Here is a 72,089-nt window from a genome sequence, read left to right on the forward strand (position 1 = left end):
TCTGGTCACCCTGGGCATATGGCAGCCATTTTGAATGTTGACATACAGTATTTATCACCTAAATTACCTAAAATATGATATATTTTGTTTGAAATCATGTTTCAGACAATATTTTACTCATACATTACCATTTGGCCAAGCAAAGCCAAATTCTGTTGAAATAATTTGTTCCCATTCACATTGTGCATAATACCGTAAGGGCCTGTAGCGGCCATTTTGACTTTCAAAAGACAGAACTTATCACCTAACTGGCAGAATAAATGATCTATCTTAAATAGAAATTATGCTTTCAGACAATATTTTACTCATAGATCACTATTACGTGCATTTATGGTGCTCACTCCTGTGAATATTAGTTTCCCCACTTTGCATTGTATATACTGTTAATGTCTATGGCGGCCATTTTGAAAGTAAAAATACAGTATTTAACACAAACTTGAAACCTAAATCATATTATTTGGTTAGAAAATGTGTTTTTAGACAGTATCCCATTAATTTATTACATATATATATATGCATTTTAGTGCTCACTCTTGTGATTTCTTTGCTCCTCTTTCTCATTGTGCATAATACTTTTAGGGCCTTCAGTTTGGCAGCCATTTTTAATATCAAAATACAACATTCATCACATACATGGCATATTAATAATATATTTCGTTAAAGATTATGTTTTTAGTCCGTATTCCACTCGTTTAATCTTAATAATATGCATTTTAGTGATCACTCTTGTGATTCTTTTGGCCCCCATTGCCATTGTACGCAATACTTTGGGCCTGTGGCGGCTATTTTAGATATCAAAATACAGAAAATGTTCCCATATATGACATAAGAAAGGATATATCCCGTTGGTAATGATTTTCTTATATTACTTCGTTCATACATTGCGATTTTTTGCAGTTTAGTGCTCATTTTTGTGAAAATTAATTTTCCCTATTCATATTGTACATAATAGAGTATACAAGGGCCTATGACAGCCATTTTGAATATCAGGAAAATAAATATTTAGTCAATTTTTTTTCAGAGAGTATTTCACTCCTGCCACACAATTTCATGCATTTCATAGGCAATGTGCGGACAATTTTAGGATTTTCATGGGTAATTTGCATATTTTGGCGGCCATATTGGATTTTGCCAATTTGCGGAAAATGCTCAAGGTTACACGAGTGGCATCATCCAGATTCGTAATCAGCACCTTCGAATTGACAAGAAACCATAAAAAAATATTGTATATATAAAAAAACAAGGTTATGCTTCTTCTATCCTGGACTATTAATCATCTTTCACTATCATTCACCACCAATGGCACAAAAAACACATTCTTACTTTCTCTATCTCACCTCTCTTAATCTGTATCATTTTAACATACGCACAATAAAATAAATGTATTTTAGGGCTATGGGTCCTGTTTCATAAACGCTTGATATAATAACATATGCACTATCAGCCAACCAGATTGAAGGATTTCAGACCTTTTAACTGTCATTGCAAATATGTTAATTTAACAAGTTTTATGAAAACAGGCCCCTTGTAATTAATGAACAAACCAGTCATACACTAGATCAATTCCCATTCCGACACCATTTATTTCAAAGTGTGTTTCTTTATATATTACATTATCATCTACTAACCATTATATATATACACAGATGCATGATAAATCTTTTGATTCTTTGATAATACAAAAGGCATTATTGTTAATAACACCAACATTCCATATCTACAGATTTTAACAAATAAAAACAAGATTACATAAATTATAAGAACATATATGTTTTTTTTTTCTTTTTGCACTTTGCAGCAGATAAACACACACAGACTAATACAACAGTTGAAAACAAACTACAGAGAACAGCAAAAGCAGATAAGAAAAGTGTATCAAACAATTAACGGTGACTGATACGGAATAAAACACATCTAAAACTACAAGCAGAAAGGAGAATATTCTTCTTTGTCTCCAGGTATTTGAAATTGAGGTATATTGTTTTTCTGTGTTTACGATCCAAAAGTACAGAGGTGCTAAAAAGTTAGTGAACCCCACCACAAAATGCACTCCTTCATGCCGAGTGTTGAATGTAGACAGTAACACTACAATGTTTGGCGAGCCCAGAGAAACAAACTTTATTGAATGTAATATTTCATCACCCGACTTCACAATTAAATATCTATAACATGGTAGAACTTGAAAAATGTTTAATATTTTCATTTCTGATGGGGTTCAATAACTTTTTAGCACCACTGAAGATTTATTTCAAGAAAAAAAATCCAATGAGACAATAATGCATGTGACACTGATTTTCTCGACTTTGTTTTAAAATGACAGGAATGAAAATATCTTTTAATAAAAATCCACACATAATGGATTATTGTAATGATGGATGTGGCATATAACCTGCTCAAAATGATAGCGCCCTCCGATCTCTAGCTTAACTTTTTACAAGCGCACGCTTCAACACCCACTCATGACCTTTTATCCACTTCACATGGAAGTAATTACTGTTTGAATGATTGCGGTTGGTGCCCAGGGGAGCATTTCAGGAAAGGACTTGTCAGATGTTTTATCTGACTAAGTATGTTTTATCCAAAAGTTACTTGGAACTGTCCACAGCCGATCAAGGAAAGTTGTCAGATCCGACTTCTTGTTGGACAAAAAATGTTAATGAAACGTTCCCCAGTTTTTTCAGATAGTGACATAAATGTTGGTATGTTTGGAAAAATATACCCTTGTTCCAATGATCAAAGCTAGCTCTGAAACGTTAGAGTTTCTTTATTACTACATTTACAGATTAAGACCTGTAGCTTTTCTACTTGCACGGGCAATTTCTGAGAGAGGGCAAATCAAAACTGGCAAAGGTATGCAGCAGTCATTATGAGTCTGTTAATCTACTAATTAGCTACAAACAATGCATTTTCAAATTTGATTTGACTTCAAAGTTGCTACGCGAACGTCCACAATAATTGCAAAAAACAGTCTTTAATACAAAGATGTGTAAAAAACCAAGGCCTCTTTTGTTGATTGGTAACGTTTCCATGGCATAAAAATGTACAGATATCGAGACTAGTCCAAGGAAACTTCAGGGTCGCGTAACACTTACTTAAAGATTGATTGTAAAGTTGATTTTTATGATCAATTACATTGGTAACTATGTGCATTTAATACTACAAATCAACTACTGTACAATTAATCACTAAGCGTTGTGTTGCAGGACCCTGGGGAGAGTTTCACAAAGCACCCTGTCGGTGGTTTTCATCCCAAAATTTTCCCTTAGCAAATCAGATGCAAGGATTTCAGTAGCTTTTAACAACTCTCAAAGAAAATCCCTGATAAGATGCTGCATGAAATACTTTCCGGACGAGTACTTTCACGAAGACAATGAGTGACTGCCACAAGACGATTCATCGTGAATTCGTGATAAAAAATCCTCACAACTAGAATTTTCGGAGTATTACAGTTACGATCAGTTAGAAATGTTTACGATGTGTCACTTTCTACACTTATTACTGTTCAAATTTCAACGAAAAGTTTGGCAAATAATACCCAAAACTATTAGACAGTGGATGTATATTTTACTGAAGTTGACAGAGACTGAAAATTAGCTACATTAAAAAAAATGCATCAATAATTTTGCCATCAAGTATATAAAAAATTGATTGTCTTATATATGCCGGGTTAAAACGGATTAAATTTGTATGCATAGACTTGTCTTATTATCAGCCTCAAAATTACTCCTAGTGAAAAATATTTGGTAAAGATGAAAATTTAAGCGTGAAAAGAAGAGGGAACAAAGAGAAACAAGACAGAAAAAGGATTAATATGAGATGGATAGAAACTTTTCTTCTTCAATTTCGATTTGATAGTGAAAATTCAGTTTCAAAGTAGTCGAATCAATTCAACATAAAAGGCAGACAAGGAATTATGATATCATTATTCAGATGACAACAGGTATATATAACAAGGTTGCATATATGAGAAGTCTTCTCTTAAAAAAAATGCAAGATCTAGAATCATAACATGTGAAAGACATGAATAGGTGAAACATTAACACACATCTAATTCTATTGGCATTTTATGCCCTTTTGCATTCATTATTACATATTATAGAATAAGCAAATGATTTTGTATTATTGGAATTGTATAAATTACTATTCAACCTGCATTCATTTACATTAGGAATATCAATTCATTTTGGGAATGTTGATAGGCAAAATGATTCAATCCAAGATTTTAAATACAATTCATTCCCCATCGTTAATTCTTATCCCACTTAAGATCAACAAAAATATACATACAGTGATCCGCAAAACAATCACAATTAATATACCAATAATATGACATAGCAGTAAAAGGAGCAAAATGAAAAATACAACAATAAAATTCATAGATTTAATATTTTTTCTAAAAATTAAGTTAAATGCTTTTTTGAATGAGCACTAAAATCATGGATAAAATGTTCCTCAATCATATTCACTACAAAGTATTTGTTTTTCATTTCATTTCTTGACAAGAGAAAAAGGATACAAATAATCTATTGATTTTTAAATGCATGATTATTAGTTACCTGTAAATAATTTTTTAAGTACTGAAATTATCACCTTCATCATTGGCACTATGTCTATATGTAGGCTACAAGAACTATGGTGTAAATGTAAATGAGAAGAAAAGAGATTTTACACAAAAATTCCAGGAAAACATCACTACAATTATACCCATTTTTGCCCATAATAAAGGCATGATTTCTTCACTGCATTTTGAACTTCACAATTCAGTAGATTATAAAGTTTGGAGTAATAATATCGTGAAATCGCATTACTTTTTGGTGACGGAATAGATAAATGGGTGCTTTATACAAAATATAGTTTTTATCTATTATTTTCACTGACAAGGAATACAACGATCAAATTAGTTTACAAGATTATTCGAGGTATATATATTCCTGTGATTTTTCATTTAGATACATGTCAAAATATATAAAAACCATGGGTCCGAGAAATCTGTTTAAATACACATTTATAGAATTTTTTTTTTCTTTAATAATGCTATACAAAATCTGGAAGCAAACTTTCATTTTATTTACGTAGGAGACCCCTCATTCCATCACCATAGAAACGGGTATACAAACATTACGCAGAGATAAGAAACATAAGAATATATCCATTTCTTCAGTAAAATCTACCACATTGACTTTTGATATTATGGCAACTTCTGTCATAAGAGCATCATTTCAAACTCCTTAAAAATATCAATATTTCAGCTCACTAGTTTAAAATTTTTCATAGAACATTTCCATGGGGAAGTGTGTGATACTTTGAAAGGTGACATAAGTCCTTATGTCTCTTATCACTTTGTTCTGGAAGATGGAGATCATTAGATCACATTCTACTTCAGAGCAACAGAGTCTCTTTAACCGCTGAAGATTTCTGAGAATCCTAAAGTATAAAGTACTATGTGACAAAATAATCTAAGGCAAAACACTGGATGCATGCATGCTACTAAACTCGTATTGATGTACAAAGTGTTGTAACATCTCCACTGATTTCTGAAAAAAAAGTTAGTTCCTGGCATGAAACTCACATCCAACAACCCCTGCAATGTTCACACGCATCAAATAAGATCCCATGATCGACATGAGGTCTAGAATAGTGTTGTGTGAACGCGCTTTCCCCTATATAAATCTGAATACAACAAGATACAATGTATGTTTATATCATAGTACTACATTTATCTTTAGGTCCCACGCAGTATATTTTTCTACAAAAAGGGAGAAAGAAAAGAGTTGTCCTACGGTTAAAATCACTATCAACGGTAACTCTGAATGTCAATGGTAAATACCATGGAAACAAGGCTCAACAGCCAATCAAAATCAACCTATCCATGGTAGTTAACATTGATGTCAGCATTCCCATCAATAGTATGTTTCATGCAACGCAACCCAAATTTAATGTGGTATAATATATATAAACATTGATAGTAATCTGCAATAAATACTATGGGATGTGCACTATAAGAATAAATCTATGGGCTTGTAGCAAACATTTTCTTGGCTGCTTTCTTTTGTAATTTTTCTCTTGCTTTTTGTTCCTTTTGGTGAGCCTTCTTCTCCTTCTCCACGCAAGCCTTGAGTTCTTTGACCTTCTTCTTGAATGTGTTCTTATCATTGGAATTACTCACACCTAACGTCTGAGGGCAAGAAAAGAGAAAATGGAAAATTGTTAAGATAGCATAATAGGTCCATTTATATAACATAACTACTATGAGCATTCACTGTGCATAATAATTGATATTGTATTATTACCAAGGCTAAAGCTGAGCTGCTGTATAGAAAGCATTCAAGGAAAAAATCCTTCCGGGGTACCCATTCCCCTAACCTGGGTCGATTGCAGCCAATGTGGATAAATTTCTTGCTGAAGGAAATTAGCACCTGGAGTAAGATTAGAACCCACAAACTTCTAATTAAAAGGCAAGAGTCAGAACCACTAGACCATAATGCTTCCACACATAAAAAAAAATCTATACTCGGACCTTAAATCAAACAACCTTTAGAAATTCATAATTTCAAGACAGATGCCTTCTTAGTGGACTAATAGGAGACTCACTGATTTAATTCTAACATACATTTTTCATAGATCCACACCTGATAAGGGGGATCAGTATCCCCCAGTCTGCAGGCACAGACCCTGATTGAAACTTTGATCAACAGGCGAGTCTTCACACAAGACTAGCACAAAATACAACTAGCTCTTTCAATTTTGTTCCCCCTGAATAAGAGGGGCCTACTGTACAAAAGCCATTGGCAGGGTCCCTAGGCTGCATATTCAGACCACTTGAATCGAGAGAAGGGTCTGCACAGCAGACTAAGACACTGCATCATATTGACCTTTGACCCTCAGTGCACTGACCTTTAACTTGGCCCCATCCAGCTGTAGCAGAGCCTGTCCATTGATAGAGTTAGCAGAGAAATCGTTGATGTACTGTGCAAGGTTGTTGGCCATCAGCCATTGCGAGACGTGGGTAGTATTCCAGTCCCACACTGGACGTTCGTCTATATGATGCGGCTTCTGAACAGGTTCATCCTGAGGAATTATGGGATATATTTTGGTTTAGCAGGCACAGAAATTATCTCAAATTGACTCTATGATCATCTTTCTTTTTTCATATACCTTTCCTGATATATGGTCGCCATCCTTTATTCCTCGTACTTCATGGAATATTTCTTTTGCCCTCTCCTGTATGCTACATTTGACCAAATAAAATAGTAATAAACAGTGATTCCTGGATATAATCAAAGCATAATCTCTACTTTTGAATTCAGAATGGTGAACTTTGATATAAAGCTATCAATGATAATTTCGGAAGAAATAACAGACCAGTGTTGTAGTCAAGGCATAAACCCCCAAGGCCAAGGCAAAGGCCAAACCTACAGCATTGAAACCTGTTGCCTACCTGTTTTAAATGCCATTACATTACATCAAACCTGTAATCTTATCGCATGATATTATATTCAATGCGTAATCTCAAAGGCTGAAATATCATGATCTGATCAATAATGTTATTCACCACTTGCAAATGAGAATTTAAGTTCAAACTTAAGTTGGACTTAGTGAAACTCCCCTTGTGCTTGTATAATACTCACTTGTGCAGGACCTGATATACTGTATTTGCCCTTCTTCTTTTTCTTCCCTCCACCAAGCTCACTCGCTGGCATGGAAGCAAGGTAATCCGTTGATGATGCTGAGAACATATGCCTCTTTTCTTCTAAGAAAATAAATATGACAGTACAACATGTATCAACTCAATTGACATATGACAATTTTTTACACTGCCATTTTGCAAAAAATACTAAAATATTAAAAATTCCCAACTTATGGATCATCCTTCACATGCCATTGTAATGCCAAACAGAGGAAGATCAGGGGCGGATCCAAGGGGGGAGGGGGCGAGCAGCCGGCACCCCTATTTTGAGGCAACCTGCAAAAAAATATTATTTATGAAATAGAGAATTTTTGACAGAGTAAAATGACCTCAGAAACGCTGAAATTGCACATTAAGGGGTTTAATTTTTCAATTTTTTTCCAGACCCGTCAGGACACACCTTTGGGGCATGTTACGGGGCCTTCGGTCCTCCCTTTGAAAAATTCCTGGATCCACCCCTGGAGATTTTCACTGAATTATGAATGCATTTATAATCTGTTCTACATATAGAGTATTTTGTTTATGTCAAAACAAATTTAATTCCATCAAGATAAGGAAAGTTGCACTTGATAGAAAGGTAGGACATTGCAATAAATGAATGAATGATTCTGAACTGGATTTTACTCAATTAAAAAAAAAAGTTTTTTTTAAAGCAATATATTTTTATGATTGAAAAATTGTTTCCTTGCATGAAGTTTACCTTTACTATTGAGAAACTTGCATACATTTAGTGTTCTGAGTTATCTTTCGTTGAGCAAACAAAATTAAGGATTGATAAATAGAAAAGAAGATTAACGGCATTCAAACTCAGGATATTTCCATTATGGCATATGAACGATAAACCTTGTAGTAAACCCTGTACCATTTTGGCACAAGACATATAAGCCTTGCCAATACACCATTTACCATTATAACATAAGATTGATTGCAAAATATACAAATCCCTTGATAGCATATGAAATGATAAACCTTGATGACAGATAACTTGTCCATTTCAGTATATGAATAAGAAAAATTGTCCAAACCAGCCTATATAACAGAACATGAATGATATAACATTTCTGGTACATCAATATGCATATATGACTTGCAATGGTTTTAGGTACACAGAGATCCATTACAGCATATGAATGACAAAACATTATGGGTACATCAGTTTCCATTATGGCATATGAATACTACGTCTTCCACTACCCTAGTGTTCAAAGAACATGGTCAACAGGGCAAGGTTCAAGGTTATTATGTTAACAATACAGTAAGTCACCAGGGGCCCTTATCACAAAGATTAGCAATTGATTGTACAATCAATTTTACACTTGATTACACATAACTATCAGTGACATCATAACAATCAGTCCTACGACCATGCACTATGTTTTGTGATAAATGGCTCTGATAATTTAAAACATCATCTTCTAAGCATTGAGTACTTAAGCATAGTGGCAATTTGAAAGGATCATGTTAATAACAAAGAGAAAGTAAGAGTAGAACGAAGGAGAGATGACATGAATGGCAAAGATATTGACAGTGACACGAAAGCATGATACTTTCCATGGATACATCAATACAAAAATGTAACACACAAGATGACATGCATGGATCAGACATATGCTGTGAGAGATGATAATGGTATGATGAAAAGAATGGGCTCAACCAATATATCTACCCGACAGTAATTTGCAGATGTATAATATCCAGATTAGAAAGCTTCATATCGTCAGTTTCTGATCAAAGTTTGTTATATATAAGAAAAAATTGAATGTTAATTATTGAATGTATATTCTGTCATTAAAACAAGGCACTGTTTTTGTAGAAATATAGTCAGCAAGAAAAAAACAATGTTATTGCTAAGCATGAATTTAGCCTCAATATCAAACTAAAAATATAGTTATTTCATATAGACAATGAAATTTCCTTTTCTTTTGTTTGTGTTACACATAGGTCTCTTTTGATACAGCGCTATAAGCATCTGCTCATGATGTATTCATGCTTATATTTATATTAATATTACTGAAAAGGAGGCAAGGAGTGTGTTGCACCAACATGTAGTAAGACCTGACAAATTTCCTTGATTTCGATTGGCAGAGAAACGCTTTTAATACGGGAACTCTCGGATAAAGCATACTTTAGTTTGATAAAACATCAGACAAGTCCTTTCATGAAATCATTGGAGCATTTCATGAAAGGACTTTTAAAGCATTTCATCAAACAAATTCTACTTCAGCAGAGAGTTGCCATGCTTCTCAGCCAATCAAAATCAAGGAAGTTGTCAGGGCAGCATTTCATCTACATTTTTTGTCTCACAAGTTTTCAGGTCCGACAACTGTCCTTGGCTTTGATTGGCCAAGAAGCACTGTTACTATGGTAACTGTAGGATAAAACAGGACTTGTCAGATACAACGTCCAACGAGTCCCTTTCTGAAATGCTCCTCAGAGTTATTAAAACAAAGGATATCGCTGAAATCATTAGAGCTGATAATTTCCTCAGTGTTGACAACTTTCATGAAACACATCTCCCGTGTCAGTGCTGACAACATTCAGCATTTCACGAAAGGACTTTTCAGATGTTCCATCCGACAAATCAGTTTTATCTGCCAGTTAGAAACAAAGCTTCTCAGCCAATCAAAACCAAGAAAGCTGTCAGATCAGACAAACTGTCGGATGAAAAGTGTCAAAGAGATGCTCCCCCCCAATCAAAACCAAGAATATCACTGACAATGTCAGGGCTAATTATTTAGTCAGTGCTGTCTGCAGAAAGCTTTCATAAAACACCCCTCCCCCTCCCCTTCATCACAACCCTAACACAGTCCCCCCCCCCCCGATATAGTCTTTCCAGGGAGCGTTTCATGAAAGGACTTGTCGGACGTTTCATCCGACAAATCCTGTTTTATCCGACAGTTACCATAGCAACAGTGCCTCTCGGCCAATCAAAATCAAGGAAAGATGTCAGATCCGACAACTTGCCAGACAAAAATATTGATGAGACTCTCCCCCTGGAGGGAGCCTTCATACCTTGCTCTCCCTCATCATCGGATGGAAATGATGACAGGGATGAAGAGGATGATGATGACCACGTTGATGAGGAAAGTGAAGATGACGAGGAAAGTTTTGGAGCAGAGCGAGACAGAACACGCACACCACCACCTTTGGGGGGTTTGACAGAAATGTTAACAGAACAAAAAAATAGACAGACACACACACACAGAAAGGACCACAAGTAAAGCGATTAATAAACAAAGATTTTACAGGGCCATTTATGTAAGAATTTTAGCACTGATTTGCCATTTTTCAATTAATAATTAATACATTGTACCATTTCTTTTTCTTAGAAAATAGATTGTAGCAGTTAACAATCAGCATAACATAATATAGTCCTTTGTAAGACTTTGCTCTATCTGGAATCTTTTTTTTTTTTTAACAGGAAACTGTAATTTTTTGTTTTATTTTCACCAAATTAAATTAATTAAAAATTAATTATTTATTTTAAAGACTCCTTCATACCTAACTATAAATGACTCTGTAAATTCAACTTAGGAGAGAAGAAAGAGGGTTAACAGATACATGCAAAATAATGAGAACATTATGCAGGGTCTTTATTTGCACAACTTATCACAAAAACTATTTTTAAACTACATGCGTTATGTATTTTAACAACATTAGGCATTGCTCAGAGCAGTCATGCACTTAAAGCCCACAAAAGTTTGAGAGTAAAGTAAACACTTAAAGCAAGAAATAAGAAGTATGTAAACTGTTTTTAAAATAATTAATCACATAAAATCTAGGTTTCCTGAACATGTGGAGAGGCTCTTCAACTATTTATAAGATGTTCTCTCTTCTAATCAAACATCTCCCTTTTTTTAATGAGAACATCTCTTTACATATGGGCCAAAGAAGAGGTAAAGTAAACACAGTAAGCTTTTGCACTTTCAGAATTGCATTTTGTGAGAGAAAGGAGCATCTGAAAAAAGATTGTTATTCATAGAATCAGGGAGAGGAAGAGAAAAAGAGGGGGGGGGGGTGGAGAAGGCCTGAAGAAACTAAATAATGAAAAAAAGCATGATTGGAACAAATCCAAAGAGCACACAATGTAATGCAAAAGCACCAGAACATTCAAAAGTTAAAAAGAAATGGAAATGACAGAAAACCTGATAGAAAACCAAATCAGGGAAGAGTTAAAAAAAAAATTTGAATGCCAGAAACAGAGATTTGGAACCAATCCTGGGTGGAAAGCATCAGAATTAGCTGCGCTGCCTTGATAGCTACCTTGAGGAAACATAGGAGGTTCATCCGAGCTACGACTACCTTGACTAGATAATTCCGGACTTAGCTGATGATCGAAGGGTACGTCTACCGCCCTCTCCTGGTGTTTATGCCGGTGGTGGGGGTGAGATGAGACTAGGCTTACCCCTACTCCTTCCGGTGAAGAAGATGAAGGGGAGGATTCTATATGGGCACTCGTGTTTGGTTGCTGTAACCTGAAGAAAAACGAGGATATAGGGTTTTGGATGTCATTCTATAATAAAATGAGAAAAACGAATGCATAGCAAAGTGTGTGTGTATTTGAGTTTTGTCAGACGTGTATCAATCAGATATGATTATTTACGTCTGGGACCGACCTTTAACGTCACCATCCGAAAGACGGGACCAGGGCTCGAACCTCGAACCTCTGCATCAATTTGTAACTTCCCCACAGCTTGGATTACAGGCGCACGCCACAACGCCCAAGTACGCTGTGATTTAAGCGGTTAACCGGATTATACATCAATTGTCTATAGATTCCCCCGCTCGCATCAGCACAGCGTACTGAGCAGTTTGACCCATCACAAGAAACGTCAACTTGTGTAGGCTTCCTATGCGAGAGCACATTTAATAAACCCTTTGTTTCTCTTTATATCTGCGTTTTTGTAATTGCATTTTGAATCATGACTCATGTTGCTGTTTATATGTGAAAATTGACACTGAACACACCCTTGGAAATACTAAAACTGGCAGAAGCATAGTCACACTTTATCCACCGTTCATAAATTTGATAAGCAAGGAACGCCGCATCCCATCACTCTCCTACTCTTTTTCTGTTTACTTTCACGTCAAACACAACCTAACAACTTGGTTTAACATGTGAAGACCGGGGAAAGCCTTTCATGAACCAAATAGTTGGCTATTTCACTGACACGTGTTATAAGCTACTGAAATCCTTCCATCTGATTGGCTCAGAAGAAATCAGTCAGTAAAAATCACTGAGCCTTTAGTTTCATGAAACACTTTAACTACTGGGACTGTCCAACGCTAAATCTTGTAACCTTACTTTGTTATCAAACTTGAGATCAAATTTCAAGTCTTCTTGGTTTCACTTCCATCTTTCAAAAACAGAACAAACTGAAAACGATAAAATCTGACATGACAGCCTATGAGCCTATATTCTTTTTAACAGATCCCTTAACTGAGGAAATATCATATAATGTAACTATTAAATATATTTCACAATCTATAGTCTTTACCTAAGGCTTTACTATTCATAGTAACAAATCAATCCATGTAATTAGGACACGGCTGATAGCTTACCTTAGAATAGGCATTGCCGGTGGAAGGCCTGACGATGACGTCGTTGCCGTGACGACGGGAGCCGGAACCGGAGATGGTGGGCTTTGGTACCCCGTGGCTATATGATCCGTACTCGTATCGGGTTCTCTGTATACAGTCAATGAGAAGGGTTCAAAAACTAAATTAGGACATCCGCAATGGTCTGGTTTTATATAGATGCTGCGAGTGACAGGCTTGTATAACATGAGCACGCAAACACCTGTGGAACAAATGGAACTATGTTTGAAGCAATAAGATAAGACTTGGGTGGTGTTTCACAAACACTTTAGTGTGACTAAAAATGAAACTTAAATTCCCAGTTGAGTGCGGTACATTGGTCAGACAATGTTCAAAGGATGCACACTACTGCATATTCATCAATGAGGTTATGTGTTAGATACTCTGTGTGTATGTTGGTATTTAAGAATGAATCTAAGTCACATTTACGTCTTTGTGAAAAACACCCCCTGGGGAGTGTTTCACAAAGATTTAACTATGACTCAGAGTCGCACTTAAATGCCTAGTTGCGTACGTTATAAAAGGCATGGCCGCATTGGTCAGATCATGCAAAGAGGACGCACACTAATGCGAATTGAGCAATAAGATTGCGCGTTTCATATCGTGTACACGTTGGCACTTAGTGCGACTCTAAGTCATACTTAAATCTTGTGAAACACCCCCCCCCCCCCCAGGTCAAATAAAACAACAGAGCAATGTTCTACTATGAATGATAAAGAAGGTCTAACTTTAAAGACAAGTTCTCACATTTATTTGATACCTAAATATGACTAAATTCCAGGAATTCCTTTAAGTTTGAGCACCTGATCAGGGTAGCCGTACTAAAGCAGGGGTGATATTATGCAGCACTTTCATAGAAACATTGTATTAAGCACTATATAAATGTTGCATGTAAATAATATTGGAAAAAATAAAAAATAAAGGGATGAAAAGAAGTATCAACACAAACTGGATGACAATACAGGGTGTCTGTGACATAAAAAAACTCAATTTTGGGCAGAATAAAATACAACTACATAAAAAGGAACAGGGAAATAAATGATGAAAAATAGATATCATCAAAGTATATTCTCATGGGTTAAAATAGTAAGGCACAACAGGGAGGTTTCTATCATGAAGCATAGAGGCACATTTTGACTGCAATTACACTAGTAAAGTCCATCTAAATTCATTCAGGGGGAAAAAATATTAGGCATGAAAAAATTCTTTTAGAAATTCTTCCACAATGTCTACAGCTAACGAGACTAGAAAATGTCTGAAGCAAAAACTATTATACAACTACTTCATTGATAAAAATGTGAAGTTACAAAAGATATTACAAACATTTGAGGAATATTAATCTGAAATAACTAATTAATACTGATTGACAATGATTCTTATGATTCTGTTACCAAAACAGGGAAAAAAATGTAAGCTCATTGCAAATAGCAGCTGAAAAGGGGGAGGGTTATAAGCGAAACATAGCAATTCTATATTGGAGATATGAAGGATGTACAGACTTGATTAATATCATATTCAGCATTCAACTATGTAAAAGAGCAAACAAGGAGAGGTGAGGTGGATTTAAATAGAAGGACCTTAGAAGCTACTACGTTTTGACATCAAAGCAGTAGATATTTTTAATACTTGTACATAATAACCGATGAAAAACCTCTCATTGTTGAGGACACTTATATTCACAGCAGTCATGCATTAGTATATATCAAAAACATCTTCAGCATCTTGAGAGAATAAATACGCAAAGTTGGCAAAGCAATGTGGGATAGCTGCAAAATATACACTGATTTTAAGAGAGGTCTACCAACTTACGGGAAATAGTGTCGGCTAAATTCAGGGTGGAATGAACAAGGGATGCAAATATTATTGTGTATGATAACAAATGTTATATTCTGGATAATTCTAAAATGTACATGACACCTAATAAATGAATACAAAAATAGGAAGATAATAGCAGTGATTTTATTACAAAAAAAAAAAAAACTCTGGTTGTTAGTATAAACTACTGATAGGAATATCACACTGGAATTGACTTCTAACAATAAATGAACAACCTGCGCAATTATCTATAGTCTACAGTCCAATACCTAATATTTGAAAACATACAAGAATTAATGCTTTTATCTTATAGTGTGATAGTGCCTTTAAACCTTTCAAAACAGCTTATATAAATTTAGTCATTATTACGATTATTAATCATTTATTATGATTATCATTTTCATTTATTTTATTTCATTTTTATTTACTATAGAAGTACATCGTTATAGCACTAGATGTGGCTTTCATGGTGCTTTAAATGACTTTAAATGTGTTGGAACAACATCCTTGCAGAAGAGAAACAACACTTCATTAATAACTTATCTGATTTCACGGTTCCTTATTGATATCATAAAACTTAATACGCATTAAAATAAATCAGTATATATTTTCCATTCATTATCAAAATAGAAATTAATTAACTTGGCTTGTTATTATTCACACATATTCATGTCATAAGAAAGGAAAGAATTATTATTAATTAATCTTCAAGTATGATTTAGATATATCTTTCTTTTAATTTAATAGAATGAGACAGACTTTAATATTCCATATTGTAATTCCTATAAATGGCAAGTATACATGTATATATATACAACTTTTGCGCAAAATTAAACTTACACAATACACAGAGACAGACAGACATACATACATGTTACAGACAGACAAACAGGGGTACATACACACAAATCACACACAATATATATCTATTTAAAACATTTCAACCATTTGAATTTGTGTCTTCCTATTGTTGTGCATATTCGAAAAACTTAGTTAGCTAACTGAGAAATAATTGTTAAGGAGGAAAGTATATTTGTAAGATACGACTCCTACTATTACCTACTACTACTGCTACTGCTACTGCTACTGCTACTACTATTACTACTACCACTATGACTATAACTACAACTTCTACTACTACATTTACTTAGACCACTACTATTACTAATACTACTTCTACTTCTACTACTACTACTACTACTATTGCTACTACTATTACTACTACTACTACTACTACTACTACTACTACTACTACTACTACTACTACTACTACTACTACTACTACTACCACTTTTACTGCTACCCCTTCTTCAACAATGACAATTACTAACTATAACTAATTTGATAATATTAAGAATATCAATAGTTAATGTTAATTACTGCAACTATACAAATACCTGATCTTAAATCTTGTTATATTACTTTTATTTTTCCTGTTGCTAAACCTTACACTATCTAGTTCGTTATGTTTTTGACTACACCCTAATGCAGGATTTCAAATCCTTCTACTAATAATCCATATATTTCTATTGTTTTAAGTTTATACAGCACCATACATGGCACAGGTAATTTACTGCACTACAAGGAATACAACTACACTGAACACAATAAATAGCATGCAATCCTGTAATACTGAAATCTTACATATACACGACATTTAAATTCATATTTGGACACTCTGCAACTGCATGTCTCCCTTCATTACTGTCGATTTTCAGGTTAATCAGTTTGGCTTTTCTACCATTAAAACCTTGCTCTAATATACATGATTTCCCTTCCATATGGTTCATAATTGAAAAACATTTGTATGATTCTGTGAATTATCTATTCATTACATCAATGTAATAATTAATCACAGAAATTGAAAATTCTAATAAAATTCACAGCTTTAATGGTAATTTTCTCCATTGTATGTCTTCTCCAAAAGCAAATTTAGAAAGGCTCGAACCAATTCACATCAATAGTGAAGTTTTATTTAATACTTCATAATGCTGTATCTTATTTATTCAATGTACTTTCTATGTCTGTTCATTAAATTTATATGTTTCCGATATTTCATTAAGTGAAATCAATAATTTGATTAATGATACAAGTACATCCGCTTTTTATTAACTTAATTCATTTTCGGGCAACTGAATAATATCTGGCCCATGATATTCCAAATCATTTACAATCATTAGAGCAAGGAATTTTCTTGGTGACAATTCTCAATGTCTAAAGTCTTTTTTTTTATCAGCTTTCACAAGACAAAAAGTGCGCACATCCATGTTTTACTGACTGACGTGTTTTACCTTCTTATCCACGGGTTGTAGTAGATTCTGTATAAATCGTTAAAGTACAGGATTCAAAGAAATACACAGATACAAAGAGCATTTAACAAACAACAGCAGGATTCATGGGGGTGTTTTATGAAGTGTTTTATCAGTGATTTTCACTGAAAAATGTTATAAGCTACTGAAATCCTTGCATCTGATTGGCTGAGAGCTAATTTGTCAATAAAATCACTGGCAAAATGCTTCATAAAACAAACCCATGGACAGAACGTACAAGAGCTGGATATTAATTCATTTCATAGGAGCATCATTTTGTTTATCGAAAGAAAAGTTTGTTACAAAAACGGATAAGAAATGAACGAGCAAAAGGATATAAATTGGCTAAATAAATAAGAAACTGTGAGTGGTTATGGCAGTGTGAATGAAATAATCAGAAATCATTTTGACATTCAGCTTACAATGTTTATCCTATAATTACTTGTAAAAGCAATTAAATGAATTTACCGGTGAGGTAAAATATCTTAAATTTTTTTAAATGTTTGAAATGACTAATTATGGAAATTAATGATATTGCAAAGAAATAGCTTGACAGGTATGTAAACACAAATACAATGAAATAACCACAGTATTAGTCCATGAAACACATTACAATGACGACAGAGTTAAAGAAAGAATCTGGAATTGAGAGTGAGAAAAAGGAGACTGAAATAAATCCTTTCAATCTGATACAGACGAATCATTTCCTGGATGAAATCTGGGCTCCGTTTCATAAAAAGTCGCAATGGATAACAATTCTCGCTCTAATGTCAACGTTCAATAGCCAATCAAAAAGCTGAATATCCACTGCTGCCACGGTAGTTGACATTCAAGCAAAAGTTGTTATCATATCAACTATTTATGAAATAGGGCCATGAAAAAGCCTTGGAATATTCATTCCAAGAGCTGGGGGAATGAAAATGGACTCACTTTTCCGTCACGAGAGGGCGCCCCAGCTTTGGTGACCTTGGAGGCGAGCTCTGACCTTCTTCCCTGAACCTGCCGAGTTTAGGAGAGGCTGGTTGGTTGCGTAATACCTCGCTGGGTTTGGTAGTACCGGGGGGCATCGTGGGTAAGACGCGTACCATCTGAGTGCGCTCCATTGGTTGAGGTTTCTTGGCTACGATTGGTGGACTGCTGCCCTCTTTGGTGGGTACTAATTCATCCATGAGCTAATTGGAAAATCAGATATGAGTAATAATAATAATAATAAAAGTCCGTTCTTGTATAGCGCATAACACATTATGAATAACGTCTCTATGCGCTTCCAAAGGACTTGGATATTATTACCCTGGCTGTAGCTCAAGCAGCTTTCCAGCGCTCATAACATGTATGGTAGTTATTAATCCAGGTATTAGATACTCAACAGATCTGGGTTCCAATTCCATTCACCCTTGAATTTGTTGATCTTGAATAAGTCAAAACTTAACTTGAGATATCAAGATGCATTCATAAGACCCCTTTAATTTTGCAGTCGTATCAGTAACATTTTCTAAAAGTCTATGCTCTTTATCAGTAACAAAAAAAAATTAACATTGGCACATATTGATATAAATATTTTCTAATGATATTAAGTTCATGATATTCTCATTATTTTGACTTTAACTGATTGAACTAAAAAAAATTCATAATGTTGATGATTGGAATAATGCCATATGTATGATTGTAATCTATACACTTACTGGAAGAATAATCTTTTTTTTTGCGGGGGTAGTAGTATATACACTTTACTTTCTTTACCTGAATGAATTTTAAAACAAATAAGAAACCTATTGGTTTTTCAGCAATAAATCATACCATCATTCCTAGGCAATATGGATGTATATGCACTTTTCCTCATCTTTGCTTCAGAAGGACCGTTACATCGAAATCACTCATTAAGATTATCCTCGTACCTTTAACGATGGTTATTAAAATTTGCTTATTTATCATTCGGAAGACTCCTACTGTAGTACCCTGTAACCATGGTAATTATCTCCTTATCAATTTATTACCAACCTCAGTACTAGATTGTGCCCTCTCTCTTAGATGAGAAAGTGAAGGTCTACTTCTCCTTCCCATTTTGCTGTCAGGGCCGGTAACCAAGGCAATCTTTGATCTCTCTACGCTCGTATCCAGACGCGATGTCTCCGGCATCAAGGCACTAAACACCTGGGAGTTAAAAAAGAAATTAAAACATCATGAAAGTATCCAATATGGTTTACTTAATTTTTTTTTTTTGACATACATCTCATCTTGTAGTCAGCACTTTATTCATACATGTTAAGAACCTTTTGCAATTTTCGTATCAGAGTTGAGGGGAAAACCCTGATGTAGTGGTCCACCTGCACATCCCTATCAGTTAAAATAGGTGGAAGCGCCCTGTTCTGACTCTCGCCTTGTAATCAGAGGGTCGTGTGTTCGAATCCCACCATGGCCTAGCACCCTTTGGAAAGGTGTCATTCCACACTTTGCCACTCTCACACAGGTGCTAATTGGGTACCGGTAGGAAACAACCCTCATTGCGGTTTAGCAAGTGTGCGCCTAACAGGCTGCTTGAAATGCTATGAATCCAGAGACCGGGTAATAATAATTGTGAAGCGCTTTGAACAGTCATAGATTGATAAAGCACTATATAAATGCCAATTATTATTATCATTATTATCATAATATCAGGTAAACAGATGGCAACTAACACAGGTCTGACTGTGTCTGTTTGTCATATAATTCAATTCCCATCTATTGCATTGTGAATACCAGTTTATGAATAAGCACACTCTTGATACTGTATGAAATTCCACATGAAAAAAGATGCCAATTCCCTTTTGAAAATGAAAATGGTGCTGTTCCAGTTCAAATCTTGATGCAGCTGCACCCACTTGTCCACCCTCTTAACTTTCTACCGTTCCTGTTGTTCATTTCTTAAAGAAACATCTGTAACATTCCTTATTTGATTTAAGAATGTGGAAAACAGGGACTAACATCATTCACCAAGTCACTGCCTACTTCTTGCTGCTCCTTCTCCTCCTCCTCCTCCTCTTCTTCATCCTCATCTGGTAACCCTGAGATATGGTACGTTCCCTCCGTCCCTGATAGATCGCTGTCCGAATCATTCACTGATTGGTCATCTTCTTCTTCTTCTTGGTCCTCTATATGAGATGGTGGTGCTGACCGCAGGGGTGCTGGAAAAAGGCAAGAACAGAACTGAACTTGATCAGGGTGTAGTGGTTGGTTGGGCTTGATCATGGTATGCTAATTGGGCTTGATCAGGGAATTGTGGTTGGGCTTGATCAGGGTGTGGTGGTTGGGCTTGATCAGGGTGTGGGGATTGGGCTTGATCATGGTATGCTGATTTGGCTTGATCAGGGAATCGTGGTTGGGCTTGATCAGGGTGTGGTGGTTGGGCTTGATCATGGTATGCTAATTGGGCTTGATCAGGGAATTGTGGTTGGACTTGATCAGGGTGTGGTGGTTGGGCTTGATCATGGTATGCTAATTGGGCTTGATCAGGGAATTGTGGTTGGACTTGATCAGGGTGTGGTGGTTGGGCTTGATCATGGTATGGGGATTGGGCTTGGTCGTGGTGTGATGGTTGGGCTTGATCAGGGTATGGGAGTTGGGCTTGATCAGGGTGTGTAGTTGGGCTTGACAAGAAAATAGTGGTTGGGCTTGGTCAAGGTGTGATGGTTCGGATTAATTAGGGTGTGTTAGTTAGCCTTGATCAGGTTGTGCAAGTTGGGCTTGATCAGGTGTGGGGGTAAGAATCGATCAGGGAATGGGGTGGGGCTTGATCAGGTTGGGTGTAGGGCTTGAACGGGGTGTGGGGGTAGGGCTTGATCAGGATATGGGATGGGGCTTGATCAAGGTGGGGGTGGGGCTTGATCAGGTTGGGGTGGGGCTTGTTCAGGGTGTGGGGGTAGGGCTTGATCAGGGTGTGGGGGTGGGGCTTGATCAGGGTGGGGTGGGGCTTGATCAGGGTGTGGGGGTGGGGCTTGATCAGGGTGGGGTGGGGCTTGATCAGGGTGTGGGGGTTGGGCTTGATCAGGGTGTGTAGTTGGGCTTGATAAGAAAATAGTGGTTGGGCTTGGTCAAGGCGTGATGGTTGGGATTAATTAGGGTGTGTTAGTTAGCCTTGATCAGGTTGTGCAAGTTGGGCTTGATCAGCTGTGGGGGTAAGAATCGATCAGGGTATGGGGTGGGGCTTGATCAGGGCGTGGGGGTTGAGCTTGATCAGGGTGTGGGGTGGGGCTTGATCAGGGTGGGGGTGGGGCTTGATCAGGGTGTGGGGGTGGGGCTTGATCAGGGTGTGGGGGTGGGGCTTGATCAGGATGGGGGTGGGGCTTGATCAGGGTGTGGGGGTAGGGCTTGATCAGGGTCTAATCAGCTTCTGTAGCTAGCTTTATAAACAAATAATATAAATAAAATAAACAAACCCCTTTCCCCTTATGGCTACATGTATGTCAGTAAGATTAAAAAATAAATGTTTATCTTTTTTATCAAACCGATGTAATGACTATATCACTCTTGTCCCATATTGTGATATGTTATAATTTAACTGCATTACTACTTTTTAATTTTGTCATCAATTGCAAGTTAAATTCAGTTGTAGAAGTTAAGTTTACAATCCTCGTTGCAATTCATTGCAAATCCCCATTAGTATGCAATACTTGATTATTATGAGGCTGTCAACTAGTAAGTACTTTGGGTGGCTAAAATACAGTATTTCCATCTTTTCTACAATTTGTGTTTGGAAACACACCATCAAACAACGAATGCCTAGAAAGTACTACAATATACTCAAACCTAAATTGTGAAATTATCATGACAAAAATACTTGTCTTTTACAATGTGTATGTTAATTTCACAATCCATATAGATTAGTATAATCATGGACCCTACATGGTATAATATACCATCAAATCCCTAGAACATGTAATGTACATATAGTCTAATATCTTTAATGTGTGTGATCTATTTGGTAGTATCATTAGAATTGGAAGTCTATATCAATGGACGATACTCCAACATAACAGCTTAGCAGTAGCACTTGATAAAATATGTACAAGACAGCCCAATATTTATTTTGCTTTTGAAAAACTGAAATGTAAAAAAATAAAACAAATGAAGCACAGCGGGAAAATATCCTTGAACAGCCCTGTATATGACTTACAATGAACAAAATAAAACAAAAGCTGTGAATTATGTGAAGAAATACTTGATCAACTCAAGAGATAACACATACATGTATGAACACTTTACAACATGCTACATGTAACAAGATGACAACTGATAATACCATGAATATACGACAAATAAAATATAAAACCAATCAGGGTATACGTATATGGATGGGATCATACGAATTAGAATATCGTGATTAAATGAGATCATCATTTCCCTCCCTTTTTTGGCTGAATATATTGATGGCTGATTGAGAAAAAACACCGTACATAAATGATTAGATGTACTTCAAGATATCTTTCAAAACCCTTCAATAGGTCCCTCATAATACAAAAAACTTCTTCTTAAAAAAAGGGAAAGTTAATTTAAATCAAAGCAGACAAGGTGGAGAAAAAACAATTAAAAAGGTCAGATGAAAAAAATTAACATCAGATTTCTGAATTTCTAAGTTTTAAGTTTTGTGATATATGAAAGTAGCCCCCCCCCTCCCTCTGATGGCTTACAGTGGTTGTGTACAAATAAAATTATAATCCACTTTCTTCCCTATATTCAGGGAGAATAAGGGAGTTTTAATGAAATTAGGTAAAAGAGGTAGTTATGATATATAGAAATGAGATCATGTACAGCAAAAATGGAATGGTTTATACAGACATGCAGGCTATCATATCAAACATAGTCAAGTCATTCCACCATCATTCCATTGTCACAAGTCCAAACCAAGACACATGCCATGCTTTTGATCTGTTTGGAGTCAACAGGTTAGTCATTTTGACTCTTCTATCACACTGTCTTCTTACCACATATAAGATGGCCCATGTCGAAGTCCCATTCAAAGTCTGTTCATTTATGAATTACATAACAAGTGTTAATCAAGATGACAATGAAGATGATGATGGTGTTTATATCATGATCAAGATAGAATGGAGAGAAGGGGGGGGGGGGAGATAGAGGGAGAAGAAAGGGAGGGAGAAGAGAGGAGAAAGGAGGAGGAGGAACAATTTAAGGCCCGTATTCTGAAGTCAGATTTAACTTAGACCACGGTCTAAGTCTGTGCTAAAATTATGGAAAACCAAACATGTCAAAATTTTCCTTAAATTGCATGTTTCTTATGCTTACTGTGCTCTTTCATAACTTGTGAATTGTGAAGTTATCCTATTTATCTTTCCGAAACAGTTAGGAATGATTTGAGCGAAGCATGAGCTGATACGTTTATATTATATTGTTAAAGATTTATGCAATTATTGGCTGTCCATATTTAAACCACAACTTTAAACCAGAGTTTGAATTAAACCCGACTTCAGAATACGGGCCTATAAACACAAAAGGAGATAAGGGCTGAGGCTGGATGTTTTTCATCCTTATCAAGAACGCTGTCACACCCGGCCCTTTTATTGGGTGATTTATCCCTTTCTCCCCTTTCATCTTAAGAGTGGAGGAGGGAGGACAGACGGAGAAGGGAAGGAAAGAGACAGGAGGAGAGGAGTGAGACAGGAAGAGAGGGACAAACGTGCAGAGAGGGAGTATGGAGAGAGAGAAAGGGGGAGAGAATAAGGAAGGAAAGAGAAAATGAAGAGAGGAAGGGTAAAAAGAAATGACAGAGGTGAGGGAATAGAATAAGGAGAGAGGGAAGAGATGGACAGACAGAGAAAGCATGAAAGAAAAAACATGTAAATGAATGAGCAGCAAAAGGAAAAGGAAATGGTTTCAAAGCAAGATGATGGTATTTTTGAAAGAAAACATAAGAATGAAATACAATGAAAATAATAAATCATTAAAGAACTGAAAGAAAAAAAAGAAAATAATATGAAGTAGAAACAGATGAATTATGTGACATTATGAAATCAATTTATGAAGATACCGAATCATGCATGTACCAAGTTGAATTAGTGTGTTAAAAAGGAATTTTAGTTCATTTGCAACTTTGTTGAACAAAATGTTTTACAAGAAGTTAAGTGTGGAAAATAATGGAGTGAAAATGTCTGATATTGATATGATATATAAATGTAAAAGAAATACTATGTAGTATTATATGTTCATGATAGTGAACAAATGTATCAAAATTGTATCACAGCAGTAGTATTAGAAGCAGTAATATTATGAATTATTAAAAGTTATTTTACACAAAATAATGGACTAAAAACAAATTCAAAATGAAAAGGGAAGTACGGGAAATGACACAAGCAATGATGTCATAGCAAGGTAGAGTGGACACAAGAGAATCGTAAACAGATGAAGAATATGTGAAATTAAACATTCGTAACAAAAATTGATCATGATTATATGAATGTAACAATAAATCATGTATTCTTGACTGAACTTCAGCTGTTGACAATTCAATCTAAAAAAAATTCATTACATCTAAATAAGGACATGGCTGTAGTTCTCGTAATTCTTTGAAATATCACAGTAAGAGTGGAAAATGAATACACAATCCTTCAAAGTTTGATGAAATGTTGATATTTGCTTGAATTCATCGTTTTGTTTTTCCTCACATGAAAAAAAAATCAAAAGTGATTGAATATCATGTACACCATGTGAAGGAAAATGAGTTTGAATGAAGGGTGAATAACATGACATCAAATGTGATACATTTAACATTTTACAGGATACATGGAAATGATAATAAAAATAAAAGACTCAACATTTTCATTTAGTAACAGTGGCACATGGCACTAAAAAACCTCATACGACAAAAAAAATAATTTCATTAAATAAATTTAAAGCAACTAGAAAAGAAGCACAGCAAAGCTAGAAGAAGGGTGAATATTTTGACAAGAAGTTGAATGATGTAAATGAAAAGAATGCAATCGGTTGATCCCAGGCATATTAACATAAGTCTGTGCCATGTGTCAGGCAGGAATCCAGCTCAGTGTCTTTTACAGAAGTTTTCTTTAATTTCCTCATTGCTTTGTTTAGGTTGAATGGGGAAAAGATGCCAAAAGAACCCAACTCAGTGTCTTTTACAGTAGTTTTCTTGTATTTCCCCATTGCTTTCTTTAGGTTGAATGGGAAAAAGATGCCAAAAGAACCCAACTCAGTGTCTTTTACAGTAGTTTTCTTGTATTTTCCCCATTGCTTTGTTTAGGTTGAATGGGAAAAAGATGCTGACAGAATGAAACTCAGTCTTTAACAGTATTTTCTTTATTTTCCCCATTGCTTTGTTTTAGGGTGAGTGGGGAAAAGATGTGAAAGATCAAACTCGGTGTCTTTTACAGCAGTTTTCTTGTATTTCCCCCATTGCTTTGTTTAGGTTGAATGGGGAAAAGATACTGAAAGAATCCAACTCGGTGTTATTCACAGTGGCTTTCTCGTATTCCCCATAATTTTGCCAGAGCAGAAATAAGAAAAAGACGCTTAGTGTTAATCCCAGCGGAAGATGTGATGCTGACTTTTGTTAAGGTGTCATAACATGACAATGTTAGTTGAAAGGGGGGTGTTTTGTAATTCTCTTGTAGTCCCTTTCTATTGCTTTTGTGCTTTGTTTCTTGAAAATCCTTTTAATGTTTATCTGGAATGTTTCATTTTTCTAACCCTGAGAAATGTTTTTATTTCTGGAAACAGCCTCTAACTATTATGCTGAATGTTGTTGAACAAATATCATCTGATATCAATGTCATATTAGATGAGACAGGGGTAGATAAGGGATTTTCCTTAAAAGTTTTGTGAAATTGACTAGAGCCAACCTACATTTATTTTTTCAAAGAAGCACATGTTCATTAAAAACAAACAAAAAGAGTTTGGAATGGTTTTCAGTGAAAGGAAGTGCAAACTTAACATTTCTTTAATGATTTTCCATTTATTTTTCAAAATTTATTTTATTTTCAATGTTTTTTTTTTAATTCTTCCTTCATTATTGAGTATTATTATTACTGAATCTATACTTTTATTAGTTATTTATAAATTTATTATTATAATTAATTTCTTACTATTACTATTATCATTATTATTATATTACTATTATTGTGATTATGATGTTGTTGATGACAAACAACGGACGACATTTGGATCCCTTCACCTCTGGTGGGCGAGACAAAAATCAGTCACGCTAAGATATCGTAATTAGATTTATTTTCTGCCACATTAATTTGATTTTTGTTAAGTTCCCGCAAGACTAGTTGCTCTAAAAGGGCAATTGCCATTCTTGCATAAGGTCATGTTATGAAAAGCATGAACTTTAATCTCAGGATGAAATAATGGTCATTAAGAGTCAAAAGAGCAAGAAGAATATTAGTCAAGCAAAGGACAGAGTGCAATAAAAAAAAAAAGCTTTACTGCATCAGGCTAAATAAGGGAAAATGCTGATGCAGGAGGGAGATTGACTCTTTAAGATGCATATTGCAAGAAATTCCATTATCTGGAATATATTTTCAAGTTTATAAATACACTGTGGCATTTCAATATTTTCCCTAAAGCCTTAATCTAATGATTGAGAATTTGAGCAACTATTTCAAAAGTAAAACATTATATATTGTATTACAAAGAAATCAATATGATTTTTGTTGGCTTTTGTTTCAAATTAATATTTGTTAGAATAGTCTTAAAAAGCTCCATCATTGCATTGTTGGGTTTTCTAAATCTCTTTAATTGGGCAATATTTATATCTTGCCAATCTTGGAGAAAAAATCTTATTGTTATTGACTGGTGTATCCCAATTATCACATATTTTGCAAATATATAAGTTTGTTATGAGAAAATGGAAGCTTTTGACAGCAAAAATCCCTTTGAAAGAGGTTAGTAAATTAAGGAGCAAGATTAGAGAAAGATGCGTTTTGATTAAAAGTTGGTTAAAAGTTGGCAAAGAGCTCAGTAGCAGTTAGTAAGAATAAACTGGCTGATTCACATTGATTAAAAGATCATTCCTTTTTAATTCTGTTCTTTAAATTTTTTATGGCTACAAGACAAGAACTTTTTTCTAACATTTAAGCCAAACCAACTATCTTTATGTTGCCATGAAAGCATAGTGTAATAGATCGTTGACTGATTTCTGTAGTTTCTTTAGATCTTAATCGCCTTGTTCAATTATAGCCAATGGCTCTGACACTGACGCACAAAGCCCATGGTTCCTTTTTTTTTTGGTGGCATTTTTTAAATTTGTGATTCATTGTTGCGATACAAGCTAAAAGAAAGTTGATTGAATGCAATAGTTGGTCTACAATTCTTCTATCTTCTTGGCTCATCTAATCCCATACCCAATGATTTCACTTAAATTCTTAGTCGGATCACATCAGCCGAGATATGTGCAAATACAGCCAGATATTCTATGTTTAGATTCAGAGTTGGGTTAGTGAATGGTTAGAGCCTGAAATGAAGAAGCTTGGCTGAAAGATTTGTTTGGCATACCTTCGGATGTTTCGTCTACTACCAATTCTTTCCCCTGGGCTTCCAGAATAGCTTCGAAAGATGGGACCTGCGCCTGCCTTAGAAGTACTACATCTTCATCTAAAATGAATGGAGGGAAAGAGGCAATTTGCAGTTTGGAGTTTAATACCACACCAGACAGAGAGAGAGAGAGAAAGATGCAAGAGTATCTCAAGAAAGGAATGCTTGGCTTAGACTTCTGATATAGACCAAGATTTAGAGATTCTGATTTGGAGATGTAATAACTATGAGTGACTTTGGTGGATATTCATCGTCTGGAAAAAGTGGGATCCAACGACCTAAACAAATGAATACTTGATGATGACCATGACAATGATGATAATGATGACGATGATGATGAAAATGACAATGATGATGCCAGTGCTGTTGATCATGATGATGATGAGGAAAATGAAGAAGATGATGACGATGATGATAATGATGAAAATGACGATGATGATGATGATGATGATGATGACGGAGATGGAGATGGAGATGACAATGATGATGGTAGCAATGGTGAAAATGAAAAAGATGATCATGATAATGTAGATGGTAGCCCCAAAAATGAAGAGGATTATGATAATGGTGATGATCAATGAACAACAAAATGATACAGCTATAAAAATGACAAAAATTGATAATAACTAAGGGAATGATACAAAAAAATGACGAAATTATACCTTGTGGAAATTAATAGCACATATAATTACAGTTGTGGAGAAGAAAACATTGCACAATTTCATTCGAGCAAAACCAACAAACAATAGAGAGAAAATTCATTGGTAAGCAAAGTATGTGCATCCACCTAACGACACTCTAATCCACAATATAACTAGGTTTCTGTGAATGAATATTTTTGAAGCATTACTGAAAGAAAGTTACAAATATTTAAACAGAAATGAATTATTTACAACTATATTTTACATTCAGCAATCTTGACCCATGCTTGGTAATAGTCAAAGTAATCATGTGATACAACTGGGTACATAATACAGAACACAAATGCAGGATAATCAAATACATTGGTGAAATATCAACAAATAGAAAGAACTCACATGAAAGCATATATCATTTTAACTCTTCAAACAAGTATCTTCCATAATTGACAATCAAATGACATGGTTGCAACAATATTTTAACTAAAGACACATTTTCAATCATTTTTTTACTTCAAGTGGATAAAATCTGAATTGAATCTAATAAATTAAGTAAACACTATTCTAAACTTTTGTGACAAAATATATTTGAAAATGCATATCAAACATGAGTGCAATGGACTAATAATACTATTTAAAAAAATAACTTGTGAATATTCTAGGTGTCTACAATACTTTCCGCTCTTTAACCTTAACTTGGCCAAGGCCTAGGAGCACCCCCCCCTCGATGTTCGTGCAATATTTTCAAAAAGCGAAAAGCTATCGCTGCAATGTTTCGTGACACACTAATGAGAAAAATTATATGCAAAATTGTTCGTAAAAAATCATAATTGACAACTAAGCATAGAAAAAAAACAGATTGGCACAACATTTGCTTGATCCTAATACATTTGCTCCGGTCTTAATAACTTAGAGGGCATAGGGTTAGAGTTTGGATTATAATAGATTTTTTGGTTCAGAATAATGAAAAGATAAGAATTAGGATTTATTTAGTTTTGGAGGTTAAGTTTATCTTCGGCTTAACATACAGATTGTCAATCAGAGCAATTGTCGCTGGAGCAAACGTCTTGACACCAAAGCCAGAGAATGATGTATTGTTATACCTCCACTGCCTGTAACTTACCACCATTGTCCGGTGAACTGGATGGGGAATCCCCAACTATTTCCCCACGTGATGCTGATGCTGTCCAACCATTGGTTAATTTGTTTTGACCACTGACGGACAATTCCAACTGTTGTATCTGAAGAGAAAATACAAATAAAAATCAAACTTTTGACTCAACCGAGACACCTATAAAAATCAATGAAAACATTAGCCGGGCAATCAAATATGTAATTTCAGTTTGTATGGCAAGAAGAGAAAGGAATACTGTATGTAAATACCTACGTGTTTAAGAGAATGGCATGATAGTGTATATAGAAAGCAGATTACAGATTGCGAGTTTACAGATAAGTGAAGGCCGAACATTACCTTAAATGTAATATTTACTCTTATCCAGAAGTATAGAAGCAGGAAATACAATCAAATATGTTTTTTTCAACAAGAAAGCAAGATAAAATATATTTCTAACCCACTAGTCGAACATATGTATGTAAAAAGTTGTTTTTGATTTTTGGTGTTTTTTGTTTGGTTTTGTCGTCTTCTAATTATGTGATATACTTCTCACCAAGGAAGGACATTGTACTCATGTTCTGACTTCAATGTAGTAACGGGAGACTAATTGCCATTGATTACTGGTTCAATGTTATCATGTGACAGTCATTAATCTGTAAACAACGGGAGAGAGATGTTTTGATTCCGAGCGAGTCAAACAATAGCTGTTGGCTGCAGCATGGATACAATGAGAGTATGAACGACGGAAAGAAAATGGGAGTAGAGATGGAATTTGCTGAGCAAATGAGATAACGTTAAAAGATGTTTACGCCATAAAAAAAAGAGATGTGGCATATGAGAAAGATAGAGAGAAAATTATCTTCAAATATCTGAAAATGATTATTAATGTAATTACTTCAACTACAAGTTTTCTGGGGAACCGAGATAAAAAGGAAAATGAGAGAAGTAAGAAAAAATATATAACATGGACCTGGGCCCCGATTGATCCAATCAATCAATCGTAACTCTATGGAAATCCATCAGTGTCATAATTTTTTCTACAGGAAATTTGCAAAATGTCCTTTGTAAACAAAGGAGATCACACCAAATTGTCAAGAAATCAATGAATTTATGGATATACATGTACAATCATATCTAGATTTTTTTTTTAACAAACATGCATTTTAAATGTTGACTTTGCTGGCTTTCCACAGTTGCGATTGATCGGATCAATCGCAACTCTTTGTAAGACAGGCCCCAGGAGTAGAACAGACGAGATAGAGAGAAAAGAGACACAGGAAAGGACAATATCTTGATTTGAGAAACCAAGAAGAAAAACAACCATTCTTTCTTGTTTATTAAAAAAGAAAAAAGAGGCTGCAGTAATATCTTCAAAGACATGCAAAAGTGACACGAGACAATATCAGTGATAGATAGCTGGAAGCACAATCCTTCACTGGTCACTGACCGGGGATAAATGGCCAGGTATTGGTATCAACTTCTCGATTCAACCAATAACTCATTGTGTTTGTTCTTTTTTTTCTATCGATCTATCCACTGCTCCCATTTCTCTCCCTCTCCCTCTCTCACATCTTCACTCTCGCTAGGTGGTTTCAGACCGCCTCGAAGTTCATCAGTTCCAGGTATTTTCTGATTGGGAAATTTACCCCGATCAGAAAATACCAGGTAATATTGGCAATGTGAAAGCAAATTACGTGTAATCTCCCCGAAAGAAAATACCCACTAAATACATGTAGTAGGTACTTGTCGAAAATTACGAGGACTTTCGCTGGGATTTTTCCAAGGTCGCAGGTATTTTGGCAATGTGAAAGCAATTTACTGAAACTTTTAGCCCAGTGTGTAGTTGGGCGCGGGCGGCTTGGGTGGCTGCTGAGCTAGTGATTTTGAATCTCGCACCTTGCCTGCTTATCAGACCATACTGCGCATGCTCATAACTTCAGGAACTTATCCCAAAGGATATGTTTCGGGGCGGTGTGAATGCAGGAATAATTAATGGGTATTTTTAAGTCTAAAAAAATTCTCGTAATTTACCGGGGATTCTTATGATCGAGGCGGTTTGAAACCACCTAATGTCTGTCCCTGTCCCTCGCTCATATCTGACCATGGACTGAGGAGCCTCCATCCAATCTAATTACATGTTAAAGCCGAGAGCAATGTCTCTTTTTTCCATTAAACCATCAAGAAGATATTCCTCAACAATTCTTTTCTTCATCTGGACAATTGGATCTAAAGTGTTCATATTCAAATTGTGTGAAAGATGCCCTTCTCAATCAATCAATCTGTAGTCCTTCTTCACCCACGCTAGCTATTGCTACGAAAGATAGTCACTTGGGGCTGTAACTACTTTACTGAAAGATGATCCCCCAAAAGAAATATATGATAAATAAATAAATATAAATAAATATAAATAAAAAAATTAATAGATAGATAGATACATAGATAAATAAAAAAAATAAAAAAAATAGATAGATACATAGATAAATAAATAAATAAATAAATGAATATATAAATGAATAAATAAATATATAAATGAATAAATAAATAAATAAAGAATACATGAATGAATGAATGAATGAATTAATAAATACAAATAAAGGAAAGATAGAAAGAAAGAGAAAAAAAGAAAAATAAAACAAACAAAATAGATAAAAAATTATAATTAAAAAATTGAAATGAAATAAAATGAAAAAATATCACCCTGTTATCACTTAGACTATCAGAGAAAATATTGTGAAATAAGAAAATCAAGTTTGACAACAAAGGTGTAAGCCAATTCACATTGGTTTAAATGAAATGAAAAGAGGTGAAGCATAAAACAGAAAAAACTGTAAATAACATTTGTTCATTTGAAATCCTGGTGTGAACAAGGATACATGGTGTCCGTGACAAAATATGAACATGCATATTCCCTCTGAAACTATTTGACACAATTTTCAAATTTCACCCCAAAGAAAAACTGGAAGAGGCCGTCAGGAAAGCTGAACAAATTAGAAGATTAGAATTTACACTGATGTCAGTGGGCAGTTTTCCTATGGGAGATGGTTATATGTAAGATAGCAGCACAGCAATAATTGAGCTCTCTGTGGACTTTTAGTCAAGGTTATCCCGACGTTTCTATGAAAAACTATACTAATCTACAAGGAGGGAGAGAGCCTGAAGAGTTTGACCTAATATCGAAGTAAGCGCACAAATAAATGACATAAGAACCAGTTTTGCATTCATTACGTCAAAACGACAACCGTGTAATATAAAACCAATCTACTCAAGCAGTTGACAGAATTATTCTAGTTCAATCACAATTCATCCGCAATATGATACCCTACTCACACTTGAAAGGTAAGGACATTTTAATCTGCATCATTAGAAATGGTGTGGAAATAATCAGTATCCTTGTGCTAGAGTTCCAATATATCTATGGCCTTATTAATTATTGAATAACTTATCAATTAATAATCATTTTCGAGCATCTTTTTCTTAGAGGGGTGGTATTTTCAATCAATTTTCCTTAACATAAGTTAAATTTGGACAGACTGACAGGGCGCCTGTTGCATAAAAGACTTTACTAAATATTGTATTACCATGGAAACCTTGATTTTGTTTTGATCCTGTGCCCTTTTACCATGGCAGTTACACTAAAATGGAAAATTTACCATAAATGTAAGTATTTATGCAATGGGTACAACGATTAAATGGATCCACTGCAATGATAAACCTCCTGTGTTATACGTTATGTGGGCGCAGAGCTCTAATTTCAAATTGCGAACAGGGTTTGAAATGTTTTTCTCCCTAATGATCTATTTTGGAAGCTTATCTGTCACTCGGTCCATCTTTCCTTGACCCACATAAACTCAATGCTTGCTTGACATCACAACCCTCATCTCCATTCTTGTCAGTGTCTTTCCGGTCTGATCCCATTGTCCACTTGTCTTTGTTTGTCTCTTCGTCTCATTCTCATCTCATTTATGCAACCGACACCGTCCTTTCTTCTATCTCATTTTCATTTTCAATGGATGAAATTGCTTGTAACTCGATACGAACCTTGTACATGTAAACAGTCGCATATTTCAGTCTTTGGACTGCTTGAGATTGTATTTTGATAGTTTTATCGCAATTATTCAACACGCTTCTCAGAAAATATGTCCCTATGTTATATTTTGAGTTCTCCAGAAGGTCATTGGTATCTAAAAGTACTTTCCAATAGAATGAAAGTCAAGATAGTATTAAAATATTGCTCAATAAAGGTTAAGTCCACCCCATCAAAGACTTGATTTGAATAAAGAGAGAGACAAAAAATCATCAAAATTGGATTTCAGATTATAACGTTATATTACAATCATTTCATGTGGGTTAGGGCGGTCCGCGGACTATAGTTATTTGGTTAACTTGGCCCAATGCCTGGCAGCTCATCCAGGTGAATCCAGTGTTTAATTATTTTTGTGTTACTGTATTATTGTTGTTATTGTAACAATCATTTTTTAGCATTGTATTTGACTTGTTTGATTTTCTGCCAAATAAAATAATAATAATAATTCATTCATTCATCGTTATATCTAAACATTTTGCTTATTTTTCAAAAAATCATGTATTATATGCAAACTACTTTGAGATGCAAATCAAAAGTTCTTTATATATATATATATATATATATATATATATACATTTTTGTTTATAAATTTCTATTTATCATTGGTTGTAATTTTTCCTATAACTTTATAACCTTGAATCAAAGTTACTTGATGATCTTTGGTATATTCCTTATCGTAATAATATTTTAAAAAAAACTTCCTGCTTGACGATTTTTTCTATTAATATTGATAAATGGCAGGTAATATCTCTATCTATCAAGGCTTCCCAGGAAAAACTTAAGTTTTAAAATGAATTTCATTCCTATCCACTGTCATTAGCTCACTTTTTAAATTAAAAATTAATTAGATTTTGTCTTCTTTATTTCATGAAAAAACTTATTGAGAATTAACAAATAACACCTGCTCTCAGAAAACAAGATCCTGAGAGGGTAACAAGTGATGGAGCCCTAATGGATGTTTATATGATCACTATCTCTATGACCAAGGACTTTCTTGGTCTTTATGCTTTTTCGTATTATTTTTTATCAAGAAATGTCAACCTATATTCCTTACTTACCCTTGCTTGTAGGTGTTCCACCTCCTTTGCATGCCTCTCGTCCTTATCCATCTCAATCTGCTTCTGAAGACGTTCTTTTTCCTCTAATTCCTCTTCCCTGTAATGCAAAAAAGAAGTTAAACAAATTATAGCTGGATTATGTTGATTTAATTCCATGATCTAATTTCTCAACAAATTTGTGTAGTTGCATATGGAGACATGAATACAAAAAAAATCCTATTTGGTCTGTGCTCCTCATTATGGTGAAGAAATAAGTTATCATATGATAATAATATAAAATAGGATGCATAACCCTATATTTAAAAGTCTCCATGCCATTCTTTTTTGAGCAATTGTCCAAAATAAGCTTTCAGAGAGTTAAGAAACATACTTTATCTGCAAATAAATGACGAAATTGTACAATGTTGGAGAATTCATGCAAGAATAGACATTATGAACGAGTACCTGAAAACTTGTTTATTAATAAAATCAGAGAAAGCAAGCACAGAATCCATTGATTTGACATAATACAGAAACATAAACTGAAACATATTCCAAAGGACTCAAATTATTTTAAAATGGAAACCTGATTTCGTTAGGTATAATGATAGGGAATTTATTATCAATTAAAATAATGAAACATGAACTTTGATTGATTATGCATGTATATTGATGGAAATACCAGGGAAAATAAGAAATAAAAACATCACTGAAAGACCTCACAAAAAACACTTGTTTTTCTTTACAGTACACTTTCTCTTGTTTTGAATAACATATTGACATATCAATCCTTAGCTTAAGTGAGTGGCAAATGGCCTATATTTCAGTCTGATATGACACAGTAGGAATGAAAGAAAGTTACAAGGGGAGATAATTAGATGGAAAAAAGAATGATGGGATATTGATTGTTCCATGAAAAACACAAAGAGAGTCAGGATCTAAGAAAAGAAGAGAAGGGAGAGAGTGTCAAGGTGTATGTGTGTGTGTGAGAAAGAGAGAAAGAGAGAGGGGGTGAGAGAACGAGAGAGAGAAAAGGGTAAGAGAACAAGAGAGAGAGAAAAGGGTAAGAGAACAAGAGAGAGAGAACAAGGCAGAGAGAAAGGAGGGAGACGAATGACAGATGAACAAAAGATGAAAGGAAAAAGTGGAAGGTGATCACACTGACTTGTAGACAAGAAGAAGGCCGGGGATGTATTACAAGGGCCTCAATCCGAAGAACTATAATTTCATTTGCGTGCAAACTATTGCTCCCATTTCAGCTGATTCTTCACCAATTCATATTGAGTCACAAGAACAGCTTTTCTTGCCTCTCGGTTTTACATTCATCTGATCTCCGTACAATCCATCCTCCCTTTCAAGCCAGGAGAATGATGAGCATGATTTAGTAACCTAAATATCAAGACTAATTGTGCAGTAAAGACTTCTGTTCTGTTGCGAGCAGCTATACGTCCCATCAGGATTCATCTCAATCAAACCTGGCCCCTGTTTCACCAAGGTTAGCGATTGATCATGTGATCGATTGCATTTACTTCTATGTATGATAAAGCATCATAACCACCACCACGGTCGATCGCTGAGCTTCGTGTACCGGGGACATGATCACAAATACGACATCCACTCAGGAAACTTGTGATCTAGCCCTCAAGTTCATCTTCAAAATTCAGAATTGTAACAATTAATGGAAAACACAAAAAACACACAAAAATAAACTGAAATGAAACATGGTAAAGAAAGATAATTCTAATGCCATCTCTTTACCTAATGCCTCAAATATCTAGGTTGAAGGTGTTCATAACTTTGGCCTAGATCTCTAATTCACATCATAAGCAACATCAATAGAACTAATCGAAGATAGAATACAAAATTTTTAAACTTTAAAGTATTGAAAAATGACAGGAAAAGGAAAAAAAACCTATGCTGCTTTATCTATTCTTTTCAGGCTTTCAAACCTGGGTCCCGTCTTACAAAGAGTTGCGAGTGATCCGAAGGATCACAACTATGGACAGCCAGCAACATCAACATCTATGATGCCTGTTTGTTCAAAATATTTTCGTACTATGATGTATATTCATGCATTCATTGCTTTCTTGAAAATTCACTGTGCTTCTCTTTGATTACAAAGGACATTGTGCAGATAGATAGATAGATAGAGTTACGACTGATTGGATCAATCGCAACTCTTTGTAAGATGGGGCCCAGATATGTAGAAACATTCACACACTTTTTCATCAGGAACTACATAAAAATAACCAGAGGATTCACAGAGAGGGAAAACACACTGCAGTGTCCATCCCTTCTGTTGTACAGTAACATAAATCTGTCTCAACGATCGAACGACACATCTCCTTTCTCTCAAGCAGCATTTCTTGAATAATTCAACGCTAAAACTTAATGTGAAGACCACTAATTCATGACTTCACCAGTCTGTAAATAACAATGTCTCAACGGACGGTGTATACATCAGGAACAATCAAAACTGCAATCTCCAAAAGGTTTCAAAAGAGCAAACCAGCCAGGAAGCCCAGAGCAAGCAGACATAAACCAATCACTCAGGCCGCCTTGCATCAATTAAACTACATCTTCAGATTGACACATGAGCCAACCTTCCAGTCAAAACAAAGTAAGCATTTCCCCCATCTTTATATTGAACTGTCTACCTCAAGGGCCAATCGTCCCGCCTGTTCTTTTAGAGAAGCATTTGGTGATGATCAAAACAAAATGGACATGACTTGTAGTGTTATGGTTTAAAAATATTTATCAGTCGATTGAAGCATAATGAGATTGACAATAAATGACATAAAGCGTTATTTCCAAAGTGGAAAGTTCCCCTTGCTTGATGCTGATGACGCCAGAAGTGCCTGTTTCTGGAAATGTATTGCAAAACATCCCTTAAGACACCAGAACACAGTGTTTTAATTATTAAAATGCATGTCATCGTTTGTAAACAATTCTTATATCTATCTATGAAACATAAAGGGGTGATTTAATGTACTCAGAGAGATGACCCTTCATGGAAAGACAGTATGTCTGTTGTGAAGAAATTTTTCTATTCCAAACCCATCATCGCTTCAACAACCACAGTTCATCCTTTCTCGATGATGATTCCCTAGCCTAATGATGCTAAACAAACCAAGAAAAATATCTCCTTGATTTCTTCTTTTTATCTTCCTTCTATAAGAAACGGAAGTTAAATCAGAATGTCTATCCAAGCAATTTGTCATCACTTGTTATATCCTGAAGATGACATCAAATCGTTTTCGTTTGGAAGCAACATTAAGAAATAATACTACAGAGCTTCATAAAGCCAGGGCATCTCTGCACTCATGGGAAAATAACAAGAAATTCATCACCACGTCACCAAAAGTCACCAACTTTACTGCTCATTTAAAATTTTATTTGCCACTTATACATCCCAAGTGTGCCATAGCCAGTCTGTATGTGTGCACTCCTTATAAGGCTTCAATGTTTAAGCAAAATGAAAGGGGTATTATAACCATTTTAATCTGAAAGTAGATAATTTGAGGAAAAGTAGATAGAGTGGGTCAATGTTAACTCTTTTGATTTATACTTTGGTTTATTCAGAGAATGTGAAATGTATTTGCATGTTCGGGCAGCCATTGTGTTAAAATATAGAGTATCGTTTGCTTACAGGTTGGCACTGATGATTTAGACAATGGGTGATTTCTCTGGGAGTTCAAAGACTCAGCAGTTGATAGGGATATTAAAAAACACTTAATATTCAAATTCACATCAAAGTTCATCTTCTAGGAAGAAAGCGATTGTGTATGACTTAACGGGCGACTGGCTTGCCTATGTCCCGTCTTTGCGAGACCATTTGCCCTAAATTTTCAATCATTTCCCCAAATAAAGCGTGCATAACCCCGGTGAGTGTGAAGTATGCTTAAGTGAACATAGGAGAGGACAGACCCAGCTGTGACTCACTTTAGTCCCATCCTGATCTCAAACACTTGTTGTCACACCAGACTCTAGGCTGGTCAACATAGGATGACGTCTTGACTGGCTACCCATCTCAAACACTTAATGTCATCCTACTAGACCGATCAACACAGGATGACGTCTTGACTGGCTACCCATCTCAAACACTTAATGTCATCCTACTAGACCGATCAACACAGGATGACGTCTTGACTGGCTACCCATCTCAAACACTTAATGTCATCCTACTAGACCGATCAACACAGGATGACGTCTTGACTGGCTACCCATCTCAAACACTTCCTGTCATCCTAGACTGTAGACAGATCAACATACATTGTAGGATGACGTCTTGACTGGCTACCCATCTCAAACACTTGATGTCACCGTAGACTCTAGACCGACCAACATAGGATGACGTCTTCACTGGCCACCCATCTCACAAGCACCCCCTCTCAAGGACCATACCGTACAACCTATTGGCTAATGAGTCTCATCACGATCTTCTTCACATAACCACAGTCAGCCTTCAAATTCAATTTGACCTTGGGAACTTCATTTTGCATGCCAGGAGAAAATCAACAGGCACAAAATAATCAAAGAAGTGGGATGATAACCTTTTCTTTTTCAATATTTGAAACACAAGATCACTGAATCAATACAAATTTCAAGTTAGTGGATGATCTGTGACTTACATGTACATTATCTTCTCTAAATGTCTTGTGAATGTCTATAGAGTTAGATATCACCAGTATTTGCAGGTATCTTGTCACTTTGGGGGAATTTTCTTATTAAGTCCAGTGTAAGCTACATGGAAAAGGAATCCATGATCATACATTTTGACAATATTTGTCAACATTTTGTCTGTACTGAACACAATGGAAGTTTTACCCTCATGGTAGCATTATTGATTCATCAAATCTAATGTGTTGTGGTCTAGTGGATATGTCTCCGGGCTATAGATCACAAGGTCCCGGGTTCTAATCCTCCCACAGCACCAACATTCCATGGCAAGGCATTGACCCGCATTTTGCCGCACACAACCCAGGTTTGGTAAATGGCCACCAGACATTAGTTTGATCCTTGAAATGCTAAAGCACCTTCTAAGAAACTATGCTATTGCTAGGTTAATATCTGTGCAGCACCAGGGCCACGTCTTACAAAGAGTTACGATTGATCCAATCAATCGTAACTCTATGGAAATCCATCAGTGTCATAATTTTTTTCTACAGGGAATTTGCACAATCTCCTTAAAACATAAAGAATCATACTGAATCTTCAAGAGAACGATTAATGTATGAATGTACATCATATCTAGAAAATATTTTGAACAAATTTGCATTTTTAGATGTTGACGTTGCTGGCCGTCCATAGTTGTGATTGATCGGATTGATCGTAACTCTTCGTAAGACGGGGCCCAGGAGTGCCACATCTGACAGATATGTGTGCTATATACAGTAAGAACACACTCTTATCAATATCAAATTGAACTTGTAACTTCTGAAGGTTTCCATGGCGAAGAAGAAGCAAGTGTAGTGGGTTTCATGGTACACCATGTAATCTTTCGTGGGCATATGTTGGTCCTGAAAAGGACCACCCAAAAATGGGATTTTTGTAGTTATCTAATCAATCTCATCCTTTAACAAGTATGATATTTCCTCTTGTTTAGAACCTGTTAGTGATGCTGCTTTTACTATCACAAGTGAAATAAAACAATATTTACAACCATTTAATCATTTGATAGCAGCATCTCAATATCTGCTATCATTAGACCATGCTGAACCCTATCTCTACCCTAATGTATCCCACAAGCCACTAGCTGATGTCTCTCGACGGCTTTGAATTAACCGAGGTTCCTTTTTATAATGTGTTTCTAAAATGGCAATTCAAACAATTAGCTGCAGTATTAGAGTGGATGTCATTTGAAATGAGACCTTAATCTATCACATCAGAGGAAAGAGAATCTTAATAATCTCCCGATAAGTTAAAGGCATTGTTTAAAATTGATCTGACTATAAAAAAATTCACCTGTGAGGTCTGTTTTTGTTGCCTGTTTCTGTGATATGCTGTAAGACTGATGCCCTGACAAAATTGCACCTGAAAGTCAATATTTAGCACTTCAAAAGGGCCAAAAATAATATGATAAGAAACATATTTCAAATTTATTTCGTATACTGCATGTGTTACAACTAGAATCTCCAACAACAAACGAAAATGATTTTCTATCAATCACGTCTTACAATGCCTGAAAAAAGTTGATTTTTTTTTCTTCCTGGATGCTTTTTATCTACATGAACAATATGAAATACAATAAACATAAATGTTAAGGATATTTTCAACAAGATTTTGGATGTACTAAACTAATGTTTTTAAAAGGTTTCACAAGTCTTGACTAATAACTGCTTGATATTATCACTTGTTAATATTACTTGGATAGATTTTCAGAATGCCAGAAGTAGGTAAACTTCATCATAAGACGGTAATCTGAGCATGAATTTGCCTGTGCACTTAAACACGAGATTTATAACTTTAAATCCTTTTTCATCTCTTAAATATTTATCTTATTTCCCTTGTATCAATCCTTTTTCCCTCCCAAATTTTCTTCATTTTTTTCTTTCCTGTTATTTCTCTCCTATCTGTTTTCCTCTATTTTTCCTACCTATTTCTTACAATCTCTTTCTCTCTCACTCTTTAGCCCATCCCGATCTGTCTGTCAGTCTGACCAGCCTTTTTTTTTTCTCTCGCCCTCTCTTGATGATTCTCTCTCTCTTTCTCTGTCTCTCTTCCTCCATCAGCATGTAAGGATGTGACATCATAGAAGTCATGAGTGCTCTTGAGCTGTGCCTGTAACCTCCCTGACGTATCGGCGATGCGTCAAATTAGCAATCAACCATGAACCCTACTACTTGATTATACGAGTGTTGGCAAAGTACTCTAGGCATTCTAGGTAAGGTTACCCTTTTTAGGTCATTTTAAAAACCTTGTTATCACATGATGTTGAGGGAATGATTAATTAAATTTCAATTTTCCCCTTTTTATACCATGTTAGAAACCTTAAAAATATCATTATCATTTCCTCTTCTTCTTCCTCCTCCTCCTCCTCTTCTTCCTCTTTCTCTTTCTCCTCCTTCTTCTTCTTCTAATGTATCCGCTGTGTACTCTTTGCATACGTGTTTCATACACTCTATATCCATCGAGCATCCGTCCACTGTGATTTCATTGTTTGCCCATTTCGTCCATTGTCTGGAGCGGATGAAAACGGATGGAGCCACCCCAAAATTCTGCTTGTCCACTGTATCCGTTATGAATTTGTCGGCCAGTGGGACCAGGCCTATAGATAATGTAACCTAATCCACAAGACTCTAGAATCAATATCCAACCCAAGATTCTACATCACTTAACTTTTTATTCCTGAAAACAAAGTTTCATTGATACCATGTTTACAGCTGACCGCAAGAAGGTTCCTATATCTATTGCAAATGGGATCAAAGACCCTTCTTCTGGGAACATGACGCAGCGTGGTGTCGATGTCAACATTGCAGTGAAAGGCGGCTTAGCCTCAATCCTGACTGAGGAGTTCCTAGTTAGCCGACCCTTTGTGGGTTAATCCTTTTCTCCTCCATGACGAGAATGCTGCAAGGTGTTTTTCATCTTCTCCTCCATCTCCTTGAAGACTACCAAGGCCTAACCTTGCCCCGAACAATGAACAGCTTAGATTCCTAAGAACAACATCTCTTGAAAGCTTTCCTTACCCTTGAATAACACACTGACATTGACAGCGCCATTGTTCTGCCCACAGGAATACTACTTCATATCAATCAGTGACAGGATGGTGGCAATCACAACACAAACAGGAAAAGGAATAAATGAATAAATTAATCAGACGGTATCAATAAGAAGGGAGGAAATGAAGAGACGAAAACCCCCCCAAAAAAGCCACCTGGGACAAAGAAACTTTGTGCAACTTTAATGTTTAATGATTTTTATATTAAAAGTCAACCAATTTTTTGTTTCATCTGACAGAATTTACCGCAGGAAGTAGAGAATTGAGTTATCCCCTGAGGTACAAGATGGAGTTCTCAAGGTTCTGTAAAAAAAAAAAATCACCCACTTTGTACTTTTCACTACAGTTAAGCAATATTTTCAGATGGGGAAAACTGTTTCATGTAGCGATTCGTCAGTGACTTCATTGACAAAATGTTATAAGTTACTGAAATCCTTGTATCTGACTGGCTAAGAGCAAATCTGTCAGTAAACAACACATAAGGGACATATTCCTCTGCTCTCCTTGGCTTCATTACACAAAGGTTGGCAATCGATTGCGATGATCACTCCTCACTTGTAGTTATTGTTCTGAATAAAACTGGTATGCAATAATAATCTTGACCGGCCACTTAGCAACTGACTGTAAACCGCGGTGTCATGCAGGCGGCGTGGTCTAGTGGTTACGACTCTCTTTCAGTCAAAAGGACGTGGTTTCAAATCCCAGCATGGTGTGTCTTCCTTCAGGAAGAAATCGATCCACACTGTGCTGCACTCGACCTAGGTGAGCTGAATGGGTATCTGCTAGGATTAATTCCTTGAACGTTTATTTGGCCTATGTGGCAGCTCAGCCACAGCCGGAGTAATAATATGATACCAAGTATCAAGCGCAGTAGAGTATAAGGATATAGTAACTGTGCAATATAATAATATTATTATTATTGTTATCCAGAGGCCTGTGACACAAAGCTCAGCAATCATCGTAGAACATTTTTTTTACGTTTGATTGCATTGACTGTAATGTACAATCAATCATAAAAATCAAGCATAATAATAATAATAGGCATTTGTATAGCGCCATCTATCTAGAAACAATCTATTCCTATTCCGAGGCACATTGTTATTATTATTATTACCCCGGCTTTAGCTCGAGCTGCCTTTCAGCACTCGTGCATTCAAGGAATTAATCCTGCCGGGTACCCATTCACCTCACCTGGGTCGAATGCAGCACAGTGTGGATGAATTTCTTGCTGAAGGAAAACACGTCATGGCTAGGATTCAAACCTACGACCCTCTCGTTTGAAAGGCGAGAGTCAGAACCACTTGACAGCGATGCGCCCACATACCTGGAGGGTGAAATCTTCACAAACCCTTCAACCTACCTCGCTTGAAGGTCCTTGATGAGTTTCTTGGCTTTGTGATATTTCTTCTCCAGACCGGCATGCTGTTCTCTCGAATCGTTGAGGGCGTTCTTCATGCTGTCAATCTCCGTCTGTATCTTCTCCAGCCCGGACTCCAGGACGGCCATCCGTCGATCCTGAGCTTCTATGTGGTTCTTCAAACGCTTCTCCTCCGCCTCCCAGCCCTGTGCCTGCAGAGCCTGCAAACAAAAACAAAACTTCAGTTTTCTAGATTCACGCCATTGAGAGGAAAGATGAAAAATATTCAGTGATATATGCCATATTACTTGCTCCCATTACATTCTTCTTCAGAAGTCAATCCTGAAACCACAGAAGCCCTAGGAATCTCTAATCAAATAAAAACTAGTGAGGAAATACCTTTTCTCAGAAAGAGAGGAGTTTCAATTGGAAAAGGGCACAAATATGTATGCATATTCAGTATATACCACATAATCTTGTAACAAGTCAATGATATCTACAGCTGTGTCAAGAGATAAATGTGCACAGCAAATTACATGTAGCTTTTCTGCCCAGGATTATTTATCTTATGGTCTTTAATTTTAATCTTGTCAATATTAAACGTATATTCCTTTATTTTTTGTTTGTGTATGTATAGCAATTGCATTGCTTTATTACTCGAATATATATGTCATTGTATGTATGGTAATTGACTATGTTTAAGTATTCCAGCTGTTGGATTAATTAATGTCATTTTTTCATTTTTATTATCATTATTTTGTATTTCCAACTTTAGTAGGCTGGTTTACCTCATTTGTATTCTGATAATACTTTACACAATACATTTCCTTCCTTTGTTTGTTAAATGTATATATATTAATTAATATTAATGTATGTTACTTAATTGTTTTGTAAAGTGCTTAGAAACACCATGTATTAAGCGCTTTATAAATACATTATATCATTATTATTATTATCAGGGTCAAGTTCTCTTTTTTTACCAAGTTGATTTCATCATTTAAAAATGCTCCAGAAGTTTTAGCCTCAGGAATCACAATCTGGTGTAAGATTTGGTTGGGTGAGTCATGACCGAATGTTTAAATAGTTGGCTGGTCATGCAAGAATCTCCACATTTTCATTGGTTGTCAAGGCCATTGAATGTAGGTACCTGGGTGATCATCTCTAACAAAAGCCAACAGGAAGGAAACCATTTAGCAGTTCATTGGGTTTGAAGGCTACCTACCTGGATCTTAAGATTTGGTATTTCAGCCTCAGCCATGGCAAGTTTGTACTGAGTCTCCTTGAGTTTGATCCTGAGGTTGGAGTAGTCTTCAGCCGTAGCTTCCGATGGAGAGACCACCGAGCTTCCACCGCCACTGCTCAGGGTGTCGTCAAGGTCGAAGGTACCCTGGATCAGCTGACTGTCATCGGGGGATTCCCCAGGCATCTCTACCGATGGTGTATCCTCTTCAGGTGAAGGCTGGTGGTGAAGAGAACAAAAAAGAAAGAATCTATAAATGTGGCAAGAACACTGAGTTTCACAACTGCTTTGAACTTTTTTGTACATGTTTTTCCATAGACTTATAGTCATGATTAACTTTACAATTGATCATACATTTTACAGGGACCAGGATGTGATGACGAGGCATCGTTCAACTTGATCACGACATCAAAAAGGTCACCGGCAAAAATTATGGAACTCTACTCCACCAGTACGTCTACAGAGTAAAGTAAAAACAAGCGTGTAAAGACTCCCACAGTGTTGAATAATAGAGAGGTTAATAAAATGAATGATGCATTAATTCCACGGCCTTTAAAAAACAAGAGGTACAGGATACTTGATTTGACCAAGTAAAAGAATAAAATGTGGGTGTAGGTTTTATTTTTGTAATATATTTTATATACAAAAATAAAAGGAATTCAAGCCTCGTTTATTTCATTCAATCTATTGATCTGAATTTGAGTTATAACTACACTAACTCTGCCATCTCCTAAAAAAGAACTGGAAACGACGATGGCAATGATTTTTTTTCCTCCGTAGACAATAAAGAGAATGGCTGTTGACGACAAGTCGTGGGAAAGATGCACAAAGGTCTATGAAATATAGGGGCAAATTCAAAGAAAATGACGTAAATACGGTAAGAGAAGACAGGAAATTGGAAAAGAGGGAAAAAACCAGCAGAGAGTAAATAATAATCAAGAGAAAAATAATGCCGTCTAGAGAAACAGAGGATATTACAAATATCAACTGACTTATAGATATATTAATTTGTCTCAGGCAGAATTTTTTTTCACTTTTTTTTTATAGAACATCCGAACAAAGTTCTTCATCATATTTTTGAGGGGGGGAAAAAAAATCAACTTTCATCTAACTTTCAATATACACTCATAGCATGCAAGTAAATTTTTTTAGAGTTACATGGATAAATAAGATTTTTTTAAATCTAAATTACTAAACTAGTTAAAAGCTTGTTTAAACACAGCACAACAAACGTCTTCAACATTATAATAATTGTCCGCCTTGTATCAGGAACGTTCATATTGTGTGGAAATTCTCAACAACAAAAAAATTGTCATTAAATGTTATACAGAAAACCTTATAACATTGCAATTTTGCAATACCTTGGATCGGTCGAAAGCTAATTTGTAGCCTGACTATGAAAAAAGGGTATGTTGTCATAGTAACAATTTCTTATGTACGTTCATTTCCAATTTACAGGGTACTTTAATTGTCATTGAGCTTTGTTACAAAGGCTAGTTTTATGCCCGAAAGGTCTTGAATGATTCAATCCAAGAAACCGTTAGTGAAGCTGTTGGTGTTTAAAAAGGGCCGTCTGCACCAGCCCGAATTTTCAAATTAGCGCGCTATTTATGATCCGACAAATTACCCTGATCTGAACAATCTCGAGATTATTTGTAATAGAGACGCAATTATCGCACTAGTTCGCAGGATCAATCTCGAGGTTGCAATCCCAAGTCAACTTGGGATTATTTGCAAAATAGCGTGCTATTTTACGAATTATCCCGCTAATTCGAAGGTGCAGACGCACTTGGGATTATTTATTGCTGGTACAGCACCGCCTTATGATTACATATCTATTATGTTTCCATGACATTCGACCCTTTGACAATTGCTCCTTCTAAAAATACAAACGTCAAAGCCAAACGTAGACCTGAGCTTCAAACCTTACATTAACCTTCATCCCAATCCTCACATGATTCTGAACCAAAAATCCTTTTACAATCCTAACTTTCCCCTATATCTTTACAGAAATTAGCGGAGGAGCATTTATTGTAAGAGCAAACGTTGTGTTACCCAAATGCAATGTCATTGTATTTCTTTTTTTCCTGTTGGAAATGAAATAAACATACAGTGGTGCTCAAAAGTTAGTGAAAACCCCACCTGAAAATTAACGTATTTTAAGTGTACAAGTTCTACTATGTTTTAGATATTTAATTGTGAAGTCAGGTAAAGAAATAGTACATTCAATTAAGTTTGTTTCTCTGGGTAGTGTTGTTGTCTACATTCAACACTCAGCATGAAGGAGTGCATTTTGTGGTGGGGTTCATTAATATGCTTTTCACACTGCACATATTTTCCTTAAACCCTGGAAATTGGTGGGATTAAGAGCCCCCCCCCCCCCCTTAGCCCACTTCGTTTTCACACTACGTTTTAGCAAAGTGGGTTAGCACGGTAAATAGTACGGTACTATCTGGCCCTGCAAAAAAAACAGGGTTAGCCGGCTTATTGCCATGCTAGCACCACAATTGCGGTGCTAAGAGACGCAGAGTGAAACGAAACCGCGCTAAAGAAAAGTGGGGCTAAGCATTAGCCAATCACAGTGGTCGATATTGCATGTTAATCACGCTCTGTGTGGCAAAATCATCAATATTCCTTAGCTGTGCGATAGTCCGGGATTAAGGTGTTAACCCCGTCTAAGCAAATTGTATGGGGTTAAGAAAGACAGTGTGAACCAAAAAAAGATAGTATGGGGTTAAGGATAATATGAGGTTAATGTATATCTTAAATTTGAATTGAAATGAGTATCATACCACTGGTTGTTTATTAACAGGAGGAGGAGGCGGAGCAGGATGAGATGGAGGAGCACTGATCCGATCCCGGTTGAGAGATTGATTGATGAGAGCTGCCACCTCGCTGTTTTCGCTGTCCTTCTCTCGACCAATCAGAAACCTGCATAAAGAGATTTGAAAATAAACAACATATCTTATTAATAATTGATATTTACACACAAAGATACATCATACAAACTATTATAAGGTACAGCGTTAAAAAAAAAGTCAGAGAGACGAGTCTGAAGTTCATGGTGGAATCCGGAAAGCGTCTTTTCATCACTAAATTCACAGATTCATCATAGACATTAACAATGTGGAATGAAGGGGAAGCCCTGAATCCTGTAATGAAGGTACTAAGCATCTTTTTCATCGGCTTTCTCGCATAACCCAATGTTTTGTCTATGATCGATCTGAGAATTAGTGATGAAAAGACGCTTGCAGGACACCTTAATTAACACATTCATCATAGACATCAACAACGTGGAATGCAGGGAAAGTCCCTGAATCCGACGATAAAGGAAGCATCTTTTACAGCATTGCTTGTCTTTGATAAATGAGAAAATTAGTGATGAAAAGACGCTTCTCTGACTTCTGGTAAGGTGCTTGGACAGACTTCAATCAAGATTTACATAAAACAACAACAACAAAGAAAGGATTATTTGTCCTTTGATCAACTTCATACATAATTATCATTCCCGATAAGACGCTCTCACAAAAAATGGTCTGGAGTCAAAACAAGAAGCAGAACCCATACGAACACATATTGCAGATGAATCTATACTATTAACAGACCATAAGTGTAATATTTCAAGTCAATGAATGCAAACATGGTGATTTTTGAAGGAATTACTACACAATGGTTCCTGAATGGTATATTATATCCTAAAGAATTACAATGTATGAGTCATCAAAGTTCTATTGTAATTTTCAAATTTACACTATTCACCAAAGGTTATATTTGAAAAAAAAAATGACCCTCTGGATAACTGGGTCATGGATATAAAGCTTTACTTAGTAGAATTGCACAAAATGAAATAAAACAAATCTGAAAATGAATTGAAGTAAAGAAAGCAATGACACGTTCAACTACATGAAGATTTGTTTTCAACCTGTACTCCTGTAGAATTTTTTTTTCATGTGATATGGTCATATATCTATTTTGTACTGACTGTTTTTAAGTACACTATTTTCTACTGTATGGATTGATAAAGGAATGAAGTAAAATCTTTCTGTTAATATTAACAGAAATGAAACTATATAGATCTATTTTGTAATTGACTTCCCTACCCGTTTCATAAGGGGTGGGTGCAGCCTTAACACATGGATGAACTTAAAGACGGGTGATTTATGAAAAGTTGTTTTTGCTAACAAGATAAGGAATATTACCTCAATATTCAGATCCAATAATTGGTATTTTACATCGTAAAATGTACAAACATGTTTAGATCTTTCACCTACATTTAGATGAATATGGGAGTGGTTCTCAGCTTTATTGGATGATAAAATGTTCCCTAGACACATAAAGGACACAATGGCTTATCTTGATGTGATGCATTTAAAACTCTATCAGTAGGCGTACGCCATCATTTAATACAACATCAAAAGATGGAAAGGACATTAGGAGTCGTCTCAAAACACCCACGTTTAAGGCTAATAATCTTTAAGGAGTCGGCTCGCTTTTCACGATTGCTTAGAGGACCAATAACAGGGATTAATAAGATATGATGCCTTGGATGAAGATGGTTTCCATGGCGATAGGAGGATGAAGGATGCCTTCCGAGATGGAGGAGGGAGAGGGAGTATGGAGAAAAATGGGACAGGTTTATATCAACGAAGGAATGAAAAGATCAGAGTTTCTTTTCACCACAGACCATGAGAGAGAGAGAAGTGGGGGGGGGGGGGGGGAGAACGAGAAAGAAAAAAATGAAAGAAAAATAAGAGAGTGAGAGTAGAGATGAAGGAGAGAAAAGATAAGAGGAAATAGTTAAGCGAGTGAGAGAGAGAGAAAGAGAAAGAAAAGACGAAGAGAGTGAAAGGGGAGTGACAGTAGAGACGAAAGAGAGAAATGATAAGAGGAAACAAAATCAAACAAGTGAGAGAGAGAGAAAGAAAAAGAGTGATAAGGGAGTGAGGATAGAGACGAAAGAGAGAAAAGAAAAGAAGAAAAAAATTCAAGTGAGCGAGCAAGAGAGAGAGAGAGAGAGAGAGAGAAAGAAGATGAAACACAACAAGAGTCGGGCTGAGCATTTTGATCACTAGGGGCAGAAACTTCAACCAAAGTACAAGAATTATGAAAAAGAAAAAAACTAGGTGTATTTTCTCCTCCTTCCTTTGAACAAGCTTTTTTTCTTCCTCTATACGTTCCAAGGATGTGAGGGGGCAGCCATGTTTATTAAAGAGAGAAAACGTTTCAGTTAAAGCTGATAAAAAGGACAAGGTAAAAGAGTCTTTTCAATGAGAAAGCCATTGTATATAAAACTCTTTTGAGCGTGCTCTACATTTTGATATGAAATAAGATGCTGGAGAGCTGGTATTCCGCATCCAAGGAATCAACCCGTAATAGGCCATTTTCATTTCATTTCATCATTTTCATTTCTTTCAGTATACGTGGGTGGTTTATTGCTGTAGTGTGTACTCAGTCCCTGAAAGTGATAAGGACGAAAATCACAACTGATAGTAAAGACATTTTATTTGGTCTCAACCTCTATTATTGGACACACTTTTATTTCAAATGTGCTTTTAAGGAAGAAAAAGTAAATAAAAAAGAAGGTTACAGAGAGCTAGTTATTGAAGCTACATGGCAAAGGTCTGTGGCCCGTCTTTAAGCACGAATCCCTACTCATATCATGAAATACATGATATAAACTTGTTTCCTAAAGTAAAATGTGCATAGTTTTTAAGCTAAGATGAAACAAAGCTGCAATCAAGGTTTAAATTTGGAATCTATAATCTCCAGACATTTTGTATCTTTATAATTTATGAAAATGAAGAATAAAGAAATTAATGCAAAATCAATTATATAACAAACAGAATTGTAAGATCTCCTTATGTATTGCAGTAAAAGCTAAACAAAAACGACTCGCGAGTCATAATTATATGTGAAAAAAATATACACGGCAATTCCCGACTTGCAAAAATATCAAACAGATGTATCTAACAGATGTAAACTTGTCATGATGACGATTGATTGATACTTTATAAGAAATGTATTGTAGAACCAACATTCATACCCCTGCATCTGATTCTATCACTCGAACTCTAATAATCTCATCAAACTCTATATCTATTGATGCCTTAAATCTCCTATATTAAGAATTGAGGTTAATACGGCCCTAGATGTTCATGTGATAAATCAACATCCGTTATACTCTACTGAATGAATGGACTCGGCTAAACGCATTCTATTTTGGAAACAAATGGCTTGACGAGAGGCTTATGAGGATTAAACTGTTCAGTCACTCTATAAAAATTTGCAGAACAAAGTATCATTATTCCATGAAGGACTATCATATCATATGATCCAAATTGTGTAATTATTGTTTCCCTATACATATGAAAATACAATTTATTGTTTATTTAATGGTATTTTCTAAAATTGTTTACCTACTATTTCTTCATTCATTTTATTTTCTATGAAAAAAGGAATATGTATGTTACATCACAATATGAATAATATAACATACACTTACAGGTCAATAATAAATATTTTTCAAGTTAAGCAGATAATGCAAATAAAAGGAATTAATATTGGTATTTTCTGATAATGAAATAGCTTGTGACTTTGAATAAATGCATATCGGACAGAGAAGGTAAATAAAAGGAAAATTACGGTTATGGAGAGAGAGAGTTCACCTCTCCCAAGCTAAAATCAAACCAAAAAAAGCATAGTTACTAGCCTCCTATGTCCATTATTCATTGCAGCATTTCCAAGAAATCAATTTTACTTTCATCTCTTTCATCGAATGCCACTTTCACTTGAGACCTGGTGGGTGTTTCATGAAAGTTGTCGGCATTGACTAAATTGTTAGTACTGAAAATTTCAGTGAAATCCTTGGTTTCGATTGGCTGTAAGGCACTGGCCTCTGACTGTTACTATGGTAACTGTCGGAGAAAGACAACTCTCATGAAACAGTCCCCTGATTCAATGCTTACTAACCATTTCCAATGGTCCGAAGTATCTACTGTCTCTGGTAAATAAATATGGCCATACTATCTCCTATTAAACAATCTAATTAAATTGCCATGCATCAGGTTGCGCGCCTGAGAGGTGTATCACCGGTCTGTAAAACAATTCAATGGGTCAAGTCCATCACACCATAGTCGGTTACAACCCTCAATCAACTCACTCCAGCAATTACAACATTTTGATGAGTGCAAGAAGGACATAATTCTTGAGGTGGAACTTGCCCAACTCCATTTATTTTCATGTTTCTCCCGTATTTCAAGCCCACCTACTGCGCAGTTTCGGCCAGGAAGTTGCCGGCAATGTGAGCATGGGCAGGGCATATGAGAAATTGATTGATTGATTGATTGATTCTTTATTTCCATGCAAAAAATTGATCATACAACATAAAATATATTGACAATATTTCATGGTAAAATAACAATAAGGCCCCCATTCCACAGAACGGAGACCGTTGAAAGACCACTGAAAGACTTAAAATTGGTGAGGTCTTACAGCGGTCTTCAAGATCACTGAAATTTGTCATCTCTGTGGAATGGCTCAGAAAGACCCCTCAAAGAACTCTGAAAGACTGATGGATATTTCTTGTCTTACTGGTCTTAGACTAGTCCTATAGAGATCTTTCAATGGTCTTTCAGAGATCTTTTATGCAACAAGTGATCTTTCAGAATTCTTTCCATGGACTTTGCCTGGTCTTTCAGTGATCTTTCAGTGATCTTTCAATGATCTCTCATGAGTCTTACAGTGATCTCCGCAAAAATCTTGAGAGACTGCCGAAAGATCATTGAAAGACTATAAAGACCTTTGAAAGTTCATCGAAAGACTGTTGAAAGACCGCTGAAAGACCGCTGAAAGACCACTGAAAGACCATTTTCTTGTAAGACCGTTGTAAGACTGTTTTGAACAATCATTGCATGGGAGAGGACAGTCATAAGCACAAAGGCTTGAAAAAGGACGCCCCTCAAGAACGACTACGGCCCTGAATATACATCAATACAAGTCCACATTTGAAAATCACGGTAAAAGCAGGGCCAAAAGGAAAACACATCAAGGATGTCAAGAATAATCTAATGATAATATTAATAACACACCAGCCACGTGTCGATTAATATTACTTTGTTTTACATAAGATACATATAAATACAAACAAACAAAAACCTGTGCAAGTAGGCCTACATACATGCAGTATGATGAAATAATGATATAACAATATCTTAAATCAAAGTGCTAATAATAAGAAAGCTGGTCATATCTTGATCTACCTTCAATTACGATCAAATTTCAATCTAGACAGTTTTGCAAATTCGCCTTTCAATTTTTTACAAGCATTTCTTAATTGCAGTTGACAAGACATTATTGCAAGCTTGAAAAAAGTCAATCAAATTGAAGCGACATTGTCAACATCAATGCATTCCTTTCCACGCAAATGGTTGAGAGCTAGGAGGGCATTACATCTCCAACTCCAATACATCAATCATACTGCCTGGTAGAGACTAGAAAACCAAAAAGAAAGTATCTCTTTCACGCTAAAGGCAGTGATGGCATTTGCTTAGAGCTAAAACGGAGTAACTTTTGTTGATTTCAACTCACAACAATCAGTGCACAACCAGATGAGAGCAAAAAGGAAGTATCTATGTAAGACTGAATGCAGATAGTAAAATCTCTCAGCTGACTCGGGGGACGGTTTCATTAAAGTTGTCAGCACTGACAAGTTGTCAATCTCCGACAGTTACCATAGTAACAGTCACAGTCTCGTGATCCCTAGCCGCTCAACATCAAGGATTTCACTAATTTTATCAGTGCTAACAACTTCATGAAATGCCCCCTTGAAAACGCAATTACAATTGGAAATTGTATGCTACATCATGCTATATCAACATCATACTACATACTAGTCTAATGATACACATGGAAAATCACCTATAAACTTTTAAAAGAAGACTTCAATCATCATCATCTTCGTCTCAACATACTCTCCACCAATAACTAAAAGTGACAGGACTTACTGAGAACCTGGAGTTGACGACATAAACTTTCAACTTAGCGAGTTTCAGGTAATGCTGCCGGCAGCCATTCAAGCGTTGTATCAATATTCAATGCGACATAGGAATGAATCATTCAATGTTTGTGGCATCCACCCTATCCTCTATACGGACAAGAGAATGACAGGTGCATATATGCAAATGAGATAAGCCCTGGAAGCAATTAGGGCATCCCTGTCAATCAGGCCTGTACCCACTGGACAATCAATCTGGTCAATAAACAGTGAATAATTAAAAGCCTTAATAAAACCTATCATTAATTTTGTGGAGGTATTGTAGCTCATTGGAGAAGTCTCTTGACTTTGAACCACAAGGTCCAGAGAGAGTTCAAATCCCATCGCAGCACTTTGGCAATGCGTTCAGCTAGATTTGCCACTCTCCACCCAGGTGTTGTAAATGGGTCCCTGGTAGGAAGGAATTCCTTGAATGCTCGAGTTTCCGATCAAGGTAGCCATGCTTAAGCCAGGGTAATAGTATGCAAAGCTTTGAAACATTTGTATTAAGCACTATATAAATGTTGCATATTATTATCATTTTGGTAAATCCTGACAAGTGAATATCAATTATTTATATACAAAAATTGAAAATTAATATTACTGAAAGAGGGTACTTTTCTACCTAGTTTAAAGGTCAAATTCAATTTCCATTAAGAACAAATACTGAATGATGTAAATGTTACAATAAGAGTTCAATATAATCAAGCTTAATCTTTACCCAAATTTTAGATGTGAGATGGACTTCAAACTCCAAATGCTTTTATTCCAAGTTTATGGACAGCATTATCATTATTATTATTATTATTATTATTATCATTATTATTATTATTATGTGATTAGGAGGATAAAAGCATGATAAAATACTAGTTGCTGATCTTTTTTTTTTGGGGGGAGGGTCGAATTTTGATATTCTTGGGTGACTCAGACTCTGAATAATAAGTGGTTTCATTATAAACACTAAAAAATATGAGCAACCTTATCAATACACTCAGAAGAGTTTATATGAGAAACAAGCCAAAAACTGTTTATGAATGAAAAAATCAAAGCTATGGAAATACACCCTTGAGCTATTCCATTAACTTTTTCACACTGTCATAAAATTGATACTATACTAATCACCTATCATAAACAGTAGTCCATTAAGGATCATCAATGGCAACAAAATAATCTATCACACTAGCATCCCATATCTCATTTAATTTGGCAGCTAAGAGAAGATGAAGTAATAAAACTCTGCATCAGTGATCAAGACATGACTCACATATTTTTCAAATAGTTCCTTTTTCGTTTTAAAAGGTAAATAGTTTGATTCAAAACTATATGAAGAGACAAAGGGAAATTGATATCAAGTATAGACCCTTGATATTTTGTGTTTTTACCACCGTTACTTTTCAAATTTTTATTTCGGCACATCCAGGGACCTGCTTTCTTTGATGTAGATTTGTCTTCATTAGATTCAAACGACACACAATCTCCGAGGACAGGAAACAATATTCGTGGAATGAAACTCATTTAAAGGTCAGAAGCGATCCAAGCTGGAAGTCTCCGATGATGCCTTTGCGCATCCGCTGTCACATGACCTCTATATATTGTCTCAAATCTCGTGTTTTTACAACGAAAGATAAAACGAGGACAGACATGTTCATTCTTGTGACACGTGAGCTTAATGGTGTCAGACCATCTCAACATTGCCAGACGTATCATGACAAGGTATCATGACATACATATCCATCGGGCGACAGTTACTGGGACTAAAGGACTCAACTGCAAACCCACCCTGTGATCTCGTTGCAATGCAGGCTTACTTCATATCGACTTACATGAAAACATTCTTCATGTCTTTCGCGGTTCCTTAACCCTTTGCGCGCTGATGTTGCAATTTTCCACATTCGTACAATTAAATTCAACAATCGTAATAATTCATTCACCTCATCTGGGTTGAGTGCAGCACAATGTGGATAAATTTCTTGCTGAAGGAAATTACGCCATGGCTGGGATTCGAACCCACAACCCTCGTTTCAAAGTCAGAAGACCAATCCACTGGGCCACAACGCTCCACAATTTCTCCCTATAACACTACAATCCACAACGAAAAAAGCCTCCTGTTCATCACTTTTACAAGTTTATCTTAAAATGCAGTAATAGTACAAAAACATCAACTGAAATAACAATTTCACCCCAATCCTACAAAAAATACAAATTAATACTTCCCCATTAATAACTGAAAAAAAGCTACATATCGCTTTATTTTCATTCTCCTTTCATTTCAGTTTACATTTTTTTTTTAGCTCATCTGGATTTACGACCATCGACTTTTATATAGAGCAACAATCCTGAAACATATTTCTCAAGTATATAGAAACTGAATGACTCACAATTGAATGCTCCAATGACATGAAATTAATGAAAAACATCGTGAAATAATCAGACGAGATTTGACATTTTGATAATTATATTGACGGAATTGATCAAGAAGGCCATCTGGTTTGAATGCCAACTACCCTCCCACTTATTTCCCCAACACTTCCATGCAAAATGTATTTCTACAGTCCAAGAAAAAACACTTAAAAGTACATAACACACAACAACCAAAAAAGTCTTCCCTAAAGGCCTAGAAGACAAAGCTTATAATCTGATTTTAGGATAGCTTTTTACCAATGAATGCATTGATTACTATTAGCAATCAATTGTAAAATTATACAATTGATCACTGAGCTTAGTATTAAGGGCCCTATACCATTTCTTCAGTGCCAAAAATGCATCATTTATATACATAATAACAGTTACAGTTACAGAATAGTAACAGTTACAGAATTGTCTGTAACCAACAGTTCCTTTGGAGCCACTGGGTTAACAACGTGTATTCCACAACTACCACCGTGCCATAAGATATCCAATCAACCAATACAATTAACCATAAAGAGAGAGAGATTCTGATTACCGTTTACTGGTAACAGTGGACCTGTAGATGACTTCCGCCATTCTTAGGTTTCAGCTTCCTTGAACCGATACCGTTATAATCCCCCCCGCTGAACCGCCCCAAAAAACAAATCACAAGCAAAGAAGTCCCGCAAGATGCTGATGGAGATCACGTGTCTTGTGATAGAGTCTTAATTCTCACGTTGACGGTCTTGTTAAATGAATTCCCGGTATTCACCAGAAGCTTGCCACATGATCTCTATACCAACAGGGATTGTCTGAAGTTGAAAGAAGAGCTTGGTGAGCCAATGCTATTCTCTGACGTTTGGAAATGCATCAAAGACAATCGCTATCTTTCGCTAAGCTACAGTGTTTACCATCTAAACCCTGCTTGTCATGGGAAAGTTAAACCTACTTGTTGATTCTTAGACTGTTTAATTGAGGAAATAACAGAGCCATCCAAAGTAAACATTCGGTTAGTCCATGTCCAATGGACGCAGCGGCCGGTAAAATATTTTCTTCTTACGAGGTGATACCTGATACATCTACTTCACTTAAGTATAGAGTGTAACTTCCTGCTTTAAGATGTGATAAAACATTCATCAGCCATTTGATATTAATGCTAATAAAAAGATTTGAAATACAGCTAACAGCACTTTGAATGAGGGCAACGCAAATACCCTTGATAATCGTCTGATCCTGCGTCTGAAAGAACGGGTAATAGCAAACAGTTAACCATATCCTGCGGCCACTTTCAAAGAATTACAGTGCTCATTCGATACATGCCTACCGCTACGTCGAGAGACAAAAGGCAATGTAGGCTGACAAAATTGCAATGTCCACAAGCTATATTCTGCCTGCATCACAGTCGTTTCCAAATCCCAGCCCGTCCAGAAGAAATGAAAACTGTCCTATTAGGCGACATCCAAACTAAGCCTTGCAGGATCAAGCGCTAAAGGTCACCATTAGGCCTAGTCACTATCGACGACATTAGACTGTCCCGCTTTACAGATGGCACTCTTAAAATGGACTCCTAGCTGAAAAGAGAGGCGGTTTCGTCAAGAGTGACTAAACCCAAGTTATGAATCACTGACTCATGTCTACAAGGGGTGGAGGGAACTGGACAACAAAATAATCCGTTAATTTCTCTTCCAAGTACTTATTAAGATCGCCCCTGTACATGAACTCCCATCAGAGCAGGAAGAACCGAGTTGACAAGTAATAGGAGATAATTAGGTAATGAACTGTTTTTCTTGCTCCATGTTTTGGGGACGTCCGCCAAACTTGAAGAGCCAGTTTAGTCTCTTTCTGATTCCAGGGTGTGCGACAAACCGTACTCCAGAGGAAAAGGACATTTGATAGAGATGAAACCAATTGCCTCTTATGATATGAAACCACGTCTCGAAAGACAGAAAATACATGTTTTATACTAGTATTTCCCAGGATATATTTTTGATTGCTTTCAACACTCTCAGGGCTCCGGGAGTCATGTGGTGCCTTGAAGTACTTGTGAAACCAACTTTTTCCGTGGGAAAGATACTTCACAAGAATTTAAAGCTTCTCATACATAAACTATTTTTAATAATGGTTTCAGAACTCTTCAAGGGTCTTCTGATATGAAACCAGGGGCCCGTAACACACAACTTAGCATTCATGGCAGAGCATTCTTCTACGATTGATTACACTGACTACAATGTGCAATCGATCGTGAAAATCATGTGTACAATCAATCACTAACCTTTGTGATACAGGACCCAGGATCATTAAACTTTAATAATAATCAAATTTTTTTTTTTATAAATGTTGATTTTTCATCAAGTTCTAGTTTCTGTTTTTAAATAACACTGCAGTTTAATCTCATAAGTATATATTTTAATGGGAGCCAATAAAATGGAAATCAATTGCACATTGTAAACATGGTTGTAAGTTAAGATATATTAATATAATGTAGGAGCTGGGCCATGTAACATAAAATATTAAAATCGATTGTACAATTCAACGTAAGTGTAAATCTATGGCAAGCCATGTACATAAAGTTACAATCGATTGTATAAGTCATTGTATCTTTTTGTGTAATTCCCCCCGGTAGAATTATATTTTACAATGTATTTCTATGGGATATTCATTTTCAAACGTGAATAAATAAAATATGGCATGAATTGTTTCAACTTGAACCTTTCAACATGATGATTCTTGGCTAAAAAAGATAATTACTTGGTTGCAAGGGGGGGGGGGGGGGAATATAGATGTACAGTTGTGCTAAAAGTTTATAGTGAACCCACCACAAAATGCATGCACTCCTTAGATCATACCGAGTGTTGAACGTAGACAACAACACTACAATGTTCTGCGATGCCAGAGAAATAAACTTTATTAAATATAATATTTAACCAACCGACTTCACAATCAAATATCTAAAACTTAGCAGAACTTGAACACTTTAAATATGTTCACTTACTGGTTCACTAACTTTTAACCACCACCGTACATCCTAACGATCAGTTAGATTACAGTGAGAGGGAGTAAGACATTGAAAGAACTCAGACATGATCTGCCCTACATTTCATATTTCATTCAAACAAAAATCAATCATGACATTACAACATTGCAATTATTCCAGTCCTTGAGCGGGAAATATTAGAAGAGTCTACTTGGCATCAAATTCAAGTACACATTAACCATTTACTACCTAATACAATATCAAACATATTTCAATTTTAATAAAAAGTTACATCAAATTGAAATTGAATATATCATGGTTTGGAGATATTTCTGACACTTAAAATGTCCGTCACAATCTCAAATTTATGTCTATTTTCATTTAGGATAATCATTTTCAAAGAAGTAGATGGCAGAAATATGTTATGTACAGAATTTGAGGGGACTCTTGAAATGGAAAACAGTAATAGCTAAATTGGTAAGATGTTAGGGGTATACTGCCAGCTAATGTTAGCAGGGGCCCGTTGCAGAAAGAGTTGCATTTAAACGCAAGTCAAAAATCAATCGCAAGTCCCAAATGCACGCCGTTAATTGGTTGAAAATCAAGTTGCACATGATTTTTAGAGTTGCGATTGATTGCAACTCTTTCTGCAACGGGCCCCAGGGGCATATATTCTGGTTTAAAGAGAGAGGCAAATATAACGACCAATTTCCTTTTATTCTGATCAAAATATGGGCAGGCATGCCTCATTTTTTTGCTTTTACATCTTGAAGTTCATTCAACAAATAAGACCTCAATATATCATAATTCCCTGTAAATTAAAAGAAAATCATCATGAGAATTTCTTGCCTTTCTGAAACCATATTTTGACATTCCAGAAAGTAGGCGATATTCCCAAGAGCATTTCCTACATTCACGTGTGCATGTATTTTCATTTTATATTGATTGTTGGAAAAATATATTGATGAGCGCTTATTTAATATAATATTATATTCACTTATCATGTCATACCTATCATAATACAATGATATCTGTGTGCATCTGAAAGCTAGGTAAATTAGAAAACATTAAAGGAGGGCGACAATATAGTACAAACGACCAAGAATTAATGTGACGCTGTCCATTTTAAGCAAGGAAAGTTCTCAAGGCTCAGTGACACAAAGTGTAATGCCAGTTAAGCTCCAACCAGAATACGCGACAACACATTATTTCCGACATTCGATACCACAGGCCTTCTTATTTCAAATTCAAATTGAGGTTTGTTTTCCTTCAATATCTGCAAGAAAGATGATATCACATGAAATGAGGATTGAGATGTATTGGGAGATGACAAACAGAAGGGACGTAAAAGGGCATCATGAGAGATAAACAGACAAACATTTTGATTTACAAGGGTCAAAGAAGAAAAAAAGTGGTTCTCCAATACCAGACACACAGAAGATATGAGATAGGTGATGAAGAATAAATCAAATGAAATTTATCAAAACAGGATCCATCGTGATGATTTTAAGTAAGATTGGTTTGATCAGGTTCATATCAGGGTAGTGTTTCATAGAACTGTTTGTAAAGTAAAGCACAACGTCATGCAGACTTTCAGCACAACTGAAACGTTATTATGTCCTAGGTAGATTGAAACACTGATCAACAAGTGGGTCTCCATGCAAAGACTAGCACATATAAAACTTGCTGAGACTGAGAGGGCCTTCAGTACACTAGGCATTATAGGTTGCACATTCAGACCCTTAACTCAAGTGACGGGTTTGCACAGCAGACTAGGTGCTAGGTCAGCTGCATATCATTTAGCGCAACAGAGAATCACCAGTCGTGCATTAAGTCATTCCTGACGTACAAACAGCTAAAAGTTATGGGACAGCTCCCAGCAATTTTTGAATGATGTAACTTGTAAGTAATGATATTATGACACGATTTATTACAAAAACATGAACAATGAAAGACAATTAAACATGCACTTTGAATGATATTGGAACTCTTTTGCAGTGAGCTCAAACTTCAAAGTTTTCAATTTCATCCTTTTCCCACTAAATCCTGTTGGAAAATTATGTATTTAACAGGCTGCCATATATCCTATATATCCAATCCCCTAAAGCAAAACTTTCACTTGAGTGATTGCGTGTAATATGACAAGCTTATCAGATGTGAGCAAACGTAGTATATTTGGGATCCAAGTTTAAGATGTCAGACTTATGGCATCAAATTCAACAACACTGAAAGCCTCACCTTTACTATGCATATGATGTAAATTAAACAACATATCCAATTTCCTTAGTGAACTGCATTTAAGTTTATAAGTGCACCGAAGATTAATCGCGCACAACATAGATTAATCGTGCATGACAAAGATTAAAGTTAGGAGCGGGATGTAAACGTCAGGAACTTTTTTTGCCAGGAAATGTAACTAGGAATACTCATGGAGTGCTCTTTTTATTATTGTTATCAAGCTTTTTATGCATTTTCAGATATAAACTAAAGAATATGTATTTATGATTGCTTGCAGTTAATAAGTCACCGTTTTTTCCCCTTTAGACTAAGACGAAAGATACTTTTCTTTTTAGTTTCTATAACTAGTCTCATCTTGCCTTTGATTATGTAATTATATTGGTCTTTCATGAATTCCTAGTTTTAATTGGATGAGTGACCAAAGGATTGTCCAGTCACAGTGGCAATACCAACTCGAGACAAACTAAAACATTAAACGTTACTTCAAATGACATTCCATCAGTCGGTTTGGAGTTAATTTCATGGGTGTGACTCTAGCATTACATCAGTACATTAAAATAAAAACATAGGAATTAAGTTTCAGAAAACTTTTCTACATATTTCAGCATTTTGAAAAACTATCCTCCAAAAAACATTTTGCTTTTGCAATTTCACCTTCTTCCAATGCATTTCCTAAGTCTAAAATCTTATCCTAACATGCCTATCGACTGCTTACAGGAAGGAAAATACAATAGTATACCAAAACCCCGGTCACAAAGATAGTTGATATGTCTTTGCTACAATACAGTATAGATTCTTTTTTTTTCAGTTTGGATTCACTATAAGAGCAAACACTTAAGAGCATCCACCCATCCAGGGAAACATCGGACCGCTATTTGATGGAAACTTTCTAACGTCACTGACCTGGAAGTGCCCTACACTAGAATCAAAATAGAGAATGAAAGATTGGAAAACACTCAAATGTTTCCCCATATCTTTTGGGGGAAACCCCCTGACAAACAATATTTCAAGATATCAAAATCTCCTATTTGTTTGCCTTTAAAGATAGAGAGTTTCTTTTAAGTTCTACAATTTGAAATCAATGGATCATCTGTCATAATTTAAAATTTCATTTTTTTTTTTTGGGGGGGGGGGCTTGTTAAAGTTAATGCAATTGTCAATCTTTAAGAAAAATGTCATGTTTAAAAATTTCTTGTGTAACTTACAGAATGTAGAATAAAGCATCAAACAAATTTTTCGCCATCAAAAAAAAAATTACAATAGAACAATTTTGAACCATCTATATCAATATATCAAATGCAGGGTGCTACATAACTTTTTAGAAGCACTTGCCCAGTCGGTCAAGTAAGTTTTTTAAATAGTTGTAATATACTTGCCTGAAAATCTGTTTCACTTGCCCGAAAAAAATCCTGAAAAAAGTTTGACCTCTTAAAAAGAAAGTACATGTAGGTCTATTGCGGTTTTATAAACCATTGACCTTTTTCTCTCTTTTGACATGAACTGATCTACCTTGTTATTGCATTTCTTTTTCTAAAGTGATTTTAACTTGCCTGCCATGACCAAAATTAGGGTCAATATCATATCATATCGACCCTAATTTCTGTCATTTTACGTGAGAATTTTGCTTGCCCAATTCAGGCAAGTAGTTTTGGTCTTTACTTCAAAACACTTGCCCGACTCTTAACTTTTACTTTCCCCGGGCAATCGGGCAAGTGCTTATGTAGCACCCTGCAAATGCAACCTATCACACCCTCTTAGTGTCTACTACTTGAAGTAGGATATGAAATATATACGGAAAGACGGTGTAAAACAAAGTCAACCTTCACTTATTACAATCCAACATACTGATATTATTTGCAGAATTTGGACCCCACCTAACCTCTAACCCAAACACTAACAGAAACAAAAACAAAAGAAAGTGCAGAGACCTACACCAAAGCTGTACCCTCAGAATCATCTTAATAATGACTCTGAAAGGAAGAAAATCTTGGGTATTAATTACCTTACTGCGCTGTGATAATCAACATCGCTAGCCCTCCGAACTCGTCAGTAATGAGGTGGCTGACGATGATCACGCATGCGCTATTTTGAGCAGTCTTGCGCTAATCAACAATTTCCCCAATTGAAGCAATTAAGACCGGCCGCTGGGCACGGCTACTTGCAAGAACTGAGCTGAAGGCACACACCCATCCATAGATGAGGTGAGGGTCAAAAGGTTGTGTATAGGTTTGGTTCGTGTTCTACAGGCACTAATTTAAACATACTGATTGGGTTACTCAATAGATTTCAGGCTATTCCAGGAAAACCGTTAACCATGGCTACAGATGAAGGGGAAAATGTTAATCTATACAAAGTAAGGACTCCAGTGTAATTGGAAAGTAAAGCACGGTAAATAATGAAATGTAATGCTTTCCTATCAGACTCTAAACATGAGCACATATATATCCATAAAAATAAAAATATAATTTAATGAATTGGTCTCTTCAAACAAAAGAAAATCTAGCATCTAGAGTACATGTATATTACAGAGTAAATATTAATTTTCAACATAACACCTAAAAAGGCATTTTTTTTACTCGTTGGGCCTACGCACCCAGACCAAGTCATCAATGCAAGTTAGGGAAACTACAAAGGGATGATGATGTTAAATGAAAATGGAAAATTGTGGAGTGCCGCAGAAAACCTCCATCCATGCCAAGTTCCAGGAATCTAATAGTTAAAGGTATCTCCGACTCCTGTACAACATCCATAAAGGTTACGACAGCTTCCCGTGGCGTGTAAATATCTAAACATCGATAAGTATCTCAAGAATCACATATCCTCGAAATACAGAATCAACAAGCGTGACTGTCTCTTCTGCTTTATACGCAAAGGCATCTCTGTTTACACTGGGCTCCAGTCACGGTTAATTCCTTTTACAAATTTTCCACCCCGAAAAATTGTAAAAACACAACACTCTTACTTGAGATGTTTGACAGGGGTAAGTGCGGAAATGGAAACATGAGAAGGAATTTCTGATTTTGTGTTTCCTCTGTTATGTATTAATGTAGCTATGGTGATGCTTCATCCGCAGCGCAAGATCACTTATCTCCTGTACAATGAACTGAATTGTTGGAAGATTTTGACTTTTTAAAATGTATTGTCATGAACTGCAAAACGGTCAGAGTAAGATTGTTTGATTATTTCCAAGGATCGGTTTACGATACCTCGCCTGTAGCTGACATGTGTGGTGTAGCAGGGGCATATTTCTGATGACACGACATTTGCTCTGGCGACAATTGCTCCGGGCTTTATTTCGTCTAAGAAATAGGGTAAGGGTTGCAGTAGGGTTTCATGTTAGGTTTAGGATAGTGTTGAATCCATGGTTGAAGTTGGTCATTCCATTTGTGTGTGGAAATTTACAGCGGAGCAATTGTCTCCGGAGCAAACGTCCTGGAACCATATTTCTGTAGTTATCCCTAGAATAATCATCAAAACAAAATCAGGAATCTTCTTTGAAGTCAATATTAGCTAGATAAGTGTCTGTCGTTTGAATTTTGAGAAATAAACTAATTGTGCATTTATGGGGGAAGGGGAGGGGCATACCATAAAAGTCTGATTTTGAAAACTCAGGAAAGGTACCCATTTGTCGGATTTGGGGTTATTTATCATACCACTAACATATCCCTGTAATTTTAGTTTTCAACCATCAAAAACTACCTTTTTTCTCCTGGTTCAACATGAATACAGCAATAAACTTGGCCACCCCCCTCCTCCATCCTACAGATATTGATAAATGATAATCATACCTGACTTGGCCCTTGGTGTTCTTCAAAACCATGGCTGCATATGACTGACTGACACCAACAAGACTCTTGCCATCGACCTCGATGATCTGATCATTCACCTTGATCCTATAAGAAAAAGAGAAAAAACGATACAATAATTACGAGATCAATTTTAAAGATCCACAGGGTCTAAAAACCCAGATATATCTGCAACCACCTTCATGGGCAACTTAAGGTGTACCTGTATATAATGGAGCTTTTTGACAGACAACCATAGATGGATTGAACAATATCCTTGTATAGTTCAAACTTGCTATGCACTTATCCTACTTATTTTCCTCCCTTTCTGTAATTTGCTCTGAATTGCCTTTTGCATCTCATTACTTAAAGATAGAGAGTGTGCTATACAAATTGTATAATGATAATAACAATTATTATCATAATCACATAACTGTAAAATGGAAACATGTACAGCAATAACAAATCATGTGAACTAAGACCACAAAACATTGACATTACAAGCATGTGTCAGTTTTACAAAAGTTTCTTTCAGGGAAAGAGAAAATGTGGCCATTATCAACATGCAGATACTAATGTAACAGGATAATTAATTTAGTTTGAAACAAATTATTACCCATAATATGATGTCTGATACAAGTACACTCAATATTTCACAAGGGGAACATGACGCATGTAGAAACTTTAGCTCAAGATATATTCTTGATACCCTATTTAAATAAATATATTTATTTTATGAGTGATTTAGACAAATATGTTAATACTGTTAGGACCTGTTCAATTATGTAACTCCCTTTTAATTGCATACCTACACTTCGGACCCTCTGTGTATATATATATATATTTTCAGGCTCTCTGATCATTGCCTGTATAGCTATCATTCAACTTTTCGGTTAAAATCCAGATTCCATCCTGGGGAGCATCAAGAAAAGACTTGTTGGACGTTTTATCTGACAGTTACCATAGTAACAGTGCTTCTTATTCAATAAAAAATCAAGGAAATAATCAGATCTGACAACTTGACAAATAAAAATGTTGATGAAATGCTCCCAAGGTAGATCCAACTCAGGCCAAGGGTCCGTTTCATAAAACTTGTTACAATAACAAATTTGCAATAACAGTTAAAAGCTATTGAAATTCTTCCATCTGATTGGCTGGTGGTAAATTTGTTGTAGAAATTGTGCATTTGTTACTGTGACAAGTCTTTATGAAACGGGACACAGGAGGGAGACTCTGCTTCCAATATCATTGTCTAGTTCCAAACACCAGAGGGAGCCATACTATATGGAAAATCCTTCTTGGACGCCTCTCTTTATTTCATCAAGTCTGTTTTGAAGCACATATCGATTGAACCCAAGGCTATCTAACCTTGATGTTCCGTCACATTGTCAATCACGATAGGCCACATTCTAATCTATTCTTTAACAACGTATCAAACTCCAGATGATAACTGCCTAGGGTATCTCCTTGTCTGTCACTGAAATTTGCAACCAGGAAATATCCTTTCTATGGTCTTTTTCAATTGATTAGTGCCTCAGCTATCAATGGCCCTTTAGTTTCCTTTTTTTACAATGGCATCCATGAAATGGGTAAAGAAACCCCCAAGTCATCAAAATATATAAAAAAATAAAAAATAAGAAAAAGCTATTCAAAACCTGTGGTGTGAAGGGACATATATGTGTGATGAGATTTAGATTAACTTTATTTCACTTTAGATTAACTTTATTTAGATTAACTTTATTTCACAAGTTAATAAGTCAATAAATACAAATATACAAAATACAAATTTTCATGTATTTTACACGTGTAACATAAAATAACGGAGTAACACACAAAAAAAGAAGCTCATCAAAATAGAGAGCCATCAGTCAGACCGCAGGTTCCTATGCTAATGAGCAAAAAGGCCAGATTCATCCAAATCATCTCGTGGCTGAATCCTCCTCCTTGCAAAATCTCGTGATTCGTGAGATTTTCTTTCTCTAAGAATTTACCTGTTTTAACCTCAAGTTAAATGAAATATTATTGCACCATCAGATAGAGTAAAAGTTACTCTTTCATATTGGTCATTTATTTTGTATACAATATTTTGTTAAATAAGTAAATTTCTGGCCTGAAAATGTGCCTCAAAACTGAATTTTCTTCCTCTGTTTTCTTTTGCAAATTGTGCAAAACTTTTTATTTTGAGCCTCAATGATATTTATATCAACATAAAGCTGAACTTCTGTACTTTCTCACAATGCCACTCTTGATATGCAGCACCTTTTAATCGGGTCAAGATCACACTTTTCCCACCAAGGTACAAGACGAGATTTCTGAAATTTTGTACTTGCATGAAATCCAGAGTTCTGATTGGCTGGATAAGATTCACAGAACAACAGGCGCGGGGTATTTGAGGAGATTACCACATGGGAAGTGTGACCTTCCCACGAACCCAGGCACTGGAACCGTTGGAGTTTGCCAGTGTGCGGTCTCTTTGACCAATCAGAGTGCAGTATTCTTGTTTTCAAGCTGCTTTATGTACTTGGCAAATGAAAAGTGTGATCTTGACCCGATTAAACCAATTCTTATTTTGAAACCTATATCATTTCAAAGCATACATATTCAGCTTTATCATGATATAAAAATCATTTGGGCTCAAACAAAAATAAAGTGTGAAAATAGCAGCTTTTGTCAGGTGAAAATATTTATTTTGTAGCATATTTTAGATCAAAATTTTAACCTATATTACAAAATCTTTGAATAAATCCAAACACATGACCTGAAAGAATGATTCTTCTTCTTTACAATGGTACCAAATTCATGAAATTCGATGCACAATTAGAGCAGCAATGACCGAATGAAAAGAGGTGTTTTGGTCCGCATCAAGCTCATCAAATATGCAAAACATCTCAAGTCATGAATATCACTTGGATGAAAGAAGCCACTTTCTTGGGACCTGCAGTCTGACTGCCATATAGCAGGAGATGTCAATAATGCAATCTGCAGAGACAAAAGAGACAGTACCTTACATATTTTTCTCACATTTATTTTAAAGAGATAAGATATGTTAGTCTACATGTATATAGTCATATCACACACTTCTTACTTATTTACATTATTTTTTTTAAATCCCCAAGATTCCTTACTCTTTAAAACTAAATAAATTTTCAAAGAATTTTTTTTTAAGGACAATGACTTTCAACCACCTTCATTGCTGTGGAAGCTATCGGGAAGTAGAAATACGGCAATCAATATAACAATGTCAATAAACTCTAAGCGCCAGAGAGAAGAGACAAATGACAAATCACCCTCAAACCATTTGTAGGATCCTTTATACTTCCAACATCACTTTCATCAAATGAAATATACCCCAATCTCTTCTGACTGCTTCAAGGAAACTAACAGTGTTTCCACTCAAGTTTAAAAGTGTTTGACGTGACAATAATTGTAAGGAAACATTTAACACCATGTCAAATGTGAAAAAACTTGTATTTGATTACAATGATGTAATCGATAGTCATTTCATTTACAGACTGGGGAAATTGTGGCAGATTTGTGGGTGTGTGTGCATGTGTAGATCCAAATCCGCTGTGAATAGCAGACAGCCGAATATTCGATTTAGATTTAAACTTTGAGGATTTAAATATATAGCTAAGATTTGAATTAAATCTTTTGAGGTTTAAAAGTTAATCCTTGAGATTTGGTTGGTCAACACTACCAGCCCATCTGAATTAGTTTTAAATCCTTGAAATTTAGATAGTATACAAATTAAGCAGAGCCTCATTTATAGTTATGTTGCTGCAGGTACAAATATTTCAGGAATATAATTTCAAAACTTATTTTGGGAAAATTTTATCAATTTGGAATAAAAATGTCTTGTGTCCCAACTTTAGAAAAAAATAATTTCTCTACAGGGTTAATTAAATCTTGACAACAAGATGTTGCCAATTTTGTGTTCAATTATATATTTTTTTTAAACGGCTTTACCAGGGCCCTGTCCACAGAGGGTTATTCTATTGTTACTGGGGGTGCTGAGCATTGTAACAGCACCCCCAGTGACAATAGATGATCCTTTGTGGCCAGGTCCATGCGCTTTACAGATCCCCATGAAATTTTAATGTCTTCCATAACGGATCACAATATAATTACATTTCTATAGAGCAAAGCATGAACTTTCAGAAAATAACATACAACCCAAAAAAAGATTCATCTGCAGTTTCATTTTGATGTGAATTAGAAGTAACATACTGACTGTCAATCAATCCCTCACTTTTGATGAGTAGCAACAGGTTATTGATATATAGAAATTTAGATGATTAATGTCTGTATTGGGAATGGAGGTTGACATTGACAGAATACAATTTAAAACTTGAATGGACCAATTTAGAAAAGGTGGTTTTAAATCCTTGCTTTGAAATCATGGATTATGCAGCTTCCATTCATTAATTGCGCTTAATTCAGGACATAAATTGAGAAAGCGTCCAAAAATAACACACGCTTTTATGATTATCACAGCATGCTAAATTAAAAATTGATACTAAAGTTAGGGTATGAGTCAGCCCACTGTTTTGAATTACCGAGTCCACTGTTTTTATTCATTAATCAACATAAACAATGGACTCATTAATGCAGTGATTATTGTTTTCAAACTACAGACTCCAACCACTTATTTGTTGTTAAACCCATCCAGACATCAAACAACCGGGTATGTTTTCCCAATTCTGTCTTTGCACTCACAACAAATATTGAGGTTACTAAGGGTCGTTATTCTTTCATTTCATCTCTAGTTCGTCATCGTCGATTATGTACTGCGCACAGACCAATACACCCTACGGCTAACTTATATAAAGCACACAAATCCATTTAATACGACACCCTCGCAAACACGGGCTCACAACTTGATACGACATCAGAGGATCTTAGTCAGTAGAATTAACCTTGACGAGACGTCTCTACATCCCAAACTGGGGGTGTACCCCTGCCTCGCCCCTCATGATGCCTAGGGGGGCTTGTGGGTACCCGCATAGGGGGTGCAAAATGTTCCTAATGTAATCTAGATGAGGGCATTGGAGGGTCATGAACTTGTTACCATGCTGAGGATCAAATAGCCGTAACTGCCAAGGATGTTTCATGAAGCCGTTTGCCAAATTACTCATAACTGTAACCGACTCTTTTAGTATCAAGCCACGAGAGGTTTTCAAGTGTTTTCGCAATCGCATTAGCCAATATTGAAACATGAAATTTATTTTTTTTAATGTTTTTTTCTTTTATTTTACAATGTGAAACATATCTCAAATCCTCTGAAACTGTCATAATGAAAGCAGTGGAATACTGCATTACATTCCATGTTGACTACTTTGCTGTCCAGTTGAATAGTGTTCTACAGATACAACACAATTGTAAGTTTAAATATTAAAGGAGAATGAAACCCTTGAAACCAGCTGAATCCATATCAAAGAGAAAAATCAAAGAAACATATTGTTGAAAGTTTGAGGAAGATTGAATGAATAATAAGAAAGTTATGAGCATTCGAATATTGAGATCACTAGTGCCATGTAGATCCTCCCAACGGCAATGCGACCAAGATCTGTGATATCACACACGTACAACTCCCTCATTACTTTAGTACTTATTTAACTTATATTCTCACTTTTATAGAGTCTATCACAAGGTGAGGTGTTCTCTTTATGAGATGACAAGTACAGAGGTTTCACAACATTATATCATTGATGAATCGTTTGTCATATGATTAGAATGAGCAAAAAGAGATGTTTTGGGGTATATTTTCAGTGTCCAAATGGGAGAGTTGTACGTGTGTGACATCACAGATCTTGGTCGCATTGCCAATGGGAGGATCTCCATAGCATTAGTGATCTCGACATTCAAATGCTCATAACTCTTTTATTGCTAGTCCTATTTTTCTCAAAGTTTTGTTGATCTTATTCTTTGATTTTTCTGCTTTCACAAAAGCTAACTTGCTCCAAGAGTTTCATTCTCCTTTAAGTAATTCTGTAATTCACAAGTCTATTTTCTTTGTTTGTAGTATGTGTACTTTGTATCCTTTATTGTAAAGCGCGTAGAGAAACTTTCAGTTTATTATGCGCTATATAAGTATTATTATTATTATCGTTTTCGAACTTAAATCACCTTAATTGCACCTGTCATGTATCAGGGCACATGTAAAAGAAGATATAGCCTTTTCAACAGCCCGAGGGTGGAAACACCAATTACTAGCAATCGACTGAACATACAACCTTTTTGCATTAAAACATTTAAGTTGAACTCAGAAGTATGCCACACCATGGGAACATACAAACACCAGTATTGCTCTTTCTCATTAAAGGGATGCTCCGGGCTGAGAATATTTATATCTGAATAAATAGAGTAAAATTCACAGAGCAAACTGCTGAAAAGTTCATCAAAATCAGATAGCAACTAACAAAGTTATTGAATTTTAAAGTTTAGCTATATTTTGTGAAAACAGTTATATGCACGTCGTCATGAATGTTCATTAGGTGGGCTGATGATGTCACATCCCCACTTTCCTTTTTCTTAT

General features: G+C 35.8%; 1 protein-coding gene across 4 annotated transcripts; it reads right to left on the bottom strand.

Moving 5' to 3' along the window:
- Positions 1–1,563: 1,563 nt before the first annotated feature.
- LOC129262080 (neurabin-1-like) lies at positions 1,564–58,481 on the bottom strand. 4 transcript variants are annotated; one of them, XM_064101961.1, is made up of 15 exons: positions 57,114–58,481; positions 47,931–48,069; positions 45,121–45,357; positions 43,902–44,119; positions 34,843–34,939; positions 29,710–29,827; positions 27,910–28,008; positions 20,371–20,570; positions 19,408–19,560; positions 18,340–18,581; positions 13,250–13,375; positions 11,951–12,162; positions 7,629–7,747; positions 6,895–7,068; positions 1,564–6,175 (listed from the first exon to the last, which is right to left on the bottom strand). In XM_064101961.1, the coding sequence occupies exons 1-15, from the start codon at positions 57,152–57,154 to the stop codon at positions 6,011–6,013; spliced, it is 2,340 nt and encodes a 779-aa protein (XP_063958031.1). In that variant the 5' UTR covers positions 57,155–58,481; the 3' UTR covers positions 1,564–6,010. The 4 variants fall into 4 exon arrangements, with proteins under 4 accessions (XP_063958031.1, XP_063958026.1, XP_063958036.1 ...); XM_064101956.1 differs by having other exon boundaries at positions 7,629–7,750; XM_064101966.1 differs by lacking the exon at positions 57,114–58,481 and adding an exon at positions 54,141–54,225 and having other exon boundaries at positions 7,629–7,750.
- Positions 58,482–72,089: the final 13,608 nt, after the last annotated feature.

This window comes from Lytechinus pictus, chromosome 1, assembly GCF_037042905.1.
Source record: "Lytechinus pictus isolate F3 Inbred chromosome 1, Lp3.0, whole genome shotgun sequence".
NCBI classification, from domain to species: Eukaryota; Metazoa; Echinodermata; class Echinoidea; order Temnopleuroida; family Toxopneustidae; genus Lytechinus; species Lytechinus pictus.

Bases quoted from the DNA above. Each gene is read 5' to 3' on its own strand.
- LOC129262080 (XM_064101956.1), bottom strand. From the start codon at position 57,154: ATGGCGGAAGTCATCTACAGGTCCACTGTTACCAGTAAACG. The intron at 20,571-27,909 runs GTATGCCAAACA...GCCTTTTTCCAG, and splicing joins AGTAGACGAAACATCCGAAG to CACCCCTGCGGTCAGCACCA. The intron at 19,561-20,370 runs GTTAGTCCCTGT...TTTAACTCCCAG, and splicing joins GCAGTGACTTGGTGAATGAT to GTGTTTAGTGCCTTGATGCC.